This window comes from Nicotiana sylvestris, chromosome 3 (genome assembly GCF_000393655.2).
Source record: "Nicotiana sylvestris chromosome 3, ASM39365v2, whole genome shotgun sequence".
In the NCBI taxonomy this organism is placed as follows: Eukaryota; Viridiplantae; Streptophyta; class Magnoliopsida; order Solanales; family Solanaceae; genus Nicotiana; species Nicotiana sylvestris.
Window position 1 is genome coordinate 71,822,651 of NC_091059.1, and position 71,893 is coordinate 71,894,543.

A 71,893-nucleotide genomic window follows, 5' to 3' on the forward strand; every position below is an offset into this window, starting at 1 on the left:
TTATGGACTGGGTCGACCCGGTTTGAAATGGACCGGGTCATAGGGAAGGTTGGGCCATTTTTTGGGCCTGCGGCTTGAAATCGAAGAAGAGGCTCAATTCCGACTTTCTTTATATTTTTGCTCTCTTTTCTTCTTTTATTTTTCTAAAACTAAATTATAAAAATACTTAACTTATTATTAAGAACTAAATTAAGTTATAAAAGCGCAAATTAACTCCCAATAACAATTAACGCACAATTAAGTAATAATTAAGCATAAAATTGTATATTTGGACATTAAATGCTAAAAATGCAAACGATGCCTATTTTTGTAATTTTTTTATTTTTTGTAAAACAAACTTAATTACTAACAATTGTATAATTAAATCCTACATGCAAAATGCGATATATTTTTGTATTTTTAATAATTTAACAAATAAACATGCACAGACAAACATACAAATAGTTACACAAAATATCACAAAAATTGCACACCAAGGAAAATTATTTTATTTTTGAATTTTTTGGGAGTAATTCTCATTTAGGGCAAAAATCACGTGCTTACAAATGCAATGAGGGAAGATATATATAAGTTAAAGCAACAAATGGCTGAAATGTACCAGGCCTGGGCAAAAGGGCATCCACCACCGGTTTATCCCGTCAACCCTGCTTATATCCCACCATTGGCTCAACCTCAGGAACCTCCCACTGTGAATTCGGCTCCGGCCTTTCCCCTCTACCAACAATGATATGGCACCACTTCCCATACATCACAAGCTCCACCACCCAAACAAGTTCCATACCCCTCTCTACCAGTCATACCTGTTTTTTGGCACCTCCACCAGCTGCATTACACCGGTCTTCCAGTGAGGCTCTGTTCCAGACTCACGACAACCAGTATTATCCCCCTAAGCGCACCTTCAAAGTTCCTGAACCATATTCTTACACCTCTTATCTTGATCTTCCGACAGAGACCGAGAAGCCACCCAAAAATCTCTAACATGAGGAGATAATCAGAAAGGTCAAAAGCTTGGAACAATCGTTCAGATATATGAGGGGTTTGGGAGATCAAGTAAGTGTGGCCTGTAAAGATTTATGCCTGTTCCCAGATGTTCAGTTACCAGCAGGGTTCAAGATGCCTAAGTTTGATCTGTACAATGGGCATGGTGACCTAGTAGCACACTTAAGAGGATTTTGTAGCAAGATGAGAGGGGCAGGCGGAAGAGATGAATTATTGATGGCATATTTCAGCCAAAGTATGAGCGGATCGGCATTGGAATGGTATACCAGACAAGATCACAATAGGTGGTACACATGGGACGATTTGGACCAAGCCTTCACCTATCATTTTCAGTACAATCTTGAAATTATCCCAGACCGTCTGTCATTGACGAAGATTGAGAAAAAGCCTGGTGAGAGTTTTAGGGAATATGGATTCTGTTGGAGGGAGCAAGCAGCGAGGGTTAACCCTCCGATGAAAGAAAGCGAGATGGTTGATTATTTCTTGCAGGCCTTGGAGCTCACTTATTTTGGTCATTTGGTGTCAGCAGTGGGCAAGTCCTTTAATGAGGTTATAAAAATGGGAGGCATGGTAGAAGAGGGACTCAAGTCTAATAAAATCATGAGCTACTCAGCAATTAAAGCAACCACCCAGGCCATTCAAAACGGTACTAGGGGTGTACTCGGGAAGAAGAAGAAAGAGGATGTTGTGACAATTGAGTCGGGAGCTTGGGTCGGATCCAGGGACCTTTCACATTACTACAACCAGCTTCAACCATATCACCAAACTTACCACCACACTCCATATAGCCCACCACGACACTACTACCCACCGCCAGATCCCCATTTTTCTGTCCATCATGCACAAACATACACTCAACCTCCTGCGCACGCGCAATGGTATGCGTCAGCTCCATAAAGTACCTAACCAGTTCTACAAAATGCCTATCCACCACCAAGAGCCTACTGAAATCCCCCTGGAACAGGTTCCGGCCCAATCAGGCCACCAAGAATGAGAGGTTACAGAAGAAGAAGACTTTCACTCCATTGGGAAAATCCTATACCAGTTTGTTCCGTAGGTTGAGACAATTGGGTATGTTGAGTTCCATTGAACTAAAATTGTCAAATCCTCCCCCGAGGAATCTTGATCACTTCGTGAGTTGCGAATATTGTTCTGGTGCCCCGGGGCACGACACAGAGAAGTGCTGGCAATTGAAAACAGTTATTCAAGAGCTCATTGATACTACTCGGATTGAGGTCCAAGCTCCAAAGGCACCTAATATCAACCAGAACCCATTACCAGCTCATCAAGAGACGAATATGATTGAGATAGTGCATAAGTAAGGGGAGCCTAAGAAGCCTTCACAAACTGTCATGATGATTCGGTCCAGTGATGCCAGGCCATTCGAAAAGTCAACAAGTGAGAAGTTTGCGATCAAGTTGAATGAGGCAAATAGTGAACCATCTGTGGTGGTCAAGAAGGGGGTCCTCAAGTGACGTTGTAGGGAAACATGAAAGAGCGAAAGTGGTTGTGCCAAGAGTGGCGAACAAGCCTGTTGTAATTGTGGAATATGCCCGTATTGACCTGTCATCATCAAGCCGGTAACTCAATTACCAATAGTCAATAGCAGGGCGGTCCCGTGGAATTATGAACGAGTGATAGTGACTTACAAGGGGAAAGAAGTTAAAGAAGAAGTATGTGAGACCCATGGTTTGACTCGATCGGGGAGATGCTTTGCCCCCAAAGAGTTGAGAAAAGCTAAAAGCTCCAAAGACAACCCAGTATTGGCGAAGAAAGCTGTGACTGAGGAAGAAGCAGAGGAGTTCTTGAGAAAGATGAAAGCGCAGGATTATTCCATTGTAGAGCAGTTGAGGAAGACACTAGTTCAGATTTCATTATTGTCATTATTGATCCATTCATACGAGCACCGTCGGGCTTTGATGAAGATCCTGAATGAGGCCCACGTTCCTGACAAAATCTTAGTAAACCACTTGGAAAAGATAGCTAACAAGATATTTGAGGTGAACAGAGTTACTTTTTCTTATGATGAGTTGCCCATGGAGGGTACCGAGCACAATAGAGCCCTCTATCTGACAGTGAAATGCGAAGATTCTGTGGTTACTCGGGTACTGGTTGACAATTGTTCCAGCGCAAACATTTTCCCTCTCTCCACTCTGAACAAGTTGAAGGTGGATGATGAAATAATTCACAAGAACAGTATCTGCATTCAGGGATTTGACGGTGGAGGGAAAAATTCAGTCGGGTACATAGTGCCTGAGCTTACAATAGGGCTAGTTGAATTTACCATGGAGTTCTAGGTGCTCGATGTGGCTGTTTCTTACAATCTGCTGTTAGGTCGACCCTGGATTCATGCTGCCAAAGCGGTCCCGTCTACTCTGCATCAAATGGTCAAGTTTGAATGGGATAGACAGGAAATCGTTGTGCATGGCGAAGATAATTGGTGTGTTCCCAGCGATGCCGTTGTTCCGTTCATAGAGTTCGAGGACGACAAAGGGCCATGGGTTTATCAGGTTTTTAACACGGTGTCGGTAGAGAAAATTCCAGAAGGGAAGTGCTTTCCAACCCCGAGGGTAGCTGCCGCATCAGTCATGGTAGCTACCGAAATGTTGAAAAATGGTTTTGTACCGGGTAAGGGTTTGGGTGCATCTCTGCAAGGTATCGTACAACCGGTATCTCTCCCCAAAAACTTGGATACGTTTGGTTTGGGGTTCAAGCCCACAGTTGCGGACGTAAAAAGAGCTAGAAAATTGAAACAGAGGGCCTAGGTCCTCCCAAAGCCCATCCCACGGCTCTTCAGGTCATTTGTTAGGCCTGGCACCAAGAAACACCCAGTGGCAACAATTCCCAATTCAGTGGTTGATGTAGATAGAGATTTGATTGAAAAGTTTGAGAGGTTATTTGCCGATATGAAGATGTTGGAAACTGGAGAGGGTTCGAGTAAAGTGGATGTGCAGTTTGTTGGGCCCAGTGCAAAGATTAACAATTGGGAAGCTACTCTTCTCCCCACCAGGAAGGAGTTTTGGTAGTTTGCTTTGATTTTCTTTCAGTTTATCTGGATTATTCCAGGGTTGTAATTCAGCTTCTAGGTCCCGTCCGTTTGGATGTATAAACCTTGTTATCTTTAATTTCAATGAAATGCAATTTCCCTTTTTCTTCCTTCCTGATAGTTTTATTTTTGTGTTTCTTTTCCTCCTTGTATAGTTCTTTTTATGCTGACTTCAATGATATGACATGCATGAGGAATCTCCAGCCCAGTCTTAAAAGCCAATCTAATTCTAAAATAGTAATTCAAGAAATAGAGTGTAATGGTGAATCGGAATATGACGAGGATGAAGCCTTTGAAGAGATTAGTACAGAATTAAGCCATTTTGAAGAGAAACCCAAGACTAACCTGAGTGATACAGAAGCAATCAATTTAGGGGACCAAGATAATGTCCGAGAAACTAAAATAAGTGTCCATCTTAAACTACAACTCAGAGAGGAGATAATTAAAGCATTGTTCGAGTATAAAGATGTTTTTGCATGGTCCTATGATGACATGCCAGGTCTAAGCACTGACTTGGTGGTTCACAAATTTCCCACTGACCCGGAATTTCCCCCGGTCAAGCAAAAGCTAAGGAAATTTAAAACTTATATGAGTGTGAAGATTAAGGAAGAGGTCACCAAACAGTTTGAGGCCAAAGTCATTCGGGTCACCCAGTATCCCACCTAGTTAGCCAATATTGTGCCTGTGCCGAAGAAAGATGGCAAGACCAGGGTGTGTGTTGATTATCGAGATCTCAACAAGGCAAGTCCTAAGGATAACTTCCCATTGCCGAACATCCATATATTGATCGATAATTGTGACAAACATGAGCTTGGTTCTTTTGTGTATTGTTATGCGGGCTACCACCAGATCTTAATGGATGAGGAGGACACAGAAAAGATGTCATTCATCACACCATGGGGAACATACTGATATCGGGTCATGCCATTTGGTTTGAAAAATGCTGGGGCAACCTACATGAGGGCTATGACGACCATATTCCACGACATGATACACAGGGAGATCGAGGTTTATGTGGATGATGTGATTGTAAAGACTAGAAAGCAGTTTGACCATGTCAGAGATCTGAGAAAGTTCTTCCAAAGGCTTCGCAGGTACAATCTCAAGCTCAATCCTGCAAAATGCGCGTTCGGTGTTCCGTCTGGAAAGTTGTTGGGATTCATAGTCAGCCGCCGAGGTATTGAATTAGATCCATCAAAGATCAAAGCTATCCAGGAATTGCCACCCCCAAAGAACAAGACTAAGGTAATGAGTCTGTTAGGGAGATTGAATTACATCAGCAGGTTTATTGCTCAGCTCACGACGACTTGTGAGCCTATCTTCAAACTGTTAAAGAAAGATGTTGTGGTCAAGTGGACAGATGAATGTCAGGAAGCATTTGATAAGATAAAGGGGTACTTGTCAAACCCACCTGTGTTGGTCCTGCCAGAACCAGGGAGACCTTTGATTCTGTATTTGACGGTCTTAGACAATTCATTTGGATGTGTGTTGGGACAGCATGACGTCACCGGAGGGAAGGAGCAGGCGATCTATTATCTCAGCAAGAAGTTCACATCTTACGAGGTTAAGTACACTCACCTTGAGAGGACATGTTGCGCCCTGACTTAGGTAGCACAGAAGTTGAAGCACTATTTGTCATCTTACACTACTTACCCCATCTCTCGTTTGGATCCGTTAAAGTATATCTTTAAGAAACCTATGCCTATAGGGAGGCTCGCAAAGTGGCAAATCTTGCTCATAGAATTTGACATCGTCTATGTGACTAGGACTGCAATGAAAGCCCAGGCATTGACCGATCATTTGGCTGAGAACCCAGTGGATGAAGAATATGAACCTCTAAAGACTTACTTCCCTGACGAAGAAGTCATGCATATTGATGAATTGGAACAAATTGAAAAGCCAGGATGGAAACTTTTCTTTTATGGGGCTACTAACATGAAAGGCATTGGGATAGGAGCGGTACTTGTTTCTGGAACAGGGCATCACTACCCTATTACGGCTCAGCTTCGGTTCTACTGTACTAACAACATGGCTGAATACAAGGCATGCATTTTGGGTTTGAGGATGGCTGTGGATATGGGTGTCCAGAAAGTCTTGGTCTTGGGTGACTCAGACATTCTAGTGCACAAGATTCAAGAGGAATGGGAAACACGAGATTTAAAACACATACTGAACCGACAGTGCTTGCAGGATCTTTGTCAATGGTTCCAATCAATAGAGTTCATGAATATTCCAAGGATTCACAATGAGGATGTTGATGCTTTGGCTACTCTGGCGTCAATGTTGCACCATCTCGATAAGACTTATATGGACCCTTTGCAGATTCAAGTCCACGATCAGCACACTTATTGCAATGTGGTGGAAAAAGAGCTCGATGAGGAGCCTTGGTTTCACGATATCAAGGAATACATCAGGATGGGGGTGTATCCAATGCAAGCCACATGTGATCAAAAGAGAACAATTAGGCGGCCGACAAGCGATTTTTTCTTTAGCGGAGGGGTTCTATACAAAAGGACTCCAGATCTTGGGCTGCTGAGATGCATAGATGCTAGGCAGGCTACAACTATTATGACCGAAGTACGTTCTGGAGTCTGTGGGCCGCACATGAGCGGGTACGTGCTGGAAAAAAAGATTCTCCGAGCAGGTTATTATTGGCTCACTATGGAGCGAGATTGTATCAGTTTTGTGCGTAAATGTCATCAGTGCCAAGTGCATGGAGATTTGATTCATTCTCCACCATCTGAATTACACACGATGTCCGCACCATGGCCCTTTGTCACTTGGGGCATGGATGTCATTGGGCCAATTGAGCCATCAACATCAAACGGGCACATGTTCATTCTGGTGGCCATAGACTATTTCACCAAGTGGGTAGAGGCTAAAACATTCAAGTCTGTAACCAAGAAGGCGGTGGTTGATTTTGTACACTCAAGTATCATTTGCCGGTTTGGGATACCAAAGGTGATCATTACAAATAATGGGGCTAATCTCAACAGTCATCTGATGAAAGAGGTGTGTCAACAGTTTAAGATTACACATCGCAATTCCACCCCATATCGCCCCAAGGCGAATGGAGCAGTCGAGGCAGCCAACAAGAACATAAAGAAGATACTTCGGAAAATGGTAGAAGGGTCCAGGCAATGGCATGAGAAGCTGCCTTTTGCATTGTTGGGTTATCGCACTACTGTTCGTACTTCAGTAGGGGCAACTCCTTACTTGTTGGTATATGTCACGAAAGCAGTGATACCCACGGAAATTGAAATTCCATCCCTTCGGATTGTTGCTGAAGCCAAAATTGACGATGATAAGTAGGTTAAAACCCGCCTGGAACAATTGAGTTTGATTGATGAGAAAAGATTAGCAGCAGTGTGTCATGGACAATTGTATCAACAGAGAATGGCAAGAGCATATAATAAGAAGGTGCGTCCATGAAAGTTTGAAGTGGGTCAGTTAGTATTGAAACGCATTCTTCCTCATCAGGCTGAAGCCAAAGGCAAGTTCGCCCCAAACTGGCAGGGGCTGTTCGTCGTGACAAGAGTGTTGTCCCATGGTGCTTTGTATTTAACGGATATAGAAGGCAAATTTGTAAAAATGGCCATCAATTCTGATGTAGTCAAAAGATACTATGTATGATTTCTTTGGTCAAATTGGGTATGTTTGTACTTGGCATATTTTGGAGATTGGAATGACGAAGGCATTTTGTTCTGCTATCTAAACACTTTATCCTTTGTTACCCCTTTTTGAGACTTGTTTATTTTCTTTCATACCCCTCTTTTGGAATCAGTGGCAAAATTCAAAAACGCAAGAACAAACGACAAGTAAAAGAAAGAAACGAAAAGAAAAAAAGAATGAAAACAACAACAACAACAACAAAACAAAACTACAAAAAGAAAAAGGAAGAGAAAAGAAAAGAAGAGAAAAAGCACAAAAAGAAAGCAATTTCTATAACATGAACTACGTTCGACCTGATTCCTTTTAAGGATACGTAGGCAGCCTCACGGTTCGGTTCCATCAAAATAAAATTCAAAAGTTGTAATTTTGAACCCAGTTGAATTGTTTTGAGCCTTTGATACCATTTCTTTCTAACCCTATCCAAAAGCCCACGTTACGGTCCAAAGAAAGACCTTCAGATCAATCTTCGAGAGATGCCAAGTCGAGCAAGTAGAAGCGATTCATATCAGGGGCAACACTCTGGTCCCAGCAGGAAATTCAAAATGAGAGAGTTTTATTGGTGAAAACCCTCACGGGCACCGTAAGGAGACGGAAGCTGAGAGAAACCAAAAATGAGAGAGTCTTATTGGTGAAAACCCTCACGGACACCTTGGGGAAAAAGTTAGTTGAGAGATAAATAAATGAGAGAGGCTTGTTGGTGAAAACCCTTCAGGGCACCGCAGGCCGAACAAGGTCAAGGTTTTGGTGAAGAAATCAGGTTATGGAAATTCTGAGGCAACAAGTATGGCAACTGAAAGTTGATTGGTTGGACAGATTGGGCCGATTAATCCGAAATACATGTTATGATCATTGGTGCCAGCAGTCCACTCAGATAAGTCCCTTTTTCTTTTTCCCCTCAGATAGTCTTCCAGTTTTGGATTTTTCTCATCCTTAACTCTGAAAGTCATTGCATTTCATTTCTTTTGGGTTTATTTTTCTAAGATGTTCCCAATGTTAGTTCTGTTTAAGCAAATAAAAAGGAATTTCAACGGTTTGGGTATAGAATACTCGGGTCATCCAAGGTCATGGGGTTTGAAAGATAGTCATAAAGTCAAGAGGTTCAGAGCCAGTTCGGGGAAGCCAGTCAAAACAAAGCACGACAGCGGGGAGACTTTCAGCAAGAATGCCACAAACTAACCACCACATTTTAAACTGACAAGATTTTTCTCTGATTGAAACAGGGGCAGAAAAGTTTCGATTGTTTTGGGGAAACCCTCCATAAGAAAAGCAAGCACCAGACAGGTTTGACCGTAAACTCTCAGGACCCTCCTGGATAATGGGATTTCATTTGAAGTTTGCAGGACATGCCTGGATAATGGGATGTCATTTGAAGTTTCAGGACCCTCCTGGAAAATGAGACCTAGTTTAAAAGTCAAAACAATCACGAGTAACAAAATCTAGCATAAATGTACCCCAAGGAATATAAGTTTGTTTCAAAGTTTGCATGTTGAAGATAGGATTCAATTAGGAGTTTTCAGGACCCTCCTGGATAATGAAATTTAGTTTTTAAATTTTCAGGATCCTCCTGGATAATGGGATTTAGTTTTTAAATTCTAAGGACCCTCCTGGATAATTGGATTTAATTTAAAATTCTCAGGACCCTCCTGGATAATGGGATTTAGTTTTTAAATCTTCGGGACCCTCCTGGATAATGAGATTTAGTTTTTAAATTCTCAGGACCCTCCTGGATAATGGGATTTAGTTTTAAGGTCTTCATAGATAACAAAATTTAGCGGAAGTCGTACCTTTAGGAAATATAACTTAGATTTAAAACTGTCATATAACTAGGAGTTTTCAGGACCCTCCTGGATAATGTGATCTAGATTTTAAAATTCTTTGAGATTTTCTGGTAACATAATTCAATTAACACTCACAGATGTTCCCAACACCAAACTGGGGCAGAAGTTTTCTTTGTTTTTGTCTATTTTGTGGAAATCAGGTGCCCAGCTGGAGAACAAGGGAATACATTCAAGTTCAGCAATCAGGCGCCCACCTGGAGAACAAGGGAATACATTTCAAGTTCAGCAATTAGGCGTCTACCTAGAGAACAAGGGAATACATTTCAAGTTCAGCAATCAAGCGCCCACCTGGAGAACAAGGGAATACATTTCAAGTTCAGCAATCAGGCGCCCACCTGGAGAACAAGGGAATACATTTAAGTTTCAGCAAGTGGGTGTCCACCTGGAGAAAGGGAAACATTTCAGATTACAATTCAAGACGACAACAAAGGGATTCCACTAGGAGAATATAAGTCAACAAGGCAACAGGAACCACAAGAGCAAGTTTGAAGATATAGATAGGATTTTGTAATGCATAGATCATAGTCTAGGCTAGCTTCTTTTATTTTATCATGGTGTAATAAGGGGGTTCAGTAAGCAGTAGCAGCAGCGGCGACAGTGAAATCACAGCTTCATGGTAGTCCTAGCTACCAGACATTCCTGAACTACACTGACCTGATTCCTTTCTAGCCAAGGATATGTAGGCAACCTCGGAAGCAGGGTGCGGTCAAATATTTCAAAAATGCTTCCCACAGAGTATTCGAACTGGCAAAAATCGCACGGATCCGCTCACTTATCTTTGCACGAAAACTCTTTGTGTTTTCGAGCAAAGAGGGGCAGCTGTGAGCACGTGATTTTTGTCCTATATGAATTACTCCCACAAATTCAAAACAAAATAATTTTTTCCATTGTTTGCAAATTCGTGGATTTTCGTAGCATTTTTGTTATTGTTTGCATTTGTCTGCGCATGTTTAATTTTGTTTAAATTATGAAAAATACAAAAATATGTTGCATTTGCATTTAGGATTTAATTTTGCATTTTTAAATTAATTAGTAATTTAGTTGCTTTACAAAAATGAAAAATCACAAAAAATGGTTTATTATGCATTGTTCAATTTTTAGATTTGAGTTTTGGTATTTAATCAGTTGTAATAATTATTAGGGTAATTAATTTAATTTTCTAGGATAATTTGGTTTAGGAATTAAGTTGGGTTTTATTTTATTTTCATTTTTAGAAAAAAGAAAAGGAATTAAAAAGAGAATTGAAAAGAGAAGGAAAGAATTGAGAAGGATAAAATTTTGGGCCAAACTAATTAAATTCCCCAGCCCAAATTATTTTTCTTCCCAAACCCATGTAAACCCAGCCCAAACCCGCGCCCCAACCTGTTCTGCCCCGTCTAGTGTCTAAACGACACCGTTTAACCAGTGTTCAATCCCAGTCGTCGAGGTTTCTCGATCAAACGGCTGGGAACACGGGGTTCCTTAGTATATAAGTGTCCTAATGCCCTTATCCCCCCCTCATCGTCTCTTTCACAATCTCAGAGACCCTAACCACTGAAAACCCTAGAAATCGCCATTAAATTCCCACCACCATTAGTGGCGGCGCCACCTTCAATCCACACCAGATTTACAGCATAACACCTTCTTCCTCCCCTCATGTCGAATCCGTCGTTTGTTTCCTTCGAATCACCGCGGAACTCGTCGAATCTTCAATAAAAGACTAGACTAAAAACCTAACCTTTCCCAAACCACCCTAAATTAACACTAGATAACCCCCATGGCCCAGTCTTCCCTAATCCACAACAAGTTTCTCTCAAATCCTCACAGAGTTGCTCGAATCTCAAATCAAATGAGAGACCCTAAAACCCCAAATCTCTTCACCTTCAGTTCTGAGCGTGCACTAGTCCAGGCTTCTTGGTTGTCACGATTCGAAGTCTTGGTTCGACGCAAAATCGATGCAGTTCACTTGTTAAAGAACAAGTGAATAGCATCAATTTCGTTAAACCAAGAAATTCGGTTTGGTTTCGAGTTTGCTTGGTGAGTTCTTCTGCATGTCCGTTTTATCTCTTGGTCTTCTTCTTTTCTTTTCTGTTTGCCTTGGCTAATTTTGTCTTCTATGAATAGACTTAGGTTTAGTTTTCCCTCCTTTAGATTAATTTGGGTTTGGTATTTGATTCTGGTCGTTTTTAATTTTCTTTTCAACTCCTAAAACTTGCTCACTAACCTTGTTTGCGTGTTTGTTTAGTTTTAGAGTTAAGTATCTGATTTCCTTCTTGTTAGTTCTTTAGTTTAGGTTAATTAGTTTATGTTGATTTAGTAATTTAGTTAATCCCTCACCTAGCTGTGAATGGATCAGTGATTGAATTAGGATTGTTGTTGAAATCATTTCATGATATCTAGGTCTGTAGTGTATTCTTTTCAATTGGATAAGTGCTTGCTTGGGCTGTCTCTGATCCATTTGGCAAGGAGTAGCCCACCTGATTCGGTTTAGTATTGGGCCAAATTTTGACCCATCTTGGTCTGGTTCTCAAAGTAAAATTCAGAGGGTATTAAGGGTAAACTGGGGAAGTTACTGAGAGAATCTCTTAAGTAACCACCCATGAAGCTTCCTAGAAGCTGCATAGTACACTTACTTGGTTAACAAGTCAAAAGACAAGACTAAAAAGCAAAGAAAAAGAAGCTGAAAAGGGTCTAATTGCAAATCTGATATTCTGTAAGCTGCCCTACTTCCTTGCCTATAAAGGCATGGTTTTCTTGCCTTTCAAGACAGAAATTGAATAGAAAAATCAGAGAAAAATTGAAAATGACTGGAAATACAAAAGTATCACTATTTCATTGATTCTTTTCTTCATTTATTGGTTACAATTTAGTCTCTGAAGTAATTCCTGAATTGTTTGGGGGTTAAAATGGATTGAACTTGTGTTTGTGAAAGTTTGATTTGAAGTTGTTGAGGTCACGGTTCAATTGAAATTGTTTTCTGGACTGCTGCACCTCACTCTTGGGTTTGGATTTGGTTTTACTGGGTATTCTTAGTTGCTGGGTTCTGCTACTCTGCTGCTTGGCTACTGACTTCCCCTTGCTTTCTTTCATTGCATATTCCAGGTACATGTTTCTAGACTCACCTCACATGAGGCTTGATATTGAAGTAAAATGGAATCTGGAGTGCTAAATATGGCTTCTACATATTCAGATCCTTTAGTTCAATTTTAGTCTTTTGGAGTTAATTGATGCATTGTATGTTCGATATGAGAACTCTTAGTCAGCTGCATCTGTTTGGAGTTAGTAGAGCCCTTGTAGTTAAATGTTGCTTTGAAATTCTTGCTAGTACAGCTGGTCTTGAACAGTTGAGAAATGGAACTTGATAAAATAGTGATCATTAGCTAAATAGCATATGGTGTTAGATCTCTTATGCCTTTGCAGCTCATTTGAATATTGAAGCCTAATGATATGTCCAGGATTTCATGTTACTATTTGATAGCTTAAGCTGTATGATATGAGTATTAGTTGAATGTTTTATTTTGAAAATCATTGCTGGTTTGAAATTGTCTAGGAATGATGATTTAAGGCAAGGAAAATGAGATTGAAGTGAAATAGTTGTTAGCATACGTGTGCTGAGAAATCATGTTAGTGTAGATTCGAATAATCTGCTTAGGAATTGTAATAACAGCCTAATTCGCATAATCATGTTTGTTTTTCGTGATTCTGTAATGGTCATTTGGAGTCCAATTTCCTTACTCGAATTGGGTTGACGAGGCTCCATCTAGACTCGATGCCGAGTCAGTCCGTAAGAAAACTTGGGCTCTCCCCAGGCCCAAGTCTAAGGGCCTTCCACGAACAGGTCCTTGTATATGCTAAGGCTTATGTTCTTTTTATTCGAACCAGCTCTTAATTAATGGTTGTATTGGCCCAAACCTTTTCATGTAATTAAAATACCTGCTGATCTCACTTGGGTTTATGACCATTAAAAGCAATTTGAGTCTTAATCTAGAATAGGCTCAAACATCTTAGGCCCGTTTGATTAAGTATTGTTTTCCTAATAAATCGAGGCGCGCCGTGCCAAACAAAAATGACAATTGCATGGCCCTCGTTTAATTAATTTTGTTTATCCTTAGAAATCGAGGCATGTCATTTAGCGAATTTTCATGGCCCTCGCAAAGTTACAAATTCGTAATTGCTTTAGGCGTGTTAGTTTAATAATTTACCTTCCTAAACTCGGGTGCGCATTTATGTGACCTAAATCCAAGTCTCAACAATGTTAAAATATGTCAAAGACCGCGGGTGCATTTATGTGACGTGGTCCAAGATAAGTTTTAATAGCGTTGCAATCTTCCTGAAAATAATTAAATAAAAACGGTTATAAAGTTAAGATTGAACCATAGGCTAAAACATGTATTAAAATCAGATAATAGGCCGATTTTAACAGTTGAGCGACTGTGCTAGAACCACGGAACTCGGGAATGCCTAACACCTTCTCCCGGGTTAACAGAATTCCTTACCTAGATTTCTGTGTTCGCAGACATAAACAGAGTCAAATATTTCCTCGATTCGGGATTCTAATCCGGTGACTTGGAACACCATAAATTATCCGAAGTGGTGACTCTGAATTTAATAAATAAATAATCTCATTTTGATTGCCACTTTAAGTTGGAAAAAATTCCCTCATACCCTTACGGGGGTGTAGGAAAAAGGAGGTGTGACACTAGCAACACTTTTGGTGAAAATAGTTAACCAGCTTTTGGATTTGTAATCGAAAAATAGCCAGCATTTGCAAAGTCAATAATTAATAGCCACTATTTTAGCTGAAAATACGGAAAATTGCAGCATAATATGTTGGATTATGAAGCTCATGCATATAATATTGGAACTCCAACACATTATGAAATTCCAACTGAAACACGGAAAGTTCCAGCATAATATACTAGATTATGGAGCTATTGCGTATAAACTTCCAGCATATTATGTTGGAACTCCAGCACATTATGAAATTCCGGCACATTATGTTGGAATCCCATATGTAAAAAATTCAAACTCTAGCATATGATGAAGGAATTTTTCGAATTTTTAAGAGTGTTTTTATTCAGATTATATCTTTATATGAAAAAGTGGCTAAATATCGATTACTTTTGAAATTGTAGCTATTTTTTAATTACCAGTTATAAATCAAGCTATTTCTTATTTTACCCATGTTAGAAACCATAATAGATCCTTAAAACAAAAGTTCCCTGTGATTAATTCAAGGAAGTTTTACCTCCTATAGCAAAGGTTAACACTTTATTTATTTTAAATAAATACCATTTAAAAAAATTATATTCTATAGATACCTTTTAATGTTTATAGCAAAATATCTAATTTTGGTTACCTCCTAACCCTAAATCACTAAATACGCTATTCAGTTACACTATTTTCTTTCTCTCTCTACTTTGATACATGCCATTCTCTTCCCCAATTCCCTAAAAATACGCTGCTCAATCTCAAAATTCCTCTCACCCATATCACCTATGTTCTCTCCGATCCCAATTACTATTTAGAGTGGTTAATGATTAAATTTTTCCTTCTCCAGTTCATGCCGATGCACTACTTAAGGGTACAAATGTAGAGGTGTCGACGTTTGTGACTCCCGAAATAATAATGCTGTTGCTGAGCATATTTCCTTCAGGGAACTGGTATCCGAAGGTGCTTCCCCATTGGATATGATGGCTATTACATTATGCGAGGAGAATGCAATACCTGGTCTGTATTTTTTATGTTGCCGAAAATTAGGCTTTGTTCTCTTCCATCCAATCTCAAAGTTTGGTGGATCCTGCTTCACAAGCCCAGTTCTTGCTTTTCTATCCCGAATTATCTCTGACTTTCTTCGTTTCTCTATTGGGAATTTTTCTAGGCTGATTGTTGTTTCTGAAGTTGGCGTGGGACTGAGGAAATTGGGGTCTGAAGAGTCGGGTGTGGGATTGTATTTTCATGTATATCATTGTATTCATTGTCTTTTTTCATTGTATTTCAATGTATCTCGTTGTATTCCATGTATTTCATTGTATTCACTGTCTCATTGTATTCCATGAATGTATTCATATATATTTTTAATTAATATAATTTATGTATTCAGATATATTATATAATTTCTCTGAAGATTGCTATGTTTTTGGGGTGTTTTTCGGTTGAGAATCTTTTTATAACTGGAAATACAAATTTGTGTGTTATAATTGAGTTTGTTGAGTTATATTAGGAGTCTATTATGTTAATTGATTCACTTTCCATTTAAAAACAGTGTAATCCCCTGTTTCACGCCGTGATTACAGTCGAATACAATAATCTTTCCAGCTGTAGTCCCATGTTTCACGCCATGAATACAGTCGAATACACTCGAATACAACAACTGATTAACTGGACTTCCCTGATTCACGCCTATTTTTGCTTTTGTATTCATGAATATAGTAGCTTAAATACATCTAATACATCTTATAACAACATAAAACTTATCTACAATCCATAATATAGCAAATGATATCTATAGATAGCTAATTACCGCTAAAATATAGTGCTTTATGGAAATTTCTCTTAATTCAAATAGACATGTTAAGTTAAGGGTTAAGGTGGGCTTATCCCATACTTGAACTGCTTTCCAAAGAAGGCCTAGCGGGTTATATCGCGGGTCGAATATGGGTTGCAGCCCACGCACTATAACACTGTGCTATTATTCTCTGTTGTATCTCTACTAGTCGACTCTTTCCAGTTCTTTGGCGCTTCTCCGCTAATTCAAGAGCCATTCCTCATAAGTAATAAGTACTCTGTCTTCACTTATGTCTTTGTACAATTAGAGTTATATGATAAAGGAAGTATTTTTGTTCTCGAATACACTATGTAAAACAAATTGAATTCAATAGCAACAGCCGGAGTCAAGCCTAACGGCATTTAGTTCTCTTTACCTGCTGACCAATCAAGTGGGCAACTCCGAATTCAGTGTCACTCACTTAGGAATAATGATACTTTTTGGTTTGATATTTTGCTCACAAAACATAATTAATGTAATATCGTCAGCCAAGTAGGTTCTTTTCTCATATACTATGTGCAGTGCTAATGACAATGTTCAGAATCTAGATTTGCAACTTCATTATAGAATACCAAGTAGAATCACATTGTTCTAGCTGGTAATTTGATCCATTCTATCCTGACATTGCTTCCTAATGTTTATAATATGACTTCACAATTGGTTCTTTACTGTCAATGCATACATCTGTCACTATAAATATTAGGGCTGTTCAAAACTGAACTGTCATCGATAATCCAACCGCAAAATAGTTTTATTGGTTCATTGGTATTGGCTTAACGGTTGGAAACTGTTTGAAATTAACAGTTTATTGGTGTGGGTAGCAGTTTGCTCATTTTTCTCATCGGTTTAACCGTTAACACATTAGGGGTCGTTTGGTATGATGTATAAGAATATATAAGGGTGATATAAAAATTCAATACCACCTTAATACTCTATTTGGTTAGCAAACCAGGTATAAGTTATCCCGATATTAATTTTAACACCGGGATAACTTATACCTTATAGAAGGTGAGGTAATTAGCACCGGTATAACTTACAACTTCTTCTTAGAAATTATGCAGTTGTCATTCTTAATACAATATGTAAAACAATGAATAAACAACAATCTCATCATAACTTATCACAATATAACTTATACCGGTATAAATCATATTACTGCCAAACCACCCCTAAGAATTACATTTCTACCGTCATGTATATAAAAGTATCTTAAAAAACCCTAAAGCACCAATTCGACCTTAGCTTAAATCCTTGGGTCAGCTCCATTGCTCCAAACCTCCAACCTCCAGTCCACTATCCACAGACGCTCTCCAATCTCCATTCCAGTTTCCAGTATGAGATAAGTTTCTTTGTCCACGATTAACCAAGGCGACATATTGAGAAAAATCTCCTTTTCTTTTGTTCCGTTGAGCTCAACTTCCTGAGAATATATCTCTCTGTATTTTGATTCTAAAACAAGGGAAGATTCGCTATTGATTAAAAAGATAATCAGCGATGCGCAGCCATTAGCCAACCAGGGCACAGGTTCTTAGCTTTTCTTCTCTAGTTTGGTTTTTTAATCTTGGATACTATAAACCAGAACCTAAAGCTTAATTTAAACCTCCTTATAAAAGAAAGCTAATCAATCTAAAGCTTAATTTAAACCTCCTTATAAAAGAAACTTAATCAATTTAAAGTTTGAATGTGATTTGCTATATCATTCAATCCAAAATAAGATTCCAATTAGTTTCCTCCTTTTCAAATATTTGGTTGATGGAATATATATATTGTGTACATTATGTGACAGATAACCGTCGGATAACCGCTAAAGTTTAGGACATTAAAAAAATGGATAACTAATAAGCCGAACCGTTGAGCGCAAATATCCATCTGAACCACCCGATAAGCACCCCTAACTATAACGGTATGTAATCCAATAACCACATACATCTTTATTCACGTATTGTGGGTTCTTTGTTTGGCTGATGTTAAAGTTCTGTATTCTGCTGTCTATAGAAGTTTCTTCATTAATAATAGGTAGATAGTTTCAATAGTTTCTGTATTCTTGTGTTTTAGAATTTCCCAAGCAGGAGTCTTGAATATCTCATACAAAACGTATATTTTCTTCGATCATGTAGGCATATGTCATTTGCTGTTCACTGTTGGTGTATTTCTTTCGTTCTTCTTCTGCTTCTTCTAAATAGTATGTTTTTCTTCTAATTCTTATTCCAAAATAAGTCTTTCATGTTATGTTTTTGTTTTAACAACTAAATTATTTTCCTTTAAAAAACTTTAGAGCTTTAAACTGCAAGCAATTTTCCTATGTATTACTAGTATGATGATATCTCAACAAGCAACTTTCTTCACCTATTAGTCTCTCTTTTCCCTTTCTTTGTATGTTAATTATCTTTACAAGTTTGGCAACTGTTTTCCATCCACAAGTGATAATTCATTAACTTCACCTTTTTCCCTCACTTTGCTGTTGTTTGAAAAAGTAATTTGTAATATCGTTTTCAGTAGAAATGAAAGAAAATTCATTATTATTGCCTCTAGGCAGGTTTTTGGTAGTAAAAGTAATTTAGTGTGATCATAGTTCTCACCCCAAAGTATTTTGGTACAATTTAAATTTACATAAACAAAAATGGACAGGTTGTCATGGTGACAGAGGACTAGTTAAAGTATTCGAGCCCTAGCAATTAGCAGAGAGAAGATCTAAACCAGGGGAAGGATGTCAAAGTCTCTCAAAGTTCTCATTGAGGACCTGCTTCTGTAAGACCATTTCTTTCTCTCTTCATTCTATCATTTTTGACCTGTGTTCTGTGTGAATAATTTGATTAAGTTCCGCTGTGTCCTTTAAAAACTGTAATAGATTATCAGAGCCAATAAGAGAATCACTCTCCAAGGCATGCTATACTCCTCCAGAGGGTTCCAATATCTCTGTCAAATCCATGCTAGTGTCCCTTCTACCTTATAGCAACTCGCTTTCCAACTCAGAACTCTCGGAAACTGAAATACACAGCAAAATAGCGGATTTTAGCTTATGTTGTGCTGCATTGGCTTCTACCTCAGAATCCACTCACAATCAGCTCTCTTGGGTTCCCAATTTGCTATCTATAGCTGCAGCCTCTGCTTTCAAAGACCTATCTATAGCTTACGCTAGAAAAGTTGGTGGGAATGAGTTAATGAAAATTGGCGAGCTGGATGGGGATTTGAAGTCTCTGCCAAATGAGAAGAAGTTGGCCATACAGTTAATGCCTCAACTGTTGCCTTTGCTAAAAGACAAGATTAAGGAGAGCACGATAGATAAATCAATTGATGGTGATGAGATATCAGCTGCAAGCGCTAGAGTTCCAGTGGCATACGCCATTGTTGCAGCTTATCAGTTTAGATGGTTCATTTCTCAGGTGTGTCTATCCTAAATTGGTAGTTGAAGACTTATTAATATATTTATTTCTTTGAACTTGTTTTGGTTTGTGGTTAGAATTCTTTTGGGATGAAGCATAATGTTCTAGATTTATTGTTTGTAGGTGGATTATCCTCACCTAGGAAAAGTGTGCTCTTTGGTGATTCCATGTGCCTTAACAGCTCTTGATCACTGGTCATCTGAAGTAAAGGTGGGTTCTTCTTTTTATGATTGCTGGTCTTACAAATTTGTTGCTGCTTCAATCAGATGGGTAATCTACTTGTTGATCTTTTTTAAAACTAAGCTAATATTCCTATATCACTGTAGAACAGTTAAACCCTCTAGTAACTACTGTAAATGATTGATTCTTGCAGTGGTCTGTTTATACTGTAAAATAATTGGATAATGAGATATTCTATGTGGAAATTTTGCTTTTCTAGAATTCCTATATCACTGTCTTTTCCTTGAAATACATTGTGGACTTGTGGTGAAATACATTGTGAACTGTTAGAAGGGATACACTCTTTAAAACGATTGATAGCCAGCTAGTACTAAGCTTTTATGCGCCTCTGAGATTTGGTTTATGTCTGACCCCTATAACAACTGATGACAACAAAAAGAACATCAATTGAATCAGGTATTCAGTTTCTCTTCCAAAGCTTGTTCTTAGATGCTCTATTAGAGCCTTCTGATTGTAATAATGTTGGTAGAACCTCTCTCTTTTTGTCTTGCCTTCTTAGTCTTTTCTTTATTTTGGAGCATGATGTAATCCATCTTCAAGATAAGATGGGATTTCTAATTGTTACAGGCAAGTGGAATTGTCTGCCATACATTTGCATCTCAGACCTAATATTACTTTTTTTGTTTTCATTAGGCTGTTGACAAATTTTTGTTCTCTCACTTCAGGGACAGGGCATGGTTAGCTTAATACATCTGGCAAAAAATGTCAATGCTGCTGAGATTGGTTGCTATGAAGATGTAATTCTTGATGCTTGTTGCCAAAATATTGCTTCCGATGATGACATATGGGAGCGTGTGGTTCAAATGTCTGTACTTATGGTTACTTTCACCCAGAAAAGTAATCCTCGAAGCATATGGTAGAGCGCCCTCTATCTGTTATATATTGAATCCTGGTTAGATTTTGCCAACATGTACACATGAATCATGATTAAGAATGGTATTCTACTCATAAATTTGCGGAGAAAGTGTTATCAGTGAAATGCTAAAGCATTATCCTTCTTTTACTGTTGATTCACTCAGAAGTATATTCATATTATGTGTTCTTCAATTTGTACTTCCAGTTTAATAAAAGACTCTACCTATCAAAAAAAAAATCTTGGATGGAGGGACTATGCGAGTCGAAATGGGAAATTGTAAATCCTGATATTTTGTACGTTCTCTAGTACCTTCTTGGTACTGTTCTCGATAATATTACCTTTCCTTATCCAAAAAACAAAAAAAGGTATTTGTACCTTTGTGTACTGATATATTTTACATGTCCTTTGAGCATTAGCATTTCCAATATTTTATGCTTCAAGTATGTACTTACCTTTCAATTATGTTGTGGCACAGGTATGAAAAAATGTTGAATGAGATGTTGAGCCACTTGGAAAGGCAACCAAGAAACAAGGAGCGTTGTATTGGATGGCTACAGCATATTGAGCCACTGTTCAATTGTCTTGGTCTTGTGCTGCTAGCTCATTTCAGGCGTCTTTTTCCCCTTTTCTTCAAGTGGATGCATGCGGATGATGACAGAACTGTTCTACTGGTAAGAGGTGATAAAATTCTTTTAAACCTTTTTGTATCCTGAATAATTTTTCTGAATTCCTTTTCTAGTGGTTTCCGTTTCTGTAGTCTGATTAAGTTTTATTTAGTGGTGTCAACGGACTTCTTGTAAAAATATATAAGAGTTAAGCTTCTTTTGCATTTCAAAACTTTTTTTTACAAGATGTGTTGTGTTAGAGATCATTACTAGCAACAATTTGGTACTTCATTTTTATTTCAGGTTCTAGAACGGATCAAAACAGTTGTAAAGTTGACATGGATAAGGAATTCGCCACACATTGAAAGGTAAATTTACGAATGGACAAGGAAAACTGGAAAAGTAGGATTCACCCTGAATATTACTTATGTCTCCTTTGAATATGAAGAATGGAGTACCCCAAAAGTTATCCAATATACTGTTTCGTACTGAATTCCAGTTTTGCATCTAAACTGATGACCTCTTTTTTCAATACTTAAAACCATCTTACTGACTATGGATTAACATCCCTAACTTTAATACTAAGGTAGAACCTTCCTATATGTTCTTGTCGCACTTCTTTAAATTGTACCTATTGGTGTGATGCAGATTGGTGGATGAGCTTGTTAGTTTATACAAGGAGGCAGCGCTGAAAATTGCTCGTGTAGAAATCAGAAAACTTGTTCTTCAGACACTAATTTTGATCCATCAGTAAATATCATGCTCCATGCCTTTGTTTTCTCCTACTGCATGTGATATGAGTTATTTGCTTCTGTTGTAGTTTTTCTCTGCTTCATGAGTTCTCCATTTTCTTAATATCTTTTCTCCTCAATGTCCAGATCCAAGGGCTCGCAGTTCAAAGCTGCTTGGGACAAGCACAAGGATGATCCTGACTTGACAGTTTTCCATCATTCCTTTAGTGAACAACAGCTTGCAATGGTAAATCTTTCCCTCTGTACTATCATGAGAAAAGCGAGCATAATCTCGATCAAACACTCAAGATGATTTTTTGCACTTGTGTTAGGTGGCAGCATCAGCTATCTTAGCCAGTTTTGTGCTGCAAAATGAGCCTGTGCTTCTGCTTTTTCATAATAATTTGCCAATGATGCTATGATCTATTAAATCAATATTCAGGTTCTATGTGATGGCTGGTTTTTAAATACTCCCTCTATCCCAACTTATGAAAAGTCATTTGATAGTGTAGATGTTGCCTTGATCACGTATTAATTAGTCGTGATAATTAAAATGTTAGTTTGATGAGAAGAGGTGAAACTTAAACAATTTGAACTTTTGAAACTATAAAAGATGTTTTAAATGATTTTATTAGTCAGATAACGCCAAATGTTTTGGAACATTGAAAACAGAACGCAAGTCATATAAATTGGGGATAGCGTGTAATACTTGTGGCTTCTTGATACAATGGTGTGCGGAAAGTTTCTGCAGTTAATGATATAAAGATGGGAATTTTTGTATTCTGTCTATATGTTGCTTGCGGGGAGCTGTTAATGGTTAGTGGCTTGCTGGACTTGAATACATACTTGGCCTTTTGAGTTGCTGAGGAGACATTTTGGAGAAGTATACATTTAGTTCTTGCATCAGTTTCGTGCTCTACATAACTTGTTACTACTCCCCCGTTAGCTCTTCATTCCTACATAGAGTGGAGGGAAATGGAGAATTGTTTTTCACTTCACAAATGGGCAGAAACAATTGTCTGTTGGGGGTCGCAATTGCCATTCTATGCATTTACAGGTCGTTCAATGATGAGCTTGTTATGCTTTTCAACTATCCATCAGACAAAGGGATTGAAAGTGATTGGCATCCATGTAAATAGTTAGTTGTCTATGTTCAAGTTTAGTTGTCTATCGGCACATACTTTCAAGTTTTAGTTATGTAGTCACAATTCAGTAATTCATATTGAGATGTATTTATTGTGATTTTTCATGTACTTTAAGCTTATTTTGCTGTAATGTACAGTAAATATTCTATCTTATCATGCAATTTCAACTGTGGCTACAATGTTCACTATTGTGAAAATTAAAAATCTTACAACTTCAGTAATCATGAAGGGATCAATTTCAATGTAAACCAATTATCATGAAAGACAAAGCTGAAAAGGCATTAAATCATATCACAAAAAAACCCTTAGTAAACCAACAAAGATCTGAAATGCAAGGAGAAGCAACTGCAATCTTGGCGTATACAAGTATCCTTGATATGTATACAACCCATCAGAATATAAGCAAGAATCATAGATTTTGTTCAAGAAGGAAAATTATATTTCTTACAGTTCAGTTTCCCTCCTTATGTAATCTATTATTAACATCAAGAAACTAAGCAAGACTTCTTCCACTACTATTCAGGAGAGCGATGAAGCTAGAACAAGCATAGAAAGAAGCCACAGAAGATGAATCGAGGGAACAAGTACACCAAGCTTTCTCGAGTTCCGATCAGCACTGTCAAAATTGATGTTGTACTTCATGCTCATGTTGGTGTACATCACTCCCCAGTACTGCCCTGTAATTTCACCTTGAGCACTACTCAAATTGCTCTGCTGCTTCGTTTCACTTTCATCAAACAACTGGAAAATGTAAGCCTCAGAAATTCCTTCCTTTCTGAGCGGAGTTCCAAGTCCAGATTTCAAATGCGAAACCAGCCCCTGTAAATACATCTCCGCGTACAGCTGGCTCTCCTCTGCATTCCTTACACCATTATTCACGTGCTCATAGTTGCTTCCATCGCTTGGCCACCCTGTTTCCGTCACAATTAACGGAACATTCTCGTAACCGCTAACCGCCATGGCAGCAATCACGGCATCAACCATCATATCAAACAGGTTATGATAACGAACGGCCGTAACAACGTCATCACGGAAGTTGAACGGGCCTTCCTGAAACAGAGCGAAACCGACTGGAATCTCTCCGTGGAGTCTATAAACATTGTACGGATACACATTCACCAGGAGAGACGAGTTAGTTTCCTCCAAAAACTGAAGCACAGGCCTGATGATTAGCGAGCTGACCGGCTCCTGGAACTCGGCGGAGGATGGAGGAAACGCCGTCGTAATCACGTTGATGAAGGAGAAAGTAGTGGAAACTGAGACGGTGCGAATTCCGAGGTCGTTCAGTGCGCGGTGCAGGTTCCGCATGGCGGGGACTACGGCGACCGAAGGGTCGGAACCGCCGGAAGTAGGGGAAGTGATGACGTCGGAACCGACGGAGATGAGCGAAATACGAGCACGAGGATGATACGGAAGCACATTGTTGTAAACCCAGAGAGTAGCGGCGGAACGATTGGAAGCAAAGGAGCCGATGAGGTAATTGGGGACGGTGAGGAGAAGAGAAATGTTGGAGTAAGAAAATGCTCGGATTAAACTAGGGCTGGGATTAAGGAGTCGTACGGCTGGGATTTTGAGTGACTGAAGGGCGGTGACGACGTGCTCCGGCGGTGGAGATTTGGGGGCGGGGGAGTAGGTGAAGCCGACAGTGGTGGTTGGTACGGCGGCAGAAGGGGAGAGTAAGAGAGAAAGAATGAAGAGAGAGAGAAGCGGAGTTTTGAAGGAGGGAAGCATTTTGAAAACGTGAGGATTTGGAGTGAAATTTTTGCTTACTTTATTCATTCAGCTAATTGCAAGAGTGGAGAATTGGAGGGAAAGAGAGAAGGCGCGTAGGGTACGCATTAGCGCACGTTAGCAATAGTTGGTTCAATTCGTTGCAGGGTACTCCGGCGGTTACAAGAGAGAGGAGAAAATGATTTGATGGTTGAAGCTGTAGGAAAAGCTGTCGAAAGTGGTGCACCTGCATCTTTACCAGTTTAACGAAAAAATGGTTTTGTAAATAAGAATTACTGTATTACATTTTTAAACCGTCTAAAAAGGCACAAATAACTGTTCCGGTTGAACTTATTTGACATGAGGGAAAAGTTTAATATGGTGACAAAGGGAACTAAAAGATCCCCTTTAGCTTCTAAGTTCAAATCCCAGATGTGATATTATGCCTATTATTCTAACTAGTATTAGTATCCGTACGGATGCGCAAACACTAATCATGTCAGATATTTAAGTTATTTGGATTGTATGTAAATAATAATCTTAAAATTTGCACTTTCTCAGTAAATATAAATAATCATTGGATATTAACTAAATGAAAAAATTAACAATTTCTTCTATTTTTCCTTTTTTATACCATTCTTGCCGGTGTCATTGGATCCTTAAAATAGTCAGGAAGCAAAATAATAACTCATATTTATGGTAAAATAATCAAATGTTGAGACAATGAATGACTCTTTGGATAAGACTTAACTCTTTTACTACTACTTGAACTCTTATTTGGTGTGTTGATATCTCTTAAAAAATATTTCTTTTTTAAAATTTCAGCTTCTAAAGCATTATTTTTCAATAATAATTATTTTTATAATAATGTAATTGAAAATATTATTCTTAATTCAAAACTCATTTTAGTTGGCTATTTAAAAATATAAAAAATTCTTTAGCTAGTGAATTTTTTTTTACTCTATTTTGATATTTGACATTAACCATGTTAAATATCTGATTATTTGAATTATATGTAAACAACCTTAACATTTAAACCTTCTAAATAATTATAGATAATTGTCAGATATTAATTAAGAAAGACTACATGAAAAAAGACTAACATTTTCTCAATTCTCATAGTGATAATTTTATTTTTGCACTATTGTCATAGGTGTCATTGGAACCTAAAAATAGTCACAAAGTAAATAATAGCTCATATTTATGGCAAAGCACAAAAGTTGACACGATATAAACGATTCTTTGATTATGACGTAACTCTTATACTACGACTTGAACTCTTATTTGATATGATATTATCTTTCAAAAAATATTTCTATTTTGAAATTTCTATTTTTAAAACTTTATATATATATATATATATATATATATAATGATTATCTTTATAATGATGCAAGTGAAGATATTATCTTTAATTTAAAATTCACTTTAATCGGCTATCTAAAAATTTAAATAATTATTTGGCCGGATTTATTTCAGTATGACTCCACTTTAAGTTTATCGATATCTCTAGCCCCAGAATTTGAATTTTTAATTTCCTATATGTACAAAAAATTTGTTCTTTGAATCATTAAATGTTAAATTAGTTGATTATTGTTATAAAATATTGCATATATTGTCTTAAAATTGTCAAGTAGTTTATTTTTCGACACCATACTTGGCTTAACCTCAATGTAAACTACTCAAATTGCATTCCAATTCAAATTCAAAAATCATATCAGTTTTTTAGTAATAGTGATTTTTAAAAAACGACACATAATGTAAATTAAAAAAAATATTCTAAGATATCATTATCTTATAATCTATGTATTTGAGTTGAAAAAAATATATTTGAAATCGATGAGATTAACTTTCAAATTTTTTATACTCAACAAAGATGAAACATAAGAAGAAATTTATTGTCATCTTTTATTTCTGGTTTTTAGATTTTTCTAACATTTTTTTCAAAATTTATTTTCTTTTATCTTATTTTTAATGTCGTTATTTCTTTTGTTACAAAAAAATTAATTTATTTCATTATAAAGGGATGAGTTTTAATAAAAATTGTCTACATATGAATTTTAATTATATTTTTAGTCTTTTCTTGAAATTATTTCATATTTTTCTTTTGGCTTTATCTAATAAGCCTAAATAGGTGTTCACTCGACCACTTAAATTAAAATATTGAATGATATATAATTTATATATAATCCATATATAATATGTGTATAATCATGTGTTGTCGGTATATCATTTATTTATATTAGCTATAAAAAGTAAACAATAAATATGGCTGGATATTATGTAAATATTCCATAAGATTTCGATTTTTTGAGTTTATCCATGATATAACTTCTATTACTACTAATGTTCAAAAATATTTTATCTTTTTATTATCTTTGAATTAAAAAAAAGTAAAGAGTTTTTTCGAAATAATTTGTTTACATTTTAAAAAAATATTTCACATCATACCAATTTTTTCTTTATATATACTTATTGTTACACTTAAAAGTCGCTATAGAAACTATTAATTAGAAACCAATTTCTCTCTTGTTGAGTTTGAAAAAAAACTTTCACGTAATCTAATGATTCAAAACTAATATTCTTCAACGAAAAAAATATTATACCCTTGCAATATTGGCTTGACTACAGCTAAATGAAAGGGTTTCAGCTTATATCCTTCAATTTCTTGAATGTCCTAAATTGAAATTAATGAAAGCAATGCATAGCCAAAGTTTTGTTATTTGTTTGATGTCCATTTATGCAAATTGACTCTTCAAACAAATATTCTCCAAGAAGAAAAAAGAAACAACTTTTTTTTAATACTAACTGATTTTGTGATGTTTCTTTCTCCAGCATGTATGTTTACTTTATTATATATGTAAGTAAACTTTTATTTTATTTTGTAAACTCTTTTTTTGTTATTTAGATAAACATAGATGTGTATCCAATATATTACATTTATTTTAAAAGAATTTCATTTTATTCAAATCTTGCTACAGTGTTTCAAAGAATTATACTTATATGATTTTAAATGTGAAAGAGTTTTATAGTTATATGGAGTAGTTTTTTTTTGCTAGAGGTGAAATAGTATTTAAATAATTAAAAAAAATAACAAAAGTTCCTAACATGATTGCATATGATCATTGACCGAATTAAGTATGATAACATGATAAAAAAAGATAAATTTTATTTTTAATTTAAATTCAATTTTAGAACTTTATCTATAAATTCAAAATTATCTTTTAATTCAAATTCCGTATATATATATTTGTATTTAACTTAAATAGTCAAATATAGAATAAAGCACCATATACTATTGATATTTATTAACTTGCTACTTAACTTAACCATAATGTCAATTAGATATGGCAACTTTCTTGCTTTAACTAAAATAGTCAATAAAGTTATCATATTTTTTCTATTATATAGAAAAGAGAAGTGCAGGTCGACCAACGACAAAAGAGATATTTACTCAAATATACAAGGGTAAAATGGTGATATCATGTGTTGATATCATAAAAGATTTTTGATATACGTGGTCACGCATGCTTAGTCAAGCAGCCTTGTTTCTCGCGGATACAGTCAAACGTAACTCTAGAAGCATCTTCTTTCATCTCTCCGACATGCTTCATCAAGTTTTTATACCGTTCCTTCCTTCAGACTGAAAGAGTCCCCTTTATCTTCTCGGTTGGTTGTCGCCATTTTAGGTATGTTAATTTCAAATGTTTCGCGCCTAAATTTTCTCCCAGTTTTATCTTCTGCCAACTCTCTCTTTAATATTCTTCTGCTTTATATTTCTTCTTTATGTTTCTCTTTTGCATTTACTCTATTTCTTTTCATGATGTTTACTTTCAGACTTTCCTAGACTGCATAGTTGTTTTCATTTTGTTAGTTGAATGCTACAATTCTAGGTCTGCTTTCTGAAAATACCAAATCGAAATTTATCAGAACTGTATTTCCCTCCTATCTTTATGTCTTTCTTTCAATTTCATCTAGCTAGAAGCTTCTTTGTTTATCTTTTTTGTTCTATTAAGTATTTTTGGTTGCAGTGTAGCTACTGTAAATAGTATAGTTTGGCTGAGGCAGAAGAGTGTCTAAAGTGATTAAAGACCGTAATCGATTACATATTAGTGCTTCTCCAATTTTGAGGCTTGTTCGAGTTTCTTTTGAAGCATGACATGGCATGAGAGAATTCTTTCATGGAAATATTTGACCTCTTATTAAATAATAGATCTTGATCCTTTTTTTTTATGTAGTTTAAACTTACACTTAGATATACAAATGTATATCTTAGTCGTGCTTGGTCTTGTTGTTTTGTTTATTTTCAAAATAGTAAAGAGATCACATGTCAAAAGATTGAACAAAAATAGAAGCAGCTTATAGTCACCAGAATAAGAAACTTGAAGTGATCTAAATGAAGTGAGACTCTTTATGGTTGGTGGATGCAATGAATGATCTATCTTGGATTTTTCTTTACGGCTACATATAAGAAGATAGATCCAAATATATTTCTAAGCCATTTCATGGTCAAGATTTTGCTTGATTTTGTTTATAGACGAGAACCTTGAATCTTATTAATCAAAAAACATATGAGTTGCATTGGCAGAGCATAAATAAAAAGGGAGAAAAAAATGAGAGCTATATATTGTGACAGTACTTTTGCCTGTATTTGAAAGTTAATTTTGGTAAAACCTTATTCATTTTGGCATGTGATTAACAAGTCTCAGTGGTTTAGTCATCCAAGTACAACTTTAGTTTCGATTCTAATTTTATTGTAGTCAAGAAATTAGTAGAGCAGTTTAAGGATATATATAACTATCATTTGTTCTTCTTTTAGATGATTTGCCCCTATATTTATGTCCTCTCATGTTATTCACTTCTTAGAAATAGCACAATCAGAATTCAAGGAAAATAAAAGATGAATTCTTGTGGAAAGCTTCTGTTGATTGCTTTTACTTTTTCTTTTTCCAGTTTCTCGTGCATCTTATAGGTAGTATTGTTAATTTTGCTGAGGCAAAGCAATGACCCAAACTTTTACTGATGTTTGCATCACGATAGGCTGTCTACAACTCATCCCTTATGGTGCAATCTTTTCCAGATTCTACATGAACGTGGGTTGCTTTGTGTACCGGATTGCCCTTTTTCTTAGCATTCTATATCTAATCATAGCTATAGAGCACTGGTATATTTTCTTTTCATGCATATTTTATGGTATTACATAATGAATTCCCCACTGAATAGCACTTTTTACTTTGTAACTAGTTGAGGTGAATTGCTATTTGGGATATCACTCACTTCATTTATAAAAATAATGCGTTGTTTATCTTTGGGAGATGTCTACCAGTATTTAGTCTTTTTAATTCTTATCTTAGCAAACTGCTAATTTTTTTGTGTCTCTTAAATAGCTACATCAAGATTCACAGATGATACAAGTTAATTATGGCCAGAACAAACTAATAAAGATGCTATGATGAAACTTTTCGTTAACAAGAAAATCAATATGAAAGTAGAATGAGAAGCTTGACGATTTTAGCATCCCTAATTCAGAAGATAAAGTGAAGAGAGCACAGCTCATACAAAGTGGAAGGAGTGACCTTAATAGAGGCAAAGTATTCAAACTTTGATGATGATCTGAAGCTATCTTTAAGGTCAATTATTTGTTGGAAAATGAAAATTTTCACTTAGCCTGAATGTGCCTCTGAACGACTTTATGTTTAACTTTTCAGGATCGGGTGAATGCTTTTATGAAATAAGTGGAGGAAATATTAAACGATATTTCTTGAGATGTTTCTGAATTCTAATAAACATGAACTTAAAAGGAAAAGCGACCAACTTCTAGCAAATGTATTGAGAAAGCTGATTAATACAAATGGCTAATAAAAAAACATTATTAGAGTATTTCCTTGTTAACTTAAAGCACACATAAATGGAGGAAACAATGGACAAATATTAATTTGAGAGGTTTACGATGAACATGAATTTGAAAGGAAAAAAGATCAGCTTCTAGCAAATGTATTGAGAAAGCTGATGAATACAAATGGCTAATGAAAAAGCATTGAAAGAGTTCTTCCTTCTTAAAATCACACATGTCGTTTATCTCCACTAAGGAAGTGGTGTTAATTCCATGTAATCATCTCAAACTTGTAATATAAAGTTCAAGACATGTTCTGAATATAGATATCTTCAAGGGTGGTGCATATTCTTATAAAAGATAAGCTTATAGGCATTCGGGGAACTAAAGTCTTTGTATGGTTTAAGGTCAGATATATTTTTGAAAATAACCTGGATGTATATTTTTTTTTAAACCAAGTTCATGGCTAGCACATCCATGTTAGGTATGTTAATCTGTATGTATGTATATATATATAAAGTCGTTCAGAGGCACATTCAGGCTAAGTGAAAATTTTCATTTTCCAACAAATAATTGACCTTAAAGATAGCTTCATATCATCATCAAAGTTTGAATACTTTGCCTCTATTTAGGTCACTCCTTCCACTTTGTATGAGCTATGCTCTCTTCACTTTATCTTCTGAATTAGGGATGCTAAAAAAATTAAATGTATATATATATATATATATATATATATATATATATATATAATTAAACACACCAGTATTTTGTTGGACATCTTTGTTAATGTAATTGGAGAAGGGAAAGAAGACTTTTCACTGCTTGAATACTCCGATGCCGAATTTCTTTTGAAAACATAGTCATCTTATTGTGTCACTTAGTATTGTTTAAGAATTTAAATTGTGTTTCAACTAATGCAATGTAAATTTTGCAAGCAAATCTCAGTAGTTGGGCCGGCCAACATTCATCTAGTACTATTGACATTTATTAGCTTGTCACTTGACTTAACCATAATATCAATTATATATGGCTAACTTTCTTGCTTTAATATATATATAAATATAGATTTTTGTAAAACGAGTTATCAACGACAGGAAACCTTCTAGTTTTCTTATGTCTTATTTTTAGTCGCAATATGAACCCATGCACAACTCACTTATTTCCATTCTTCCATAATCCATGTACTTCCTACACGTTAAATCATTCGATTCCTTAATTTGTATTTGTTCTGTTTTTAAAGCTACACTTTGCTGACAAACTAATTAAACACCTCATTAACAGAAATCAGTGGCGAAACAGGACATCCTAATCGGCATTGGAAGAAACACAAGATAGACCATCTTTGTAAATAAAAATTTAAAATCAAGAGTGCCATCATAGTTCAACTTTCACAGGTGCAAACTAAATTATAGAACTGAAGAGTGCATTCAATGTTTAGATACAGTAAAAACGTACGTAGAGCAAACTTCACTTTTTAGCACAAAATATATTCCCGAAGAAGGAATACATGGAAGTATTCTCTAGCTTGAAGAAGCTTAGTGTAAGAATTCCATCGATAAAGCCGCAATCAACTTGTTGTTTGATATTCCATTCGTGGATCAATCTGAATTCATTGCAAATATAATAAATACAGACAATGAATTATAAATAGATGAAGAAAAGTTCTAAATCGCTGTTTCAACAAAAATGGCAAGTCACTATGAGCAAATTAGCAATAAAATATACTACAAATTACAAAAATAAAAAAATAAAAATTTGAAGAGTAGAATAAATGTAGCTTAAGGCTAGGACCATCAAGATCCAACCAAGACAAATCAACAATTCCCCCCTTATGCAAGCTGCAAGCCAAATTCCATATGATATGTAGTTGAGACATGGTTCTTCTAAGTATCTCCTAAGAAAATTTTCATCGGCAGAGTTTACTTCAATACATCTCTGCTTTCAGGGTAATGCTCCGTTTGAAAATTAAAAATACGGTTTGGAAGCTTGAAAACACGTCTTCCTAAAGATGGGCCGGTTAAAGCATCCATCTGGCTGCTAACCACAGCAACAATCCGGAATCCTTCCTTTTGCAGTATACTTCTTCGAAGGGAAAAATATTCAGGTAGGTCCATTTGCAGTTCATTATCAGTTCTGCAATAGCATTACCATCCATGAAAAATCAATAAAATAAGGAGCAAACTTAATTTAGTGAAAATTGCAAAAACAGAGGAGCAAAAACTTAATGCCACCAAGATACACACAGGTGCTCAGCTACATTGATCAATGATTAGCCAATTAAGCCTGAAAGAACTTTTTATCTGAATTTCCTTCGAGCAAAATGGGAATGCTACGTTCACTGTCTTTGCACATGGAGAGCCGCGATTGCAAGTGAACATCGTTGCATTCATTAAAATCTGGTCTAAGGAGACCCTTTTTTTTGTTGACAAATTGGATTAATCTCTAAAGAGATGGAAACAAATTTCTGATTAAAAATTAAATCAAATTATTCACATCTGAAGCTCCACTAATTAGTAGAAAATAAGAGAAGATAGAAAGAGAAACTTAATCTGCATCATCATACTTATGACAATTTTAACACCTTATTAATTGACTTTTAGCATCCCATTAGACCTAAAGAATGATTATAAAAATACAGTATTACACCCAAAACGTAATATGTGAGGAAGATTTTTCGATTTAAATAAAATCTGCTAAAAGATATTCATCTGTTTTATTAAACCGTTTCACCGTTCATTCATGAAAGTTATGAACGAGCAATTTAGGAAGCAACAATACCTCATGATTAACGATGACCATCCACCAAATCCAGCAGAAGTAAGGTATTCTGCTGTGGTATTATGTAGTCTCTCAGTCTTCCTAGACAAGAAAATCAGTTTCCACCCACCATCTTTAAGTATCAGGTACAGTTGTCGAAAAAATAGGTGCTTCAGATATTTCACATCTTCAATGCAATCACTACAAACATGCTCCTTGAATCTGGATAAGAAAGTATGTTAATTTGTTGTAGTTGGGAATACCAATCTGTTGGTCAACTCAAGGCAGGTACAAGAATATTGTTCTCTTAGGGTCTTCTGGGATTACAGTTAATCAGAGGTTTCAATTGTCAGATCACAAAGGCGAATGAAAGTAATAAAATGTACTAGTACTGATTCCAATCTATACTCTGGAGAACAAAAGATCTTCAAAGCAAAATAGATTCTTATGCAGAAAACTTTCAGCAGGTTAAATATACCGTGTCCGACTTGTAGAAAACATCAAAGCAAGTAAACACATTCTTGACAAGAAAATACATAGCTCTTTTAATCTAACTATCCCAAGCCCAGAGGAAATGTAATCTTTTAACACGCTTCTAGGTTAACATCCTACCGATTGTATTGTAGATAATTCCCAGTACAGTGCATCGCTAAGGTCATCTTAAGTTGATTTTTCAGTGTCAGTAAATCTGAAAGCTGGTTTCATAAAGTATTACGCAAAATTTGTAGTTCCAATTTACAAAAGCTAACTCAACTGAGATAATGTAGTGTTAATGATAATGCTGACTACGAGGATGAGCATAAGAAAAGACCATCATATCAATAATTAAAAACATTACCGATGTAGCACTTGGTAGGGATAGAAAGAATCTTCTGGCAAGAGGTCATCAATGTCCATTAACACGACGTCACAGCCATCAGGAAGTGGTTTGAGATTACTGAAGTATTGCTCTGCCAATCCAACTGTAATATTTAAGTCTTTCAGGTAGTGACCGTCTTTAATGTAACCAACAGCAAAGCTTTTGCACATTGCTGGGAAAGAAGCTGAAGGCAAAAGATTTAGTTCCGCATGCAGAACAAAAGTTTTGCAATAGTTATAATCATCGGTGGATTTCCAGATCTCAAGACTCTCAACAACACCAGCACTCTGAGTTTGACATGACCGCAACATTACAGCCAATGTAATCAATAGGGTCATTAGCGAAACACCAACTGTCACAAGTCCAGCAATGAGGACTGTGGCAGCAAAAGAAGTAATGTAAAGCCCCGTCTCCACAGTATAACGGCTTCCTACTTCTGCAACAAGTCACGAGTAAATGAGTATAATTTGGAGCTATTACTTCAACTTGTGAGAAAGAGATGACATGATTTGAGGCTCTCACTCCTACTCGGAAGATAAAGATGACAGTTTTGCGCTCATCAGGCCCTCAGTCGAACTTCAACTCCAACAGATCAAAAACAAGATGTTGATGAGCCAAAAGTATATGTACTTATTCATATACTTCTAAGTTAAAATTGCTATGTTTTCTGGTGTTTTGTGTGTATATCTCATGTTATTTTATCATATGTGTAGGTAATGAGAATTTATTTTTTCCATTCAAAGTAATATATATTACCTCAGTTCAACAGAGTATTACTCTCAATATATAGGAAATTTGGTCAGGATTCCTGAATCAATATCATATTTCTCAAAGTCTAGTTTCCAGTGATTCATCATTTGGACTCTCCTACGCAAAGTTATTGGCCATTCTACCAAGTTGTGCAGCGCAGCGTGCCACAACAAAACTAGCATGAGGCACTATGACATTATACTTTTCCATCGTGACACGCTAGGTCCCGAAGGGCATCAAATGAGCTTTTAAGGGCTATTTTGTCTTTTCAATGTTTTGGGAAATACTTTAGTACCTTGGGTATGAATCTTAATTTGCACTTGAAAAAGTAGGTTTAGGACTGCAATAAGATTGAATAGAGCAAGTTTATAAACCCTAGGAATTAGTCGTAGTTCATAAATTCTAAATTCTCGTGGAATGATATTCTACTCACTTTATATGACTTGTGCGACCTCTTATACTGATGTGTTCATTTGGGAGCCCACAAATGTGTGTGATGAAATTTTAGCATTCACTATAAGATTTGCTAGGACCCTAGAGCAGTATATTTATAGTCAATTGAAATTAGAAAAAGAAAGCAGGATGCACACCTGAACCTCCTCTGGTTGAAAGACTTTGAGCGGAAAATTCCCTCTCCATCATATGACCGTATGCAGACATGGCTTTATCGCTTTGACGGGGAAATGTTAGCTCAACTAATGTCCTTCTAAGTGGTTTACCAGTTTCCAATTGGAAGATAACATGGCCACCTGAAGAATGATGACACAACAAAATTGATCAAACCTGGATCTGAAAGTAGGAAGCTTCCGAGCTATAATTGTCAAGAAACTCCAACAATTTACAAGAAGCTTCCTTAAAATTTCATGCCCGATCACTCAAAAAAGACAAACAACTCAATTTACAAAAAGTTACTTGCATAATCATAATTTTGATCACTTTCATTCATTATTAGTAGCAACCCAAAAATAACAACCTACCCCATTTATTTGGATGTTCTCTTCTCTTAGGACACTACTCCAAATCTGAGTTTTACACTAAAAAGAAACAGTCAGAAAGCAAACGACTCTCAAAGTTTATAAGCTCTTATATAACAAGAATAACCCCAGCAATTAGATAACAATAATCAGGGTTACAATCCCGCCAATTAATTAGATTCTTTAAATGGGATCAATACGTCAGATGTTGTTGCCAAACAGGGTAGAAAAGCAATCCTCCAAAATTTAAGTTATTACCAAATGAATAATACCAATATCAGCAATTAGACAATCATTTTTCTGTTTCCATTCAATGGGACAGAGGATAAAAAACAACTTATCTACAAGTTTTATCGAGCTCATACTAAACAAGAATATGAATTGTCTTCAAAGAAGATACTTAATAAGAACCCCAATTCAGATTTTGGTGAACTGAACCCCATTATATATATTTATCAACTTAACAGCTGAAGAATTGAATCTAGTTTGTCAATTACCCGAAAGCCACGTTGAATTTTGCAGGAAATTGGAATGGACTGTGAGAGTGCCCCATCTGGATCATCTCGAATGTTTCTTAATCACCATTTTTAAATGATGCTGAGAAAGAGGGACTGTATAAAGGGCATTCAGAAAAATGCGCTTTGTCCTAAAGATGAAATGATTGAGATATTTTGTTTTGATTGATTTATATAGGTCCCATTGCAAAACTTTTATCATTTGAAACAAAGAAAAAATTGAAATAAATAAAGTGAGTGTAATATCTCAAATAATATTTTTTGCAAGATAAATATGGATAAAGATTCTTGAAATGTTCCATTCAAGATAAAGATATCATTAAAGAACTCCCTACGTTCTAATCCCAATGTTCTAATTTCATTTTTTCAAGACAATAATAACAATGAGAAAAATTAAAAAATAGCCAGATTTACCGGTGGTCATTCAGAAATAGTCACAATTTCAAACCACTTTTCATGTAAAGATAAATCGGAAAAAAATACTGTTCAAAATCCGAAAAAATACTCCAGTTTAATATACTAGAATTCCCTGGAGTTCCAGCATACTATGTTGGAAGTCCATACACAGGTGCACTGATCTCCAGTATATTATGTTGCAACTTTCCGTGTTGCAGCAAGATAGTGGTTGTTTTTCAATGACTTTGCAAACGCTCGCTATTTTTGAATGACCAGTCCGAAAACTGGCTGGCTCATGCTATTTTAACAATAACAACGCAATTGTTAATAGAGCCGTCAAAATGGGCTTGGCCCGTGAGGCTAGCCCAACCCAGCCCGCTTCTTGGGTAGGGTTGGGCTAGGATATTTTAGCCTATTTAAAACTGAGGCTTATAAGCCTGACCCAAGTCAGTCCACTAGCCCGTGAGGCTTGATCGAGGCTGGGCTTGGGCCGACCCGTCGGCCAAAAATTAATTAACTATCAAATATTTAATATTTAAAAAATATGAACTATAATCACTATTCCTCAACCCTAGATTGCTCATTTACCTTCCATATCAATTAGAATTTATATTTTTGACATGCATGTAATATGACAAAATTAAATTTTATTTTTCTTAATTAATAATGAACACGAAAAGTTTTAGATGGCCAATAATAATATTTTTTCAAAAGAAAAATATTACTTTAAGTAGCCAATGATTAGTTTGGATTACTTTAATATATTATTAATATTTAAACTACTTTTCAATATCGAAAAAGATCAATGTTAAATACACACACAAAAAAAAAAAATTGACCACTAGCAAATTTCAGAAATTTTAAAAATTTCATAGACTATAATGATGATATCAGCAAATGATGTTAATCCTGAATTAAAAAAATCTCAGCATATAAACTTATTGAAGCAATCCTTGAATCTGAGGAATATGAAAGAAAAGTATTAAGAAAATATTCATGTAACTTTAAAAAAGAATACTTAGAGATATAGAGAATTTGCATTTCAATTATGAGATTCTTCTCAAATATCAAGCTTTTTTACGCTATACGCAAACAGAAGTTGTTTACATGATTAATCGATTATGTCACGAAAAAATATTTGAGGATTTAAAGAAATTTTTTTTCTAAAACAAATTGAAGGTCCGACCCGCCCTAGCCCGTGGCCCTCTTAGGGCTGGGTTGGGCTGACCATTTTAAGGCCCATTCATATGACAGGCCGGCCCATTCCTAACCCTTCAAATTTTAAAAGCCCACGAGGCTTGGACTAGGCTGGGCTGGGCTGACCTATTTTGACAGCTTTAGTTGTTAATGTGAATATTTCAAATTTTGATTTTGATAAAGAGAACATATTTTACGTCATTATTTGCTTTTAATTTTTGAAAGAATATATAAATTCGTATAGTAGAACAGCTATGGACGTACGAAGTACCTATGGAGTATACCTTCCGTTGATTATGGTGTATTTGACAGAAGGAGCTTTAATTTAGAAAATGAGTATTTCCGGTACCAACTAAAACAAAAAAAAAATGTTGGGGTCGAAATAATAAGGCATCATACAGAAGCTAACAATAAAAGTTATATGATGATAAATCAGACGATAAAGAGAATTATACTAAAAGAGACATTACACTTTAATATAGTTTAGTCATTGACGGGAGAAATTCAAAAATAACTAGATTTACAACGGGTCGTTCAAAAATAGCCCAATTTCAAAAGTAATCGAAATTTAGCCACTTTTCATGTAAAGATAAATCTGAGCGAAAACACTATTCAAAACCCGGAAAATACGCCAGTATGTTATACTGGAGTTCCAGCATAAGTATGCTTGAACTCCAGCATATTATACTGGAGTTCCAGGATAAGTATGCTGGAACTCCAGCATAATATGGTGGAGTTTCAGCATAAGTACACTAGAACTCCAGTATAATATACTGGAGTTCTAGCAAGTATAATTGTCCAGTATAATATACTGGAATAGCCCAGTTTCAAAAGTAATCGAAATTTAGTCACTTTTCATGTAAAGATAAATCTGAGCGAAAACACTGTTCAAAACCCGAAAAATACGTCAGTATATTATACTGGAGTTCCAGCATAAGTATGCTTGAACTCCAGCATATTATACTGGAGTTCCAGGATAAGTATGCTGGAACTCCAGCATAATATGATGGAGTTTTAGCATAAGTACACTAGAACTCCAGCATAATATACTGGAGTTCTAGCAAGTATAATTGTCCAGCATAATATACTGGAGTTTGGAGCACCGGTGCTCCAGTCTCCATTATATTATACTGGAGTCAGCAAAGTATACCGGCTGGAGTTCATACATAGGTGCACCGAACTCCAGTATATTATGCTAGACCGGTCTCTGTTACAGCAAAATAGTGGCTATTTTTCATTGACTTCGAAAATGCTGGCTATTTTTGAATGCTCAGTCCGAAAACTGACTATACCGTGCTATTTTTACATCATTGACCTACATCAATCTACTAATATAAAAGAATAAATTCTTTCCCTAAACATAACTCTTTTTAAGAACTATATTGTGGATGCAATTGTGTTTTTGAAGGAGAGATCCTTAATTAATTTTAGAGTTCCGTAATATTTTTTCTACGAGAAAGAGATTTGTCAACTACAAAAGAGATTTATATTTTCCTTTTAGGAAAAGTAAAATCACTTACGGTAAATATTCTTCGATTCCTTTAAGTAAAATATAAATTCAAATATGATAAAAAAAATAAAGCAAATCTAACAAAAGGTAGATCTCACGACTCAATTTCATTATAGATTGTGATGGCGCCCAACACCATTGTCAGGCAAGCCAACACAAAAATAGTGATAAGTTCTAGGTTTACTTTACTAAAACAGTTGCAGCAATTTCTTAATTTGAATTTTAAACAAGTGATAGTTAGTAACGTACAAAAATAATTATACTACCCCAAAAGAATAATCTACCAATGTGTGTGCCAAGACCTAGTGTCACAAGTATGTGGGCATCTAGTAGAATATACAAAAAAATAAATCTATCCTACTGTCTGAAATAGAATAGACAGCCAAAAGTACAAAGAGACTCTATCATGTTGCTGAACGGCATAGGAAGGGAGCAGCTCACCGTGGAAGTCTCGGACTACGATCAAGAACGCGCACCAGACTGGTAGCCAGATGTACCTGCCTCAGATCCTATACAATTAAGTATATAAGCGTAGTTTGAGTACATAAACAATATGTACCTGTAGACATGTGATTTTTGACCCTCACCAAGATTTTTCACATCTTAGCACGTAAATATTTAATTTAGGCCTAATATAGCTATTTTAACTATTTTTGACTTCTTTACTTTATTTTCGTCATAAAAATAAAAATTACAAAAAATATTTTAGTTTACGTATCTTTCATAAATTTAAATAAAAAAATATACAAAAAATAGTACCTTATCTTTATTTTTATATAATCTTGAAAACACAAAAATAGTTTTATGTTTTATAGTTTAGTTCAATTAATTATAATTAGTTTTATATTTTATATTATAATTTTACATAATTTTAGAAGGATGAATTAGTTTTAGGTTGGTTTATCCCATCTTTATAAATCATATAGTCCATTTTTTAGTCTTTGGCCCAATTCCCTAGCCCATAATTCCTAGGCCCATACCCCTAACCTAATCCCTACCCCTATGTATAGTATCTAACATCTAAAATAGACCTAGCCTACACAAAAAAGGGAAGCACGACAACATTCCCAAAAAAGGGAAAATAGCACCACCCTAGGAGAAGCAGCCAAAAAACCTTCCTCACCTGAAGAACGATAGCCTTTTCCCTCATTTTAGGACCAAAACACCTATAAACTACTTGCTGCTTCTGCTCAACTTCCCAATTTGTCAGTCACCGTTGCCACCCAACTGCTATAAAATCCTCGTCGGAGTCACTCCATTTTCCGCTCAGTTTTCAGTTTGCCGGTGAGAACGGAAAAGAGCCATAAAGCAGCATAAAAATCAGCTCTAAACCCCCTCTAATTTCCCATCTGAAACATGCGCTACCTAGCATTAAAACCCAGCTTAAAATCATTCCCAAAACACCATGACACTCACAAGCTTCGGTTGAGTTCGAGGTCGCATTTCGTTAGCTCCTTTTCGAGTTTCGTCCCGGTTTCGATTGCTACTTATCCAACTATAAAGCTTTCTTTGAAGATTCTTGTTAAATTGAAAAGTGTCATCTTAAAGGTCCATATCTAAACTCTCATTTCTTCTTATTCAGGGAACTTGCATGTTTGTATGATTTTTTGTTTGTTAAAGTTTTGATGGTGTGGTGACGTTATGATTCATGCTTATAATCGTTGAGGTTCAATGTTCTATCGTAAATGTTATGAGATCTGGCTGCTCAACTTTGCCTTATTTAGGCCATGTATTGTAGCGTAATTTAATTTTTGTCCATGTTGCCTACATGGTGTTTGAGTTTTTGCTCGTTTGAGTTACGTATTATTATGTTCAAACTCATCTTTTATTTTAGATTATATGGATAATCCCTGAATTCTTCCATACTATTTTTTACCTTATCCACTTTATAAAAATCTAATGTCTTTATTAGTACAAGTTGTGAATTCAAACATGGTTAGCAGAGGATCTGTTAGTAGACAATTTTTGTGGCTATTATAATTTTACCGCTAAAATGCTTTAGGCACGACTTAATCTGTCATCGTGATTGTATACACGTTCGCGTGACATAATTACGATTCTCTAAAAATAAATCAAGATATGCGTTCGCGCAACTTTGACCAAACTTTTTTAATAATTAATAAAGCGTGATTAATTGTGGACACGTACGCGTGACATGATTTTTGACGCGCCAAACGAAATGAGTACACGTATGCGTGACTCGTTTTAAGATATTTTATAGTTAATAATCAAGTGTTTAAAAGCGGTAAAAAGATAATTGCACATAGGTCTTAAGAATGAGTAGTTAAACAATTAAACCAAATATAAATTGCTAAGCGATCGTGCTAGAACCACGGAACCCGGGAATGCCTAATACCTTCTCCCGAGTTAACAGAATTCCTTACTTAGAATTTCTGGTTCGCAGTCTTCAAAAAGAAAGTCGAAATTTCCTCGATTTGGGATTAAAAATAAACTGGTGACTTGGGACACCAAATAAATTATCCCAAGTGGCGACTCTGATTAAATAAAATAATCTCATTTCGAATAATGTCACTTAAATTGAAAAAACTCCCTTATACTCCCCTCGGGGGTGTAAAAAGGAGGTGTGACAGATCTGGCGACGCTGCTGGGAGAAACCCAGAATCTCTGGTTCAGGGTTCAAGAATTCGAGCTTGTTAAATGATTTTTGTACTTGCTTCATTTATTGTTGGTATTACTGTATTCTGTGAACCTTTTGTGTTAAATGCTATCTGTTTACCGCTTTAATATTGTTTGAATTGTATATAACTGTCTTCTTACGCAACCCTTCTTCTGAAAATTGTGCACACGTTCGCGTGGCCCGCTTTTTCTGTAGAAATTATACCAAATAGAATGAGGCTGGGCAAACGACAAGGCCGGGTAGACTTCAGTGCTCCCGGTACGTCGCCCCCTCCTCGGCCCCAGTTGTCCGCTTGTGTACCCCAAGTCTAGACCAAAACCCTAGGATTTAAACCTAGAAAAATACAGCTTCCTGCCAGATCCCTAGTAGGAACGTTTGTTTGCATCATGTGCATTTGACTTAGGGGACTCAACACAGGGGTTGGATCCGTCTAGACAGGTGTGCCCAAAATAACAGACCATCCTGATGCATTCTATGTGCTATGTGAACATTTATTTGTTTCGGCTTGCATGCTGACCGACTAAGGAAAAAAAAACAGAAAAAAACCAAGAGTGAGGTAGGATAGAGAATTCACCTAGTTCTGAAAATCCCGGTATTCGAAAATGCCTCGAAACTCTGCCAAAATTGTTTGAAAAAAAAAAGAAAAGGAAAATGTATTTCAAAAAAATGAAAGGGAGTCAATATCATGTTTTTCCAATTATGTCAAAACTGGCGAACTACGCGGGTCTGATTCTCACCGGATGTGAGATACGTAGGCAAACCTCATCGGTTCCGGCCCATAATTTCAAAAAAATCCAAAAATATTTTCCTTTACTTCCTCTCTAGAAAGGTTTTTCTTAGACCCCAATTTACAAAAAATCCAACAAAATATTTTTCATTCCTTGCTTCTTTAGAATGCCTTTCTTTTAGACCCTAATTATTTTTAAAAAAATATACAAAAATATTTTCTTTTAATTTCTTTCAAAAATCCAAAAATATTTTCATTCTTCTTTCAAAATTGAAAAGAAAATTCAAATTTCAAAAAATATTTTTTTTAGAAGCATTTCTTTCATAAATTCAAAATAAAATTCAAAAAATATTTTCTTTCTTCTTTAGAAAGTTTTTCTTTCGAAATTCCAGAAAAGAAATTTCAAAAAAAAAATCTTTCTTCTTTAGAAGTCTTTCTTTGCAAAAATGCTGAAGAAAAATCAAAATCAAAAAATATTCCCTTTCTTCTTTATAAGTCTTTCTTTCGAAAAAATAAAATAAAAAATTTTTAAAAAAAGTTAGTTTATTTACTTTATTCATGATCTTCCCGAACTACGCAAGATCTGATTCATGTTCCCACATGATACGTAGGCAACCCACATCAGGTTCGATCAACCATTGAAAAGAAAAATGAACAAAAAAATGAAAAACAAAATGAAAAATGTTGATAATAATAAGGACCAACTGAGTCCATTCTAATATGTTTTTGTTTTGAATTGTGAAGAAAGTTGAGGTGGTCGATTTGTGGTAAGCTGGAAACACAAGATCCAAGAAAAAATGATAACTGACATCGAAGTTGTTACAAGTGCTCAAGAGACTCAGGGTTAGAGGGTTCAATAAGAGTCTACTGTATTTGAGAAAAATAGAATACTGAAACAGCAAATGACCGAAATGTGTCAAGCATGGGCCAGTAGTCAAGGACAACCTCGTCATGAGTCACAATTCGCTACACAGCAAGAGCAGTACCACTCTCCTGAGTACCACTCGTACTCGTTTGATCTTCCTGCAAACATTGAGAAGCCTGCCCGAAAGATGGTACAGGATGAAATGACCCAAAGAATGAAAAGCTTAGAACAACGGTTGAAAAACATGCAAGGGTTGGCAGGTCAAAAGAGTGTTGCCTTCAAAGATCTATGTATGTTCCCCGATGTCCACTTGCTGCCTGGTTTCAAGACTCCTAAATTTGAAAAGTATGATGGACATGGAGATCCCATAGCCCACCTGAAAAGGTATTGCAATCAACTGAGAGGTGCGGGAAGAAATGAAGAATTGTTGATGGCTTATTTTGGGGAAAGCCTTACGGGAGTAGCCTCCGAATGGTTTATGGATCAAGACACGTCTCGCTGGTATGTCTGGGATGACATAGCACATGCCTTTGTCAAACAGTTCCAATACAACATCGACATTGCCCCATACCGCATTTCCCTTTCAAACCTGAAGAAGAAACCAACTGAAAGTTTCAGGGAATATGACATTAAATGGAGAGAGCAAGCAGCTAGAGTTAAGTCACCCATGGACGACCACGAGCTAATCATTGTCTTCCTTCAAGCGCAAGAGCCAGATTACTTTCAAAACATGATGTCCGCAGTTGGCAAATCCTTCTCGGAAGCAATCAAAATGGGATAAATGGTAGAGAATGGTCTTAAGACAAGCAAGATTATAAGTCAAGCAATTCTCAAAGCCGTAACTCAGGCTGTCCCGATTGAATCCAATAATTTCAGTGGCACGATTGAGAAGGATAAAGAAATCATGATGACAACAGGTTCGAGAAGAGGTCCCAGGAAAATACCTCGAAGGTATGCGCAGCCTCATCAGGTTTCTCATGACTCCCCTGAGCATTGTTATCCACCTCAGAACCCACAATACTCTGCTGCTCCATATTAGTATGTTGTCCAGCCATCAAAACACCCCAGAAGGCGAGCACGAGCATCACAAAATCTCCACCAGCTTCCACAAAATTTTCAGGTACCCTATAACCCACATCCAGGCTAGAGGTATAGAGGGGAACAAAAGTTGAAAGATAATTTTACACTAATAAGAGAGTCCTATGCAAGCTTGTTTGAGAAATTAAAGCATTATGATATGATTGCACCTATTCTTCCAAATCATGTGGATCCACGTGCAAGAAGCTATGACCCTTCTAAAAGGTGTGAATACCATTCCAATGCCCAGGGGCACAATGTTGAAAGTTGTCGGGATTTGAAAAGAGAAATAGAAAGGATGATCCATGAAAACCTGATTGTGATCCAAGACAGTGACACCCAGAATATCGCGCAGAATCCTTTACCTGCACATGATGATGCACACTTTGTGGGGATGATGCGTGATGACAGGGAGTATGAGAATCCTCTCGGGAATTTGCTAACTGAAGTTAATGATTTTGAAATTGGAGAAGGCTCTACTGATTCTGATGAGCAAATTTGTGGCTAAATATCAAGCATAACAATTGAAAAGTCATTCCCTCCTCACTAGGAAGGAATCTTGGTAGCTTGTTTTGATGTTTTTTCTATTATCTGAGTTATTTCAAGGTTGTGATCCAGATTTTATTTGTTTTATTGAGTCAAATCCTTCTATCCCTCCATTCTGTTTGTGTGAGTCTTGTCTTTCTGTTCTGTTGCTATTTTCATTAGCTGGGTTATTTAGGGTTGTAACTCGGATTTTAGGTTGTTTGTCTTGTTGTTTACTCAATAAAATATATTTTGTCCTTTTGTGTCATTCCATGCTTAGTTCTTTTCCCGCTAGTTTTAATGACATGACATGCATGCGGAAATTTTGGCCAGATCTTAGGAACTGATTTAATCTGGAATTCGATAACTAAAAAAAATATATACTTTTGAGGATGAATAAAGAGTTGGAATACTTTGGAACTAAGGTCGAGTAAAATTCACCTTCAAATCATTGTGAAGATCGAGCTTGAGGATATTTAATCAATTGATGTTTGTTGGAAAGTTTGTCACTAAGGGATGAAAAAATATCTTGTGACCACGGCACACCAAGAAGACATACATGTTCGTCAATGTTGTGATCGCGAAAAGATACCATGTTTGACGTTCTCGAGGTTGGGAGACCCTTTTTCTGCTACCCAAACACTTTATATCCTTTCCCACCCCTTTTGAGCCTGTGCTATTTTTCTTTGACTACCCTCTTTTGGAATCAAGTTTAGAGTCAAAAAAAAATTCATGTCCCAAGAGTACAAACTGGGGCAATTCTTAAAAAGTTCAGAGAAAAAAAATTGTCAAAGGTTCATGCCCTCAAAAATAAAAGTTGGGGCAAACAAAAAAAAAAGAGAAAAAAAAAGAAAAAAGAAAAAAGAAAAGAGAAACAGAAAGAAAGATGAAAAATAGTTCAGGCCAGATGTTTGAACTACGTTCGACCTGATTCCTTAAAAAAAAGGATACGTAGGCAGCCTCACGGTTCGGTCCAACAAAATAAGAATTCAGAAGAAAAAGCAAAAAAATAGAAAAAAATAGAAAAATCCAAAAATCCCCAGCATCTGAAACTGGGGAAAAGATTTTATTTCATTTTTGAAAGAGTCGATTCCAAGAGTTGTAAGTCTACAACCCCTCATTTTGAGTTTATTTTGAGCCTTCACGCCGACCTTTCTTTCCAACCCTATCCAAAAACCCTCCAATTAAAGACCTCCCAATATGCCTTCAAAAATGCCAAGAGACGCATGCAATGAGCAACAGTTGTTACACGACGTAGAACATCGTCGAGTTGCTCACAAAAAGAGGGAAAGAAAAAGAAAAAGAAAAATGAGAGAGTCTTATTAGTGAAAACCCTCACGGGCACTGTAAGACGACGGTAAGCATAGATGAATAAATGAGAGAGACTTGTTGGTGAAAACCCCTCGGGGCACCATTAGTCAAAAGTGAGTCGTGAAGTTGATGCAAAGGATTGGCACGGATAGGCCCGACATCAAAGATCATAAGAATGGTAGAAGGAAAGATTGGATTAGTTTGACAAATCAGGCCGTTGAGTCCAAAATGCATGTCATGATCATTAAGGCTAGTTATTGAAAAAAAGAAAAAAAAATTCTTCCCTCTGTCCTTCCAACATGGGCATTTCTTGTTAATACTTGTTTCTTTGCACCATTGTGTCCTCCACTCTGAGTCAGTCTTCGTCAAAACAAGCAAGAAAAGATTTCAAAACTGCTACCAGTTTTTCAGCTGTATAAAGTAAATTTGGCCAGCACACTCAGTTGTTACTGTCAACATGACTTGAGGATTCATGCATATGCCTCCCCAAAAGACCCCTGTCAGCCTACTCGGCGCAAGAAAGATAACTTGTGATTCTCTCTGACAGACAAATTGCTCAAAAAGCAGGAAGTCATTCAAGATATCGGAAAATGTCACCTAAGCAAAGATCTCCGGATGGGATAAGGGTGTTTGAGCTGCAAATACAAATGGTAATGGGTGTGAAACAATCAGAGTTGGTGTAGAACAAAAGTCTTTTGAGACCAACTCAAGTTGATTGAGCAGAAGCCAAGTTGCCCAAGACTCAAGGCCACAAACCGACCACCACTTTCAAAACTAACAAAAATTTCTTTGTTTGCAACAGGAACAAAGCAGTGCAAGGAATGTGGTTCAAAAACAAAAATGAAAAAGAGGGGAAAAAAAGAGAAAAAGAAAGAAGAAATAAAAAATAAAAATAAAAGAAAAAAAGAAAAGAAGAGAAGAGCCGACAAAGGAATGTTTCTCAAATCTTTGCCTTTATTTGTCTTGATAATGTGAATAAAATGTTGCCATTGTACTCACATTTTTCCTCCTAGGGTAAAAAGCTCTAGTCTGATGGATTTTCTCCCAACCAAAATCTTAATCCGGTGAATTTTTCTCCTAAGATAAGAAAACCTAGTCTAATGAATTTTCTCATAGGATAAACGTCTTAGTCTGATAAATCTTTCTCCTAAGATAGAAAACCTAGTCTGATGAATTTTCTCCTAGGATACAAAATCTTAGTCTGATGAATCTTTCTCCTAAGATATGAAAACCTAGTCTGATGAACTTTCTCCTAGGACAAACATCTTAGTCTGATGAATTTTTCTCCTAAGATAGAAGACCTAGTCTGATGAACTTTCTCCTAGGATAAAAATCTTAGTTTGATGAATTTTTCTCCTAAGATAGAAAACCTAGTCCGATGAATTTTTTCCTAGGATACAAAATCTTAGTCTGATGAATCTTTTTTCTAAGATATGAAAATATAGTCTGATGAACTTTCTCCTAGGATAAACGTCTTAGTCGGATGAATCTTTCTCCTAAGATACCAAAAAAAGAAAAGAAAAGGGACCTAGTCTGATGAACTTTCTCCTAGGATCAAAATCTGAGAAAACCTAGTCCGATGAATTTTCTCCTAGGATAATAATTTTTTTTTTTAAAAAAAGGGAAGTCTGAATTAGAAAAAAAATGATGAAAAAAATAAAAAAAAAAAGAAGGGAAAAAAGAACGAAGTCTATTTTTTTTTTTACAAAAGGGTCAATTTTTAGTTTTCTTGAAATCAGGGGCCCCGCCTGGAGAATAGGGTCAGTCTTTATTTTAGTCAAGCTTAGTTTATAGTTTTCCTAGTCTATTCTTTAGTTTACTCTCATCTTTGCATCAATAGTACAAGTGGTTTACAATTTTGCTAACAACTCACAAATCTTCCTGTCACACCTCCTTTTTCCGCGCCCGAGGGGCGCAGGGGAGTTTTTCCAATTAAAGGACAATCGAAACGGGGATGGTTTATTAATTTCAGAGTCGCCACTTGGGAGATTTAGGGTGTCCCTAGTCACCAATTTTAATCCCGAATCGAGGAAAATAATGACTCTATATTACAGTCTGCGTACCAGAAATCCGGATAAGGAATACTGTTAACCCGGGAGAAGGTGTTAGGCATTCCCGAGTTCCGTGGTTCTAGCACGGTTGCTTAACTATCATATTCGGCTCGATTATCTGATTTTATACAAGTGCGAGCTTATGTGCAAAATTTAACTTTTAACCGTTTTTATCATTTTACTGTTTTTATCAGGAATTGCAACGTTGCGAAAATGTATCGCGAACCGCGTTACAATCAATGTACCCGTGGTCGTCGACACACTTTGACTCCGTTGAGATTGGGATTTGGGTCACATCAATGCGCACCCGAGTTTAAGGAAATTAAATTATTAAAGACGCGCCTAAAGCGACTAGCGTATTTATTTTGGGTAAGACCGTCTCCCGAAATCCAAATAATTTCTAAAGCAAATATTTACTGAGGGCCCCGCAATTTGTATTTTTTATTTGGCGAGGCTCATCTCGTTCTTTATTTTTTAATGAATTTGCAACGTCATGGACATGCATCTCGAACCACGTTACAATCAATGTACCCGTGATTAGAAACACATTCCGACTCCGTTGAGAATTGGATTTGGGTCACATAAATGCGCACCCGAGTTTAAGAAGGTAAGATTTATTAAGGCGCGTCCTAGAGAGTCTAACGTATTGTTCTTTTAGGAGGGTTGCGAGATTTGCTAAACAACCCGTCCTGGAACCTAAATGCTTCGATAATATACATTTAAACAAGGGCCCCGCATCTGCACGTTGTGTTTATTTTCATCGAGGCTCATCTCGTTCTTATTTTAAAAGGACATCCTATAGCAACTACGTTTCTTATCGCGTTTGTCCTTATCAATTGAAAACAGTAGATAGTCCTAATTAATTATATGCTTGCAAGTTGTTTGTAACAACATTCAGAAACGCCTAAAATCAAAAAAACGAGGTTGTCCGAACAAATAATCACGGGCCCAAATCCAGCCCAAGCGTGATCAGCCAGACCTGGGCCACTGCTTGTTCGAAGCAGGCCGGCTTGGCCTGTTTTGGCCTGAACTCGACCTTTGTGAGGTTGAGGCCCTGAATTTGTGTTCCGGATCTTAAAACATGGTTTTAAGAGTCATATATAGCAATTTATTGGAAAGGAAAGAACTTAGTTAGTGTACGAATTTCATGCTTGGCATACATTACAGGCTTATACTACACTTTTGAACTAAATATGAGATACAAACTACTGCCTTGGGCATACTCTCATCACCAACCTATATGCACATTCTAGCATTCAACTACCATACATTGACATTTATAGGCATGAGACTAACTCTAGCACCCAGAACAAAAATGTAAAACTATTACACATTGCATGAATATTTAATGTAACAATCTATATCTAAAAAAAAACATTCTTCAGGTCTTTCCTTTACATTCATGCTCAAATTTCCAGCTACATCTGACAGTGTCTTAGGTGTGTACCTGGTATAGAGGAACAGAAGAAGAAAGGAATGATCAGCTGGGCAGTATGCAGTACATACAGCAGCAGCAGACACACAGCAACAACACAGCAACAACCAACTAAACCAAGTGTTTTCCACAGCCACAGATAACCAACAATATCTCCCAGAATACAAGGACTAGCAGATAGTCGAAACCAAGCCAGCAATCCCAGGAAAGAGTAAGGAAATAACAGCAGTAACTGAGGGTTCGAATGCAGTAAAACTACCAGTTCAACAACCATAAACAACTCAGCCAATGCAAGCAACAGAACTTGGCCAAGACAGCTTTGACCAATATGCACTCTTATACAACTTTCAGGCAGTGTTTGGTTACAATCTATTTGGAAACTAACTTATGTTTTTCAGCTTTCTTTGAACTCAGTAAACCTTTCTTTAGACTAAAAGTTTCAGCTTTAAGACTAAAATTCCAGCCTTTTCTCTTTTTTTTTTTTTTTTGAAGACTAAAAGTCCAGCCCTGTTTAAGTTATCAAATGGCCTATTTATAGGCCAAATGAACCAGTACAGCTGAGCTGCCTGCCCTGCCAATTGGCAGAATGCCCATACCCTTTAAGCCCATGCCTAAGCATCTTTGGTGCCAGCCCCTTTGTTCCCCACGCCTGGTCTTTGTTTAATCAAGAGTTATGGGCTCGTTTTATTTATTCATTTTAAGCCCCATACTCTTATGTCTTGCTCCCCATTGGTATTAGTTTAATCCTAAATTAGTACCCTACTTGTCAGCTCATTTAAACTAATCATTTTTGTCCTTTTCAAACCCCAGACTACCCCTGTTAAACCCTGGTTATCACTGTCTTGAACCTTTGCAGCATCAGGGCATTTTTGAACTGATGAAAGTTCAAATTCAAGACTGCCTAGACTGAACCTTTCAGTCATTTTTCAATGCAAACAAACTATTTCAAACAATGCTGGGGCCTTCAATCAGTGGCAAAGTTCAATTAGTCATGCGACATTATTAGCTCGTTTGATTCATTAGTTATAGAAACTAATCAACGACATTTATCGAGTCGACTATACTAATTATAGCAGGTAATAATCAGTCGCTCACATAAACAATATGTTCAGGGACCTAAAGGGCATCAGACAATTTTGTGTTCAATTACTGGGAACCTATATAAGTTTATTCATTTGACGACTAATCTAATCGAACATGTTCATCACAGAATACATTCAAATCATACACAGAAAACAATTGACCAAATAAAAGGTCTTTAAAGAGATGAAAGAAATCCGAATGAAAAAATAACAAAAATAACAAACAAACCCAACGAAACATGCTGACCACTTAATTAAAACTAACACAAAAGAAAGGAAAACGTACCGAAAATGTTTAAATCAAACAGACCCAAATCTGATTCATCTTCGAACTTTTGAGGCCGAACAAACTTTAATCAGGGTGTTCTCACATGAGAACACCTTGATTAAGGTCTATTAGACCTCAAACCCTTGTCAAAACTGGCCGGGTTCCCCAGGTGCATGTGTTTCAAGTTCTGGATTTCCAGATCTGGATTTTTAGGAGTTGTGGGTAGATTCGGACCAAACCAAGCTTGGTTTGGTCACGAGGAAGGTCAGGGGAATGTCTGGTATGAAGATGGGGTGGTTTGGCATAGGTCCGGGTTCGACTCAAATCTTCAAACGAAGATTCGAGACGAGGGAAGGTGATTCGAGGCAAGAGGGTAACAGATCCATGTTCAGGAGAGTGAGGGGGTCTTAGGGTGTTCAGGAGGTGGTCACCGGCGTTCGTGCCGCCGGCTTTAATGGCGAGGGAGACGAGGGCGGCTAGGGTTTCTAATGGGAGGTCCGGGTTCGACTTGGGGACGAAGGGGTGGGGTGTTGGTATAGGGGGCGTGGGTATAAGGGAAGGTTTATATATGGTCTATGGGATTGGATCTGAGCCGTTAGATCAGATGATCTCAACGGCTTGGATCTGATGCTGAGAAATGAGACGGGGTCGTTTGGCAGTTAAACGGGGTCGTTTGGTTTAAGTGAGGGGTTGGGTCAGGCTGGTTATTTGGGTCGGGTTTGAACATGGGTCGCTGAAAGAGGTCCTGAACCGTTGGATCGGCTGGGACGGACGGCTCAGATTGATTTGCCTGAAACGACGTCGTTTCAGGAGGTGCCTGGGCAGGCCTGGTCTGGACCGGGTCAGATCGTTGGTTTGGGCTTGTTTTTGTCTTATTTTTTTGGCCCAAATTGATTTCAACTTTCTTTTGTTTTCCAATTTAAAGAAAAATAAAAAATAAAAAATAAAAATAACTAATAAAACAAAATGAAATTAAAACAAATAACAATATGGCATTTCAACATAATTATCATACCAAGTAAGTTAAATCACAACCTAAAACGGACGATGCACATATATTTATATTTTTGAATTTTCTTTTAACGCCACATATATTTTTTGTATTTTTGTTTGATAATGACTAGATGCAAAATGGACAGACTCACAAACGACTAACAAAACATGTCACGGAAAGACCGAAAAATTGTACAGCGAAGCCTTTTGCCACTATTTTTATTTTCTTTTGGAGCGATTGTCCGTGAAGCAAAAATCACGTGCTTACAGCTGCCCCTCTTTGCACGAAGACACGAAGGGTTTTCGCGCAAAGATAAAGCGAGCGATTTTTGCCCGTCCGAATACTCCGTGTGAAGCATTTTTTGAAAAAGATTTGACCGAACCTTTGCTTCAGAGGTTTCCTACATATCCTGGGCTGAAACAGGAATCAGGTCAATGTAGTTCGGGAAATTTTGGTAGCTGGGACTACCGTGTGACTGTAGTGTTTGCTGTTGTTGTGCGCTGTTGTATGCTGCTGTAGGATGCTACTGCTCAACCGATCTCCCTATTACATTGCTCTAAAAGGAAAACAAGAAGCTAAGCTAAACTGAGGATCCTGAAATCTCATCCATCTTCAACTTGTTCTTGCTGCCTTGCTTTCTTGTCGGCTAACGCTTTCCTCTGACGCCTTTATTTTGTGAACTTGGAGATGATGCTGGTCCTTCACCTTTTTTGAATGTCAGTTCTCATCACTTTGCTTGATTTGCTGGGGATACGGCTTTCTTCTTTAAATCTTCCAATGGTTTCTTCAGTGGTATGGCTTTTCATCAGAATTGTTATACTGGGCATGCTACACCGTTCCCAAACTACTTCTTTTGAGACGCGTTCCTTTTTCCTTTTGAATTGCGCGCTTGCCTCTGCAGTTGTCTGCTTCTTGGTGCTGGGGATTTCATTGTTTCCCGTTTGGGGATCTCTGTTGTACCCTTCCGTCTTCAGGTGGGGTGACTGATTCCACAATCTAGAGCTAAAGGGTATTCCCGCATTATACTGGTGGGCGACCTAGAACTTGAAAGTATTCCCGCATTATACTGGTGGGCGACCTAGAACTTAAATGTATTCCCGCATTATACTGGTGGGCGACCTAGAACTTAAATGTATTCCCGCATTATACTGGTGGGCGACCTAGAACTTAAATGTATTCCCGCATTATACTGGTGGGCGACCTAGAACTTGAAAGTATTCCCGCATTATACTGGTGGGCGACCTAGAACTGAAATGTATTCCCGCATTATACTGGTGGGCGACCTAGAACTTAAATGTATTCCCGCATTATACTGGTGGGCGACCTAGAACTTAAATGTATTCCCGCATTATACTGGTGGGCGACCTAGAACTTAAATGTATTCTCGCATTATACTGGTGGGCGACCTAGAACTTAAAAGTATTCCCGCATTATACTGGTGGGCGACCTAGAACTTAAATGTATTCCCGCATTATACTGGTGGGCGACCTAGAACTTAAATGTATTCCCGCATTATACTGGTGGGCGACCTAGAACTTAAAAGTATTCCCGCATTATACTGGTGGGCGACCTAGAACTTAAAAGTATTCCCGCATTATACTGGTGGGCGACCTAGAACTTAATGTATTCCCGCATTATACTGGTGGGCGACCTAGAACTTAAAAGTATTCCCGCATTATACTGGTGGGCGACCTAGAACTTAAAAGTATTCCCGCATTATACTGGTGGGCGACCTAGAACTTAAAAGTATTCCCACATTATACTGGTGGGCGACCTAGAACTTAAAAGTATTCCCGCATTATACTGGTGGGCGACCTAGAACTTAAAAGTATTCCCGCATTATACTGGTGGGCGACCTAGAACTTAATGTATTCCCGCATTATACTGGTGGGCGACCTAGAACTTAAAAGTATTCCCGCATTATACTGGTGGGCGACCTAGAACTTAAAAGTATTCCCGCATTATACTGGTGGGCGACCTAGAACTTAAATGTATTCCCGCATTATACTGGTGGGCGACCTAGAACTTAAATGTATTCCCGCATTATACTGGTGGGCGACCTAGAACTTGAAAGTATTCCCGCATTATACTGGTGGGCGACCTAGAACTGAAATGTATTCCCGCATTATACTGGTGGGCGACCTAGAACTTAAATGTATTCCCGCATTATACTGGTGGGCGACCTAGAACTTAAATGTATTCCCGCATTATACTGGTGGGCGACCTAGAACTTAAATTTATTCCCGCATTATACTGGTGGGCGACCTAGAACTTAAATGTATTCCCGCATTATACTGGTGGGCGACCTAGAACTTAAATGTATTCCCGCATTATACTGGTGGGCGACCTAGAACTTAAATGTATTCCCGCATTATACTGGTGGGCGACCTAGAACTTAAAAGTATTCCCGCATTATACTGGTGGGCGACCTAGAACTTAAAAGTATTCCCGCATTATACTGGTGGGCGACCTAGAACTTAATGTATTCCCGCATTATACTGGTGGGCGACCTAGAACTTAAAAGTATTCCCGCATTATACTGGTGGGCGACCTAGAACTTAAAAGTATTCCCGCATTATACTGGTGGGCGACCTAGAACTTAAAAGTATTCCCGCATTATACTGGTGGGCGACCTAGAACTTAATGTATTCCCGCATTATACTGGTGGGCGACCTAGAACTTAAAAGTATTCCCGCATTATACTGGTGGGCGACCTAGAACTTAAAAGTATTCCCGCATTATACTGGTGGGCGACCTAGAACTCAAAAGTATTCCCGCATTATACTGGTGGGCGACCTAGAACTTAAAAGTATTCCCGCATTATACTGGTGGGCGACCTAGAACTTAATGTATTCCCGCATTATACTGGTGGGCGACCTAGAACTTAAAAGTATTCCCGCATTATACTGGTGGGCGACCTAGAACTTAAATGTATTCCCGCATTATACTGGTGGGCGACCTAGAACTTAAAAGTATTCCCGCATTATACTGGTGGGCGACCTAGAACTTAAAAGTATTCCCGCATTATACTGGTGGGCGACCTAGAACTTAAATGTATTGAAATTGTTTCCCCGTTCTTCCGAGAAAATTTTCGACAATCGGCAGAAAATTTTCTGCCCCGGTTTTTGGTAACTTCCATGGCATTGCATCTTGTTGCCGTCATCAATTCTTTGCTCTCATGCAACAGACAAAAGGATTTAATCAGTTTTAATCGTGGTGGTAGAGGGTGCCTTTCTGGCGAGCAATTTTTCTCTCTTCCCCTTTTCTTGCTCTTTGTCCCCATAATTGGTTGGCGGGCAAAGTTGCCTGTTGGGGGTCTCTAGCCTGCTGGGGATTGGTTTTCAATTTATCCCCTTTTCTGCTTTCTCTTTAAACACATGATGTGGGAGTCTGCTTCTAACTCCCGAAACCACTCCCTTTTGGAGCTTACTTCTTCCAAAATTTCCGGGCACAATCCCTGCATTGCCTGGGACCGGCCTTTAAGACTGTTTGTATTATCCTGCATTGGATGAATTCCCCTTTGGTTTCTGGTAGTAAGCTTTGAAAAATCCTTTCAAGACACATTTTAGGAAAAGAAATAAAGATATGGAAAAAAGAAAAACTTTCTGAACCAATATTTTGTGGGAGGAGACAATCCAAAGAACTTATCTGGAGGACACAACTGGTCCCCGTGATCATGACGTGCACCATAGATTCCCGACCCAGTCTATTTGTATCAATCGATTTGTCCGACGGTCTGACTTGCTGGGGATGATAAATGGATGTTCATCTTGTTGCGAATGTGGTAGCTTTTGCTGCTCTATCTTGTCGCCTCATAGTGCCCTTCGAGGGGTTTTCACTAATGAGACTCTCTCTTTTCTTTCATCTCCCGGCGCCTTATGGTGCCTGTGAAGGTTTTCACCAATAAGACTCTCTCATTTCATATCCCTTATCTTACATCGCCTCTCGGTGCCTGTGAAGGTTTTCACCGATAAGACTCTCTCATTTTATTTCTTTCGAGGAATCGGGGCGTTGTAGATACGACCCTCTCTTCTGGAGATTCTTTTGACTATCAACTCATTCCCAGTCTTACGATCCTCTTCTTTGCTGGGGATCAGTGTATTATTCTCGGCCTTATTTGCCGGATTTGGCATCTCTCGAACATTGATCGGGAGGTCTTTTGGATGTTGACGTTGGTTTTGGTGTGGGATTGAAGAAAGGCTACAAAAATGAAAACAATTTGAAGGGTGATGTGCTACAACTTTTGGAATCTAACCTTTGTTGGAACTTAAAACATAACCTCTGCCCCAGTTTTCTTGCTTGGGGAATTTTATTTTTTATGCTTATGTTGAGTTACGTGCGTTACGCACATTGTGCTATATTATGTACATTATGCATCCTATATTTGCTATGATGCATACTATGACCGAGCCGTGAGGCACCTACGTATCCTCTTTGAGGAATCAGGTCAAACGTAGTTCCCACGGTTTTATATTCCTTGATTTTATCTTCTTCTTTTTTTCTTTTCCTTCTTTTCATTTTTTCATGTCTTTTTCTTTTCTTTTCTTTTCTTTTTCTTTTTCTTTTTTTTTTCGTATCTTTCCCATTAGTGATTCCAAAAGAGGGGTATTGAAAGAATTTGCTTAAGGCTCAAAGGGGGAAGCAAGGGTTAAACAGTGTTTGGGTAGAAGAAAGAATTGCCTCCGTCATCTCATTATCCAATAAATGCCAAATACAAACAAACAAACCGAATAATTGCCATAATTAAAGAAATTACGCATAATATCTCTTGACTGCATCTGAATTGATAGCCATGTCGACACATCTACCTTCGACATCTGTCAAACACAAAGCACCGTTGGACAATATTCTGGTCACGATATAAGGCCCTTGCCAATTTGGGGCGAATTTGCCTTTTGCCTCGACCTGATGTGGGAGGATCTTCTTTAATACCTGCTGCCCTACTTCAAATTTCCTAGAGCGCACCTTCTTATTATACGCTCTTGCCATTCTCTTCTGGTACAGCTGACCATGGCACACTGCTGCCAATCTTTTCTCATCTATCAGGCTCAACTGTTCCAAGCGAGCTTTGATCCATTCATCATCATCAATTCCGGCTTCAGCGACAATTCGGAGGGACGGAATTTCGACCTCCGCTGGTATCACGGCCTCAGTTCCATACACCAACAAATAAGGAGTTGTGCCTATGGAAGTCCGGACGGTAGTGCGGTAACCCAACAAAGCAAAGGGTAATTTCTCGTGCCATTGTCTGGACCCTTCCACCATTTTTCGTAGTATCTTCTTGATATTCTTATTGGCTGCTTCGACTGCTCCATTTGCCTTAGGACGATATGGGGTGGAATTGCGGTGTGTAATCTTGAATTGTTGGCATACCTCTCTCATCAAGCTGCTATTAAGATTCGCACCGTTATCCGTGATGATCACTTTTGGGATCCCAAATCTGCAGATGATATGGGAGTGAACAAAGTCCACCACTGCCTTCTTGGTTACTGATTTGAAGGTTTTAGCCTCAACCCATTTGGTGAAGTAATCAATGGTCACTAGAATGAACCTATGACCGTTGGACGCTGCTGGCTCGATGGGCCCAATGACATCCATGCCCCATGCTACAAACGGCCAGGGTGCTGACATCGTATGTAACTCTGTTGGCGGAGAATGAATCAAATCTCCATGTATCTGGCACTGATGGCATTTCCTTACGAAAGTGATACAGTCGTGTTCCATGGTTAGCCAATAACACCCTGTTCGAAGGATCTTTCTTGCCAATACATATCCGCTCATGTGCGGCCCACAAACTCCGGCATGTACTTCCGCCATAACCGTCGTTGCCTGCCCGGCATCTATGCATCTCAACAATCCCAAATCCGGGGTTCTTTTGTACAATACTCCTCCACTGAGGAAGAAACCATTCGACAAACGCCGAAGGGCTCTTTTTTGGTCCCCAGAGGCATGTTCCGGATATATCCCCATCCTGAGGTATTCCTTGATATCATGAAACCAGGGTTCGCCATCTGCTTCTTCTTCTATGGCATTGCAGTAGGCGTGCTGATCACGGACCTGGATGTGTAGAGGGTCAACATACATTTTGTCAGGGTGGTGCAGCATTGATGCTAAGGTGGCTAAGGCATCCGCAACCTCATTGTGAACTCTCGGGATGTGTTTGAACTTTACCGATCGAAATTGCTTGCTCAGATCATGCAAGCATTGTCGGTATGGTATGAGCTTTAGATCTCGTGTTTCCCATTCACCCTGAATTTGATGTACCAAGAGGTCCGAGTCTCCCAAGACCAAGACGTCTTGGACATCCATGTCAGCAGCCAAGCGCAGACCCAGAATGCAAGCCTCATATTCGGCCATATTGTTGGTGCAATAGAAGCGCAGTTGAGCCGTAACAGGATAATGCCGTCCTGTTTCAGAAATGAGTACTGCTCCTATTCCAACCCCTTTTGCGTTTGCAGCTCCATCGAAGAAAAGCTTCCAACCCGGTTCCTCAGGTAATTCCAACTCATTCGTATGCATCACCTCTTCGTCAGGAAAATACGTTCTTAAGGGCTCGTATTTTTCATCAACGGGATTCTCTGCCAAATGGTCTGCCAGTGCCTGGGCTTTCATGGCCGTCCTTGTTACGTAGATGATATCAAACTCTGTGAGCAGAATTTGCCATTTTGCCAACCTTCCCGTGGGCATAGGTTTCTGAAAGATATACTTCAATGGGTCCAAGCGGGATATGAGATAAGTAGTATATGAAGACAGGTAGTGCTTCAACTTCTGAGCTACCCAAGTTAGGGCGCAGCACGTTTTCTCGAGTTGAGTGTACTTGACCTCATGCACTGTGAATTTCTTGCTAAGATAGTAGATGGCCTGCTCCTTCCTCCCTGTGTCATCATGTTGCCCCAGTACACAACCAAATGAATTTTCCAAGACCGTCAGGTAAAGGATTAGGGGTTTCCCGGGCTTAGGCGGGACCAATACGGGTGGATTAGACAGATACCCTTTGATTTGGTCGAAGGCCTCCTGACACTCTGCTGTCCAACCTACCGCAGCATCCTTTTTCAGCAGCCGAAATATGGGTTCACAAGTTGCTGTGAGTTGAGCGATGAACCTGCTGATGTAATTGAGTCTACCCAGCAAACTCATTACCTCTGTTTTGTTCCTTGGCGGTGGCAAATCTCGGATGGATTCAATTTTGGATGGGTCTAACTCAATCCCCCGTCGACTGACGATGAATCCTAGCAACTTTCCTGATGGAACCCCGAATGCGCATTTGGCCGGGTTAAGCTTGATATCATACCTCCGGAGTCTTTGGAAAAATCTCCTTAGGTCTGCCACATGGTCCTCCTGACGCCAAGATTTGATGATCACATCATCGACGTACACCTCTATTTCTTTGTGTATCATGTCATGAAACACAGCAGTCATTGCTCGCATGTACGTTGCCCCAGCGTTCTTTAAACCGAACGGCATTACCCGATAGCAGTAGGTTCCCCATGGCGTAATAAATGCTGTCTTCTCAGCATCCTCCTCATCCATTAGGATCTGATGATAACCCGCATAGCAATCCACAAAGGATCCGATCTCGCGCCCAGCGCAATTATCGATCAGGATATGAATGTTGGGTAACGGGAAATTGTCCTTGGGACTTGCTTTGTTAAGGTTGCGGTAGTCGACGCACACCCTGATTTTTCCATCCTTCTTTGGGACTGGTACCACATTGGCCAGCCACTCGGGATATCGAGTGACCCGAATGACCTTCGATTGCAACTGCTTGATCACTTCTTCTTTGATTTTCACACTCATTTCTGTTTTAAATTTCCTTAGTTTTTGCTTGACCGGAGGGTATGCCGGGTCAGTGGGTAGTTTGTGAACCACTAAATTGGTGCTCAATCCAGGCATATCATCATATGACCATGCAAAAACATCTTTGAATTCCCTGAGAGTTTCGATCAATTCTGCTTTGACATTCGGCTCAATGTGGATGCTAATTTTGGTCTCTTGGATGTTATCAGCGTCTCCTAGGTTCACAGCCTCAGTGTCATTTAGGTTAGGCTTGGGTTTCTCTTCAAATTGGCACAGTTCTCGGTTTATTTCTTCGAAGGCTTCCCCTTCGTCACATTCGGATTCATTATCACAAACGACCTCTTGCATCATTGAGTCAGATTCAGATTGATTTATTAGACTAGGTCGAAGATCCGCTGTGCATGCCATGTCATTAGGACCAGTAAAAAGAGAACTGTTCAGAAAGAAAAAGAACAAAACAAGAAATTAAAATGGGACAAAAGAAAAGAACTTTATTAAATTTGCAGGATAAAAAGGGTTCACACTTTTACAAAACGAAAGTAAAATTGGGATTACACCCTTGAATAATCCGATCAAACAAACAAACAAACAAAACATTAATCAAAGCCTACTACCAAGACTCCCCTCGGACAGGAAGAGGAGTAACCGTCCAATTGTTGGTCTTGGCCTCAGGCCCCACAAATTGTATCTCTGCTCTGCTGGAACCTTCTCCAGCTTCCACCATACTGACATCCGCGAATAGCCTCTCAAAACTCTGATTCAGGTCTTCACTTATGCCGATCAAAGGTCCTCGAATCTTTGGGATCGCTGACCCCTTGGCACTAACTTTAACAAAAGACCTTGAGAGGCGTGGCACTGGTTTAGGCAGAAACCAGACTCTCTTCTTCATTTTTCGCGCTTGCTTCCTGTCTGCTGCGGTTGGTTTGAACCCCAACCCGAAAGTTTCCAGATTCTTAGGAAGGGAGACAGGTTGGACTATCCCTTGAAGTTCAACTCCCAGGCCTTTTCCCGGCACAAACCCATTACCCAGCATTTCTGATACCATCATGACTGTTGCGGCAGCCACCCTAGGGTGCGGGATGATTTCTCCTTCAGAAATTTTGTTGGCCGACCCTGTATCGAGAATCTGGTAGACCCAGGGACCCTTGTCATCAGTGGTCTCTATGAAAGGCACAATGGTTCCGCCCATGGTGCATGTTGTATCCTCGCCGTGCAACACGACCTCTTGTCTTTCCCACTCGAACTTCACTGTCTGATGTAGGGTGGAAGGCACCGCTTTAGCTGCATGAATCCAAGGTCGTCCTAACAGCAAGTTGTAAGATACCGTGGCGTCCAACACCTGGAATTCCATGGTAAATAGGACCGGACCAATGGTTAATTCAAGTACAACATCCCCCACAGTGGCGGTTCCGTTTCCGTCAAACCCCCGGACACAGATGCTATTCTCCCGGATTCTTCCACGGTCAATCTTTAACTGGTCCAGGGTGGATAATGGACAAATATTGGCGCTTGAGCCGTTATCCACCAATACTCGAGTTACCACCGAGTCTTCACATTTGACAGCTAGGTATAGAGCTTTGTTATGCTCCGTACCTTCCACCGGCAGGTCATCATCTGAGAATGTTACCCTGTTCACCTCGAAAATCTTGCTGGCGATGGTTTCCAGGTGGTTTACAGAAATCTCACTGGGTACATGGGCCTCGTTCAATATCTTTAACAGGGCCCGACGATGTTCCTCGGAATGGAGGAGTAATGACAATAGTGAGATCTGGGCAGGTGTTTTTCTCAGCTGCTCAACCACAGAATAGTCTTGTACTTTCATCTTCCTCAGGAAGTCTTCAGCCTCTTCTTCTGACACTGGCTTCTTGGTTGCCACTGGGTTGGTTTTTCTTAACTCCACCGGAGCAAAACATCGACCTGATCGAGTCAGCCCTTGCGCTTCACAACTGACTTCTTCCACCTGTTTTCCTTGGTACGTCACCACTGCTTTTTCATATTTCCAGGGCACAGCCCTGCTGTCAAGCATTGGCAGTTGGACCACCGGCTTTATGGTCACCCGTTCTCCACATACCCCTTTCAACATGACTTGCCGGTGTGGGCAGGATCCCTGGTATTACCAACTTGCTTGGCTCGGGTTTGCTTGCTATGACGGACGGGCTCTTCCCCCATATTACTACCGGCTTGACGCCTTCTCCCTGCGACTGTACATTTGTTCCTCCACTGGTTAAGACTTCTTTTGGGGCAGCTTGGATCATCATCACTGTTTGTGAGGGTTTTCTTAATTCTCCTCCCTCACACACCAACTCAATCATGTGAGTTTCGTGGTGCGCTGGCAGTGGGTTTTGGTTGATGTTAGGAGCCTCCGGTGTCTGGACCTCGATCTTATTGGTGTCAATAAGATCCTGTATGGCATGCCTTAACTTCCAGCACTTCTCGGTATCGTGCCCGAGCATCCCTGAACAGTATTCACAACTGATTGAACGATCCAAATTCTGAGGCGGGGGATTTGGTTCCCGAGTATGGACAGGACTAACCAAACCCAATTGCCGCAGCTTGTGGAACACAGCGGTGTAGGTTTCTCCCAGTTCGGTGAAGGTTCTTTGCTTCCGCAACCTGTCATTTCTGGCATCTGGATTTCCCCGGAAACCTGCCCCTGAAGGATTTCTATATGCCCTTGGTGGAGGGTAAGTGTTTTGTGGTGGTGCATATATGTTCTGGGGAGCCGGTGCGCGCCATTGTGGGCGAACCGGAGGCTGAGTGTATACCTGGGCTTGGTGTACGGAACAATGTGGTTCTCGAGGTGGATAGAAATTTTGTGGTGGGTTGTATGGGTAGTTTGACCTGTGAGGCCTGGGTTGGTTGTAGTGCGGCCTGCCAGCCCTGGACCAACTGCCTTGCCTCGATCGTGGCAACCTCTTCTTTCTTTCTTCTCAGCGCACCTCCCGTGCCGCTTTGAATAGCCTGGGTTGTGGCCTTAAGTGCCGAATAGTTTAAGATCTTGTCCGACCTCAAACCTTCTTCTATCATGACCCCTATTTTGACCACCTCGTTGAAAGATTTTCCAACCGTTGTCACCAAGTGACCAAAGTAGGTTGGATCCAATGTCTGCAAAAAGTAGTCTACCATCTCTCCCTCTCTCATGGGAGGATCGACCCTAGCTGCTTGTTCTCTCCAGCGGAACCCGAACTCGCGAAAACTTTCCCCGGGTTTCTTCCCAGTTCTCAATAACGTGAGACGGTCAGGGACTATCTCTAGATTGTACTGGAAATGACCTGCAAAAGCCTGTGCCAGATCATCCCACGTGTACCACCTGCTGAAATCCTGCCTGGTATACCATTCCAGTGCAGATCCGCTCAGACTTTGGCCGAAATAAGCTATCAAAAGCTCATCCTTGCCTCCTGCCCCTCTCATTTTGCTACAGAATCCCCGCAAATGTGCCATGGGATCACCGTGCCCTTCATATAAATCAAACTTGGGCATCTTGAACCCTGCCGGGAGTTGGACATCTGGGAAAGGGCACAGATCTTTGTATGCCACGCTGACTTGATTGCCCAGCCCGTGCAAGTTCCTGAAGGATTGCTCCAGGCTTTTGAACTTTCTTAACACTTCATCCTGTTCAGGGGCCTTAACCGGCTTCTCAACCTCTGCCGGTACTTCCAAATGGGGATTGTAAGCCTGTGGTTCCGGTGCGTGGAATGTAGGCTCAGGGGGATAGTATTGTGTATCGTGAGCCTGAAACAATGGCTCACTGGTCGTTCGCTGCAAAGGGGCTGATGCAGGTCCCACAAAAATGGGAATATTGGGTGTTGGGAGAGGTTGATGGGGTGGTGGAGCTTGGGAATCATGAGGGCTTCTTTCTTGATGATAGAGGGGATTTGGGCGGCTTGTGGAAGGGCCAGAGTGAGGGTACTCCGGCACGTGTCCCAGTGTCTCAGGGCTCTTTTGTGTTTTGGCCAGGGCTAGCTGCATTGCATGCATCTCTAGTCCCATCCTTTCAATCTTTTCCATTGCCTCTTTTAGCAACTGGCTCATCGGCCTTTCTTCCTCATTACTATTCTCTGAAGTAGTCATGCTTGTTGCTACCGGTCCTTTGGATCTGGTTTGGTATGAATGTGTTGCCAGAATTCTTTAACAACTAACTGTCTGGTATCAGACAACAACAAACTTTGTTAGTGTTAGAGCTTAACAGATTTGATCGTAACACATAGAGGATGCAATGCACCTAGGCAGTTAACCGTTTCTACATGCTTTGCTTCAAACCACATGCGTCATCCCGGCTTGTTCATTCGTCTCTTTTAAAGTATTTTGCGAAACTCTGCGTTTTATTTTATTTACATTTTCTTTTCTTTATTTATTAAAAGCGGTCGAATCTTATGGGGATTGCCTACGTATCACGTCCCCGCGTGAATCAGACCAGGCGTAGTTCTGCCTTAAAGTAAAGAAACACACAATTCTTGTGAAATCATTAAATTCATTCTCAAAATTTTGCTATTACAAATTACATCAAGCAAGGAATAGCAATAGTACAGACTCCACAGTTCTTAACCCGTTTTGACTAAAAGAAAGGAAAATAACATATGGAAAAACGACAGGACTCAACCAAAGATTAATTTTCCAACTTAGGGACCCGCGAGGCATCATTCGGCCTTTCCGCGGCCCTTGGTGTGAGGTCCCTCTGCAGGTTTTTCAACTCATTCATGATTCGGTGGACGCAACCCATGATGGAAACAAGGAGGGTCTTTCGAGGCTTTTGCTCGCATGCCAGGCATCTCATGTAGATGTAATGCCCAATCTCGTCGATCTTTCCCCGGATGTTGTCCCTTTCTGTGAACAAATGCCTTATCTGTTGGTTCTTCAATCCCAGTGTTTGCGCATTGTTGGCAAGCTGATCCTGGAACATCTCCATTTGCCTTTCCATTCTGGTCATTGCATCGTAATATTGCCTTCTGTCGGCTTGGGCATTTCGTGTTTGCTTGAGGATCCTTTCTCGAAGAGAGGCATTCGTTTCCCTTAATGTCCCGATGCTCAGTTCATACTCCCTTATGACTTGTTGCAGGCGCTGCCTCCGAGCCATCGCACCCTTTGCCCACTTGGTTCGCAATTTTGCTGCGCTGGCCCTGGCTTTTTCCAAATCTTCCTGGCATTCCGCAACCTGATCTTTTAACCCTGCTATCAATCTTTTATCTGCCCGGCTTCTTAGCTGGCTATTAGCCTCTTTTTTCATTCTCCGGATCTGAGCTTTGAGGATCTCGCCTTCTCTGATTAACTTGTTCTTTTCTCCCTTGTGGGCAGCAGACTGTAATTGGCACTCAAACTTCATATCCTGAACTTGTTGCTTCAGTTTGCCTGCTTTGACAAGATATTCCTGCTCTTTGGCCAACCAGCCCCACTGTTCTTGTGAAGATTTGGCAAATTCTTGCAGGTGAGGTCTTTTGGTCGGTCTTCCAGATGATGTCTCCCCTTTGTACCAGGCCTGATACCCGGGCGAAACTTCCCCTTTTGCCCGATTCATTACACAAGTATTTGCTTCTAAGTATTGACATTGGCTCCAAATTTGACGAACCCTTGCTTCAGGAAACTGGCCGTCGGGACTGATCTCGATTACCTGGATGCTCAGATCCTCGTCTTTCGGCACTATCTGATACCTCCCAAGTTGCCTTAAAACCCGATGCGGCGCGTATGGTTGAATACTCTTAAGTCCCATCAAGAGAAAATGGGGCCTGGCTGCTGGCATGTATATGACTTCGTCGATCGGTAACCACCCTAGCGTCCACTGTATTTGACTGGCGTTGAGGGTATGGAAACATGAGGTCCATGCTGTGACTCCTTCTGGCAGGTAGGTTTCATCAACTCTGGTATAGAACTCCTCTATGCAGGTCTTTCCAGCGGACCCATGGCTCAAAAACTGGGCTCGGTGACATAGGTGTTCGGTCATCCACATTTGCAACAACAAATTGCAACCCTCGAAAAAGCTTCCTCCGGCTTTGCAAGAAGTGAGTGCCCTGAATATATCAGATACTATCATGGGCGCCAACGTACTATCACTCTGTGTGAGCAACGTACTGACGACCCCTGCTATCTTTATGTCAATATTCCCATCTTTTCTTGGGAATACTAGTAGTCCTAAGAAAGTTATCATGAAAGCAATTCGTCTATGTTCTTCCCACTTTTGGCGATTACCTTTGCTGCACAACTGGTTTTCTGGCTTGTCGAATCCTCCTATGTGACCATATCTTTGATATATGAAACTCATGCTGCAAAAACCTTTTGCCAAGTCAGGGTTATGAATTGTTCTGACTATCTTTAAGGAGTCCAGGAACCGGTGTATTGCTACAGCTCTTGGAGCAATCAGATATTTGTGCCTCAAAGGAGTCTCAGTGCTGCCGATATACCCTGCTATTTCTTCTAAAGTTGGGGTAAGTTCAAAATCTGAGAAACGGAAGACATTGTGCGCAGGATCCCAGTGGGGGACTAGTGCCCTTATGATATCTCCTCGTGGCCTGATATCCAACAAACTCGTGAGGCCTTTCAGATACTTCTTGATTTCATCATGCCCTTCTTTGCCCAAATCATTCCACCAGAGCCGCAATTGGAGGGGAATTTTATTCATGATTGAAAAGGGTTCAGTCGGAATCGTGCTCATTCTGCACATTTATTAATAAGATTTTAACAAACGACACTTATCCTGATAAAAACAAAAATATATGCGATTTTTGTGAATTTTGAATTTTCGTATATATATAAAAACTTTCTAAAGATGTCAATAACGGAAAATATTTTGGATTTTTGTTTCGAAAACTGGGAGCCTGAAAGGACTTTTCTAGACCTTCAGCAAGACAAATACTTTTGCCACAAATAAAGATATATATACATTTTGAAGTAAAGAAAAACTTTTGAATTTTTCATATATATACATATATTTGCAACAAATAATAAAAGTAAAGACAACATAAGACTCCTTTTTTATTATTATTTTCATAAAAAAACCATTTTAAAAATAAGATCTCTTTTTTTTTTAATTTTTATGACAAGACAAACTCTATATTTCTATTGATTATTTTATTTTTTGAAAACAGAACAACGACTTTTTCAAAATTTTGGCAGAGTTTTGACAGTATTTGTTTTTTTTTTCAACAATAAACAATCAACTCCTAACCGTTATTTCCTTTTTTTTTCCACAATATTCCAAATATTCAAACACCGGTCAGCATGCGGGCATGAGACAAATAAATGCACGGACAACAATAGGATGCATCAGAATGGTCTTTTCATATCAGGTTGCTAGTCCTAGACGGACCCAACCCCTGTGTTGAGTCCCCTAAGTCATATGCAACATGATGCAAATAAGCGTTCCTACTAGGGATCCGGCATGAAGTCACGTTATTCTATGTTCAAAACCTGGGTCAGTGTTCTAGACAGTGTACCCGAGCGGACAACTCGAGTTGAGGAAGGAGCTCCTTTCCGGGAACCAAAAGGCCAGCCGGCTTAGAAACTTTCCGAGCCTCTTTTATTTAGGGTACGACACTAACAGAATAGGGAGTCTCAACCAGTAAGCACATCCCCAGAGGTAAGAAGAGAAGGGTTTCGGCACAGTTTATATACAGTTCAAATAATATCAAAGCGGTAAAAGTAGCATTTTGCACATTTAGGCTAAAACAAATAATAATAAAATCAGATAATAAATAAAGCCAAATAATAACAATTATTCTAAGCTCGAATTCTTAACCCTGAACCAGTGGTTCTGGGTTAGATCCCCAGCAGAGTCGCCAGAGCTGTCACACCTCCTTTTTCCGCGCCCGAGGGGCGCAGGGGAGTTTTTCCAATTAAAGGACAATCGAAACGGGGATGGTTTATTAATTTCAGAGTCGCCACTTGGGAGATTTAGGGTGTCCCAAGTCACCAATTTTAATCCCGAATCGAGGAAAATAATGACTCTATATTACAGTCTGCGTACCAGAAATCCGGATAAGGAATTCTGTTAACCCGGGAGAAGGTGTTAGGCATTCCCGAGTTCCGTGGTTCTAGCACGGTTGCTTAACTATCATATTCGGCTCGATTATCTGATTTTATACAAGTGCGAGCTTATGTGCAAAATTTAACTTTTAACCGTTTTTATCATTTTACTGTTTTTATCAGGAATTGCAACGTTGCGAAAATGTATCGCGAACCGCGTTACAATCAATGTACCCGTGGTCGTCGACACACTTTGACTCCGTTGAGATTGGGATTTGGGTCACATCAATGCGCACCCGAGTTTAAGGAAATTAAATTATTAAAGACGCGCCTAAAGCGACTAGCGTATTTATTTTGGGTAAGACCGTCTCCCGAAATCCAAATAATTTCTAAAGCAAATATTTACTGAGGGCCCCGCAATTTGTATTTTTTATTTGGCGAGGCTCATCTCGTTCTTTATTTTTTAATGAATTTGCAACGTCATGGACATGCATCTCGAACCACGTTACAATCAATGTACCCGTGATTAGAAACACATTCCGACTCCGTTGAGAATTGGATTTGGGTCACATAAATGCGCACCCGAGTTTAAGAAGGTAAGATTTATTAAGGCGCGTCCTAGAGAGTCTAACGTATTGTTCTTTTAGGAGGGTTGCGAGATTTGCTAAACAACCCGTCCTGGAACCTAAATGCTTCGATAATATACATTTAAACAAGGGCCCCGCATCTGCACGTTGTGTTTATTTTCATCGAGGCTCATCTCGTTCTTATTTTAAAAGGACATCCTATAACAACTACGTTTCTTATCGCGTTTGTCCTTATCAATTGAAAACAGTAGATAGTCCTAATTAATTATATGCTTGCAAGTTGTTTGTAACAACATTCAGAAACGCCTAAAATCAAAAAAACGAGGTTGTCCGAACAAATAATCACGGGCCCAAATCCAGCCCAAGCGTGATCGGCCAGACCTGGGCCACTGCTTGTTCGAAGCAGGCCGGCTTGGCCTGTTTTGGCCTGAACTCGACCTTTGTGAGGTTGAGGCCCTGAATTTGTGTTCCGGATCTTAAAACATGGTTTTAAGAGTCATATATAGCAATTTATTGGAAAGGAAAGAACTTAGTTAGTGTACGAATTTCATGCTTGGCATACATTACAGGCTTATACTACACTTTTGAACTAAATATGAGATACAAACTACTGCCTTGGGCATACTCTCATCACCAACCTATATGCACATTCTAGCATTCAACTACCATACATTGACATTTATAGGCATGAGACTAACTCTAGCACCCAGAACAAAAATGTAAAACTATTACACATTGCATGAATATTTAATGTAACAATCTATATCTAAAAAAAAACATTCTTCAGGTCTTTCCTTTACATTCATGCTCAAATTTCCAGCTACATCTGACAGTGTCTTAGGTGTGTACCTGGTATAGAGGAACAGAAGAAGAAAGGAATGATCAGCTGGGCAGTATGCAGTACATACAGCAGCAGCAGACACACAGCAACAACACAGCAACAACCAACTAAACCAAGTGTTTTCCACAGCCACAGATAACCAACAATATCTCCCAGAATACAAGGACTAGCAGATAGTCGAAACCAAGCCAGCAATCCCAGGAAAGAGTAAGGAAATAACAGCAGTAACTGAGGGTTCGAATGCAGTAAAACTACCAGTTCAACAACCATAAACAACTCAGCCAATGCAAGCAACAGAACTTGGCCAAGACAGCTTTGACCAATATGCACTCTTATACAACTTTCAGGCAGTGTTTGGTTACAATCTATTTGGAAACTAACTTATGTTTTTCAGCTTTCTTTGAACTCAGTAAACCTTTCTTTAGACTAAAAGTTTCAGCTTTAAGACTAAAATTCCAGCCTTTTCTCTTTTTTTTTTTTTTTTGAAGACTAAAAGTCCAGCCCTGTTTAAGTTATCAAATGGCCTATTTATAGGCCAAATGAACCAGTACAGCTGAGCTGCCTGCCCTGCCAATTGGCAGAATGCCCATACCCTTTAAGCCCATGCCTAAGCATCTTTGGTGCCAGCCCCTTTGTTCCCCACGCCTGGTCTTTGTTTAATCAAGAGTTATGGGCTCGTTTTATTTATTCATTTTAAGCCCCATACTCTTATGTCTTGCTCCCCATTGGTATTAGTTTAATCCTAAATTAGTACCCTACTTGTCAGCTCATTTAAACTAATCATTTTTGTCCTTTTCAAACCCCAGACTACCCCTGTTAAACCCTGGTTATCACTGTCTTGAACCTTTGCAGCATCAGGGCATTTTTGAACTGATGAAAGTTCAAATTCAAGACTGCCTAGACTGAACCTTTCAGTCATTTTTCAATGCAAACAAACTATTTCAAACAATGCTGGGGCCTTCAATCAGTGGCAAAGTTCAATTAGTCATGCGACATTATTAGCTCGTTTGATTCATTAGTTATAGAAACTAATCAACGACATTTATCGAGTCGACTATACTAATTATAGCAGGTAATAATCAGTCGCTCACATAAACAATATGTTCAGGGACCTAAAGGGCATCAGACAATTTTGTGTTCAATTACTGGGAACCTATATAAGTTTATTCATTTGACGACTAATCTAATCGAACATGTTCATCACAGAATACATTCAAATCATACACAGAAAACAATTGACCAAATAAAAGGTCTTTAAAGAGATGAAAGAAATCCGAATGAAAAAATAACAAAAATAACAAACAAACCCAACGAAACATGCTGACCACTTAATTAAAACTAACACAAAAGAAAGGAAAACGTACCGAAAATGTTTAAATCAAACAGACCCAAATCTGATTCATCTTCGAACTTTTGAGGCCGAACAAACTTTAATCAGGGTGTTCTCACATGAGAACACCTTGATTAAGGTCTATTAGACCTCAAACCCTTGTCAAAACTGGCCGGGTTCCCCAGGTGCATGTGTTTCAAGTTCTGGATTTCCAGATCTGGATTTTTAGGAGTTGTGGGTAGATTCGGACCAAACCAAGCTTGGTTTGGTCACGAGGAAGGTCAGGGGAATGTCTGGTATGAAGATGGGGTGGTTTGGCATAGGTCCGGGTTCGACTCAAATCTTCAAACGAAGATTCGAGACGAGGGAAGGTGATTCGAGGCAAGAGGGTAACAGATCCATGTTCAGGAGAGTGAGGGGGTCTTAGGGTGTTCAGGAGGTGGTCACCGGCGTTCGTGCCGCCGGCTTTAATGGCGAGGGAGACGAGGGCGGCTAGGGTTTCTAATGGGAGGTCCGGGTTCGACTTGGGGACGAAGGGGTGGGGTGTTGGTATAGGGGGCGTGGGTATAAGGGAAGGTTTATATATGGTCTATGGGATTGGATCTGAGCCGTTAGATCAGATGATCTCAACGGCTTGGATCTGATGCTGAGAAATGAGACGGGGTCGTTTGGCAGTTAAACGGGGTCGTTTGGTTTAAGTGAGGGGTTGGGTCAGGCTGGTTATTTGGGTCGGGTTTGAACATGGGTCGCTGAAAGAGGTCCTGAACCGTTGGATCGGCTGGGACGGACGGCTCAGATTGATTTGCCTGAAACGACGTCGTTTCAGGAGGTGCCTGGGCAGGCCTGGTCTGGACCGGGTCAGATCGTTGG

The 71,893-nt window shown here is 38.6% G+C and overlaps 4 protein-coding genes and 1 long non-coding RNA gene across 10 annotated transcripts; 3 read left to right on the forward strand and 2 right to left on the reverse strand.

Moving 5' to 3' along the window:
- The first annotated feature begins 6,109 nt into the window (after positions 1-6,109).
- On the forward strand, positions 6,110-7,678 carry LOC138887518 (uncharacterized). Its single transcript, XM_070169278.1, has 2 exons — positions 6,110-6,622; positions 7,526-7,678. The coding sequence occupies exons 1-2, from the start codon at positions 6,110-6,112 to the stop codon at positions 7,676-7,678; spliced, it is 666 nt and encodes a 221-aa protein (XP_070025379.1).
- Positions 7,679-17,293: 9,615 nt separating this feature from the next.
- On the forward strand, positions 17,294-23,695 carry LOC104239480 (uncharacterized protein At2g39910). Of its 5 annotated transcripts, XM_009794116.2 has the most exons (11): positions 17,294-17,605; positions 18,710-18,829; positions 18,930-19,464; positions 19,588-19,674; positions 20,370-20,560; positions 21,036-21,231; positions 21,469-21,533; positions 21,814-21,915; positions 22,044-22,143; positions 22,229-22,338; positions 22,569-23,213. In XM_009794116.2, the coding sequence occupies exons 2-10, from the start codon at positions 18,789-18,791 to the stop codon at positions 22,316-22,318; spliced, it is 1,407 nt and encodes a 468-aa protein (XP_009792418.1). In that variant the 5' UTR covers positions 17,294-17,605; positions 18,710-18,788; the 3' UTR covers positions 22,319-22,338; positions 22,569-23,213. The 5 variants fall into 5 exon arrangements, with proteins under 5 accessions (XP_009792418.1, XP_070026915.1, XP_009792417.1 ...); XM_070170814.1 differs by lacking the exons at positions 22,229-22,338; positions 22,569-23,213 and adding an exon at positions 23,565-23,695; XM_009794115.2 differs by having other exon boundaries at positions 22,229-23,213.
- LOC104239481 (glucan endo-1,3-beta-glucosidase) lies at positions 23,331-24,820 on the reverse strand. Its single transcript, XM_009794121.2, has one exon. The coding sequence runs from the start codon at positions 24,818-24,820 to the stop codon at positions 23,561-23,563; it is 1,260 nt and encodes a 419-aa protein (XP_009792423.1). The 3' UTR covers positions 23,331-23,560.
- Positions 24,821-28,294: 3,474 nt separating this feature from the next.
- LOC104224713 (uncharacterized) lies at positions 28,295-30,097 on the forward strand. Of its 2 annotated transcripts, none has more exons than XR_710412.1 (2): positions 28,295-28,440; positions 29,705-30,097. It is a non-coding gene; the product is annotated as an uncharacterized lncRNA (long non-coding RNA). The 2 variants fall into 2 exon arrangements; XR_710413.1 differs by having other exon boundaries at positions 29,792-30,097.
- Positions 30,098-32,136: 2,039 nt separating this feature from the next.
- On the reverse strand, positions 32,137-36,583 carry LOC104224712 (uncharacterized protein At2g39920). The gene is made up of 5 exons (XM_009776403.2): positions 36,422-36,583; positions 35,541-35,699; positions 34,180-34,636; positions 33,363-33,563; positions 32,137-32,717 (listed from the first exon to the last, which is right to left on the reverse strand). The coding sequence occupies exons 2-5, from the start codon at positions 35,608-35,610 to the stop codon at positions 32,504-32,506; spliced, it is 942 nt and encodes a 313-aa protein (XP_009774705.1). The 5' UTR covers positions 35,611-35,699; positions 36,422-36,583; the 3' UTR covers positions 32,137-32,503.
- Positions 36,584-71,893: the final 35,310 nt, after the last annotated feature.

Bases quoted from the DNA above. Each gene is read 5' to 3' on its own strand.
- LOC138887518 (XM_070169278.1), top strand. From the start codon at position 6,110: ATGGCTGTGGATATGGGTGTCCAGAAAGTCTTGGTCTTGGGTGACTCA. The intron at 6,623-7,525 runs GTACGTTCTGGA...CTTCCTCATCAG, and splicing joins CTACAACTATTATGACCGAA to GCTGAAGCCAAAGGCAAGTT.
- LOC104239480 (XM_009794115.2), top strand. From the start codon at position 18,789: ATGTCAAAGTCTCTCAAAGTTCTCATTGAGGACCTGCTTCT. The intron at 18,830-18,929 runs GTAAGACCATTT...AAACTGTAATAG, and splicing joins CTCATTGAGGACCTGCTTCT to ATTATCAGAGCCAATAAGAG. The intron at 22,144-22,228 runs GTAAATCTTTCC...CACTTGTGTTAG, and splicing joins GTGAACAACAGCTTGCAATG to GTGGCAGCATCAGCTATCTT.
- LOC104239481 (XM_009794121.2), bottom strand. From the start codon at position 24,820: ATGAATAAAGTAAGCAAAAATTTCACTCCAAATCCTCACGTTTTCAAA.
- LOC104224712 (XM_009776403.2), bottom strand. From the start codon at position 35,610: ATGTCTGCATACGGTCATATGATGGAGAGGGAATTTTCCGCTCAAAGT. The intron at 33,564-34,179 runs GTAATGTTTTTA...TTTCTTATCCAG, and splicing joins CCCTACCAAGTGCTACATCG to ATTCAAGGAGCATGTTTGTA. The intron at 32,718-33,362 runs GTATTGTTGCTT...ATGCTATTGCAG, and splicing joins TGGTCATCGTTAATCATGAG to AACTGATAATGAACTGCAAA.